The 72,089-nt window shown below is 40.8% G+C and overlaps 1 protein-coding gene across 2 annotated transcripts; it reads right to left on the bottom strand.

Annotated features, from left to right (window-relative positions):
* Positions 1-23,484: 23,484 nt before the first annotated feature.
* ANKRD10 (ankyrin repeat domain 10) lies at positions 23,485-62,157 on the bottom strand. Of its 2 annotated transcripts, none has more exons than XM_065647406.1 (6): positions 61,765-62,157; positions 55,251-55,403; positions 47,103-47,194; positions 32,108-32,343; positions 28,069-28,164; positions 23,485-25,192 (listed from the first exon to the last, which is right to left on the bottom strand). In XM_065647406.1, the coding sequence occupies exons 1-6, from the start codon at positions 61,963-61,965 to the stop codon at positions 24,705-24,707; spliced, it is 1,266 nt and encodes a 421-aa protein (XP_065503478.1). In that variant the 5' UTR covers positions 61,966-62,157; the 3' UTR covers positions 23,485-24,704. The 2 variants fall into 2 exon arrangements, with proteins under 2 accessions (XP_065503478.1, XP_065503485.1); XM_065647413.1 differs by having other exon boundaries at positions 23,485-25,174; positions 61,765-62,154.
* Between the last annotated feature and the right edge of the window lie 9,932 nt (positions 62,158-72,089).

Raw genomic sequence — 72,089 nt, 5'->3', positions numbered from 1 at the left:
CCTTTAATCAGGTGGCATCAGCTGTCCCAGCTGTGTCCCCTCCCTAACTCTTGTGCACCCGCAGCCTGCTCACTGGTGGGGTGGTGTGAGGAGCAGAAAAGGCCTTGACTCTGTGTGAGCACTGCTCAGCAGTAACTAAAATGTCTCTGCGTTATTAACACTGTTTTCAGCACAAATCCAAAACATAGGCTCATACTAGCAGACAAAACCAGTACAACCTGCCGCTCATCCTGTGTTTTAGCTGTTCCATTCTTCTCTTTAGGTGTTCTCCCTGCTTGGCACTACTTTACTTCAAACAACGTATTTTTAGTGAAGAATCCTGTTGTCACCTCTTTTATTCCTGTTTGCATGTGGACATTTAATGGCTGCCCTTGAAGTGCCAGAGCATGTTGCTCTACAAATACCGAGCATCTCTGTATTGTGGTGATGCTTAGCAATTCACTGCATCACTTTTTTTTGACTACGTGAGAATATTAATGTAGTGGTTTTTAAATGTGAGCTGCTTGAGTAGAGAGTCCTTGATCTCCCAGTTTTTCCTCATCTATTTACTCCTTCTCTCAAAAGCCAAGCAATTTGCAACCATCAGCCGACTTCCTAACAGTTTACAAATCGCACCTAGAGAAGGAGCCCGCTGGGACAGCACTTTCTGGTTTGTCTTCCCAGAGACAATGGGAACTTTTTTGCGAGCTGCATGAAAATTTGCCACTTACACACTCTACTATGCCCAACCTCTGACACTCTTCTGCTTGCGTAGTTCACGTATCTGCAGGATTTACACATGACTGTGTCACCGTTGATGCCTGATCTGACAGGCTGAGTGACAGGGGGGTTCTCTTGCAGAGCGCTGGTGTTTAAGCTTTGTGGGAGAAGCATGCTTCAGGAGGCAGTGGAAAAACTACTAAAGTCACCATCACAATGAGCCTTATTGTTTCATTTCAACTTTTTTGTCACTAGCCCAGTCTTGATCTGCCTTGGCAATTTTTGTAGATTTGTTGTTCTGAAATTGGTGCAGTAATAGGCTAGCAAAAGTCTGACTGGTGAGTTATTTTACTCTGTCCCTGGCCTTTAAAATTCAATGCTAACATAGTCTGAGGATAGTAGGAAAAAAAAAAGTAAAACTATTTTTATTTAAAGGGATTTTTGTCCCTCTTGCACAGCAATCATTCCTCTAAAGTGATAAAAATTGAAGGAACTACAGATCTCTCTCTTATACTAAGTATTGAGTTCAGTGACAAGTTCTGCAGCTCTTGGATTAGGTTGCAGAAGAAGCAGCAGGCAAAAAAACAAGAAAGGAGAGGATGAGCTGGTCTGTCTGTGTTGTGAAAGGCACAGGGCTAGCAGCAGTTTCCTTATGCTCTTGGTAGCTTCATCCAAGTGGATGGAAATCCCTCATGCTTCAAGTGCTCTCCCTGACACTGGGCATGCGAGATCAGTGATGGGCCACAGCCGTGTTTACTGGCTCACTGGTGCACGCCAGCCAGATCCAGGAGGAAAGAGTGTGTGATGTCTAGGGGATGAGGATGCTAGATTTTCTCTGGGCTGGAAATGTTTGGAGTCCCTGCCTAACAAAGAGCTGGTCTCCATGCCTTGTGCTGAGTGAAAAGCTGGAGGAGCAGGACCATTAGTCTCTGTGTCCCACACATGTCCTGCACAAAGAAGTAAGTGGTCCTTCCTTTATTTTGGCTTCCCAGGGGATATATGAGGGAGGTGGGCTTGCAGGAGAGTCCAGTTAGTGGGTAACATGCTTCTTCATGTTTAACACCAACTTGGGCCAGGCTGTCCTTAGACTGATGACACTGTGAAGCTGCAGCAGACATTTTTCAGGAGTCCTCTCCCAGGTCCCTGTCTCAGCCCTCTCACAGGCCTTTCTTAGGCCACTGCTGGAGGAAGGATGGGGAACACGTCTGTGCTCAGAGTGTGTGATGTGCCGCCTTGGAGCCAATGCGCTGGTGGTCCCTCAGGTGCCACCTTCGGGGTTTCACAGCAGAAGGGTGTCAGGGACACCACCGGTGACAGGTATTAGGGCTAAGAGCGGAGAGATCTCATAGCTCTAACTAGTCCTCACAGCCCAGGGGAATGGCCAAATTTTGGCCTTCCCCAGCCCTCCTGCTCGGCTCCGCTCATGAAGAGGAATTACCCGGTGGGATGGTGACACACAGGGTGATAACCACCGGGTTCCAGCCTGTGTCAGGGAGCAGCTACCTGCTGTCTGCTTCAGGCTTTCAGAGCTTTTCTCGGTGAGTTATCTGGATGACTTTCAATTAAAACCAGCAACTTCTTGTTGAGATGTTGTGTCCCCTCGTACATAATGTCCCCCATTTCTCAAATGTTACAGTAAAAGGCACAGAAGTGACACCTTTCCGGCAGGTTCACCTTCACTTCAGGTAGGTTCTGAAGCAATGCTGGGTTTGTCCCAGGCAGAGGCCACCCTCTCTCTTCCCTAACGAAGCCGTATGCTTCAGTCTCCTGCAGAGAGGCATGTGGTCAGACTCCCCGTGGTGCTTTCCAGGACAGAATGGGGCATCCCAGGGTCTCCACAAAGCTGTATGAAAGGTCCTTCTCCCTCTCAGTGGGTGAGACTCTTTTTCCTTGCAGACCCAGTCAGAAGACACCTCCACTTTCCTCACGAGGCACGAAAGTATGACAGCACAGCCTGTAGCTTACTAAGGTACAGGTTCCTTAAAAGAAGTTTTGTCCTGTCTAAGCTTTTTATGTGCAAAGCCCAAATGGAAATTACCTGCTCTTCTCTTACTTGGGTTGCACTAATGTGATGATACTTCTTATCTATCCCGGTGCAAGCAACCTTGTACTAAACATTTGTTTAGAGTCATCATTATTTGAGAAAGGCTGGTTCTGTGTAGTTCCCTAATAACTGGTGGAGGTTTATGTTGTGGGCATCTTCTGATGCAGACTGGCCGTCTTCTGAAGGTCAGTGCATGCCAGTGGACAGTGCTGCTTTTAGGTTTTTCCCTTAGGTTGCATTCGTTAACCGTGAGAGAGATTTTAAAGAGTACTGATGTTTCAATGAAGGAGGTTTTGCCCAAGTTGCAGTGCAATCAAACCCTCACGTCAGTAAAGAAGCGCAAGGCAAGACTGCTCTGAGTAGTGTGGCCACACAAAGCGCATTTTAGAGCATCAGCTGATCGGGAATGCTCCTATAGGAAACCAACTGTTTTGGTTGGAAGTGGGAAGCAGCACCTCTTTTTTCCAAGTGTGTAGAAACCCGTATTCTCCACAGAGGCTGAAGAGCCGGTTGTGATGGACCACTTGCTACTTTACTAATTACTCCAACAGCATTTCAAAAAAATAAATAAGAAAAAGCGCTACAGTGAACTAGGCCCCATCCCCATTCCCTGTACCACTCCCAGCTGCCAGCTTAATGGTCCAGTTTTTCCATCTGAAAGATGCACTTGAAACAGATGCTGCAGTGTCCTGAGCTGCAGGCTGCCCATGTGTACAGTCTGCTAGAGAATACATCAGGCAGGGAGACTCAAGCCCACCATCCCTAAAAAGCCCTGTAGGCTGCTCTTTATAGTACTTTCAGAGTGTCTCTCCTTCAGTCTGATGAGCGTTAGATAAATAGGAGCACTTTCTACCCCAGAAAACCGTCCCATATAAATATTCAAAGTTGTAACAGCTGATGTCCAAAGGCAAAGCAGCTGTTGTGGTTTTCACTTCCATTTTAGCTGTACAGGCAGCTCAGCAAAGAACTGTTCCTCTGAAGCCACGGTGGAAGCCGGCCAAGGGCAACTTAATTGAAAGGCCAGAGGAAAGCTGAGAGGCAGAGAAAAGTGCGGAGGTTACGGTGGTGAGGCTTCAGGGGATGAAGATATTAAAAATTATTAAAAATTCTGTATCCTGGAGAGGGAATGGGGAGAAAAAAAGGACAGAAGTTGACAAAATTCAGCATGGAGAATGGGCAACGAACAGTTACAATAATTAGAGTCTTGCTTTAGCATGGCTTTGCAAAATAGGGACTAAGGGAAAAGGGAGGGTGTAGAGCTGGAGCAACCCAGGGAGGACATGGCAGGTACCTCAGATGCTGGGAGGGAGGGAGGGAGGGAGGAGGTATGTCATCCATGGGCACTGTAGTACTCCAAATGCCGCGACAGAAGGCGTGTGAACCACCACTGGGGCTCAGTCAGTGGTCGTTTGGGGTACAAAATATTTAGGAACCACTCATCAAGAACTTGCTCCAGCTGGGGAATGATGCTGGAAGTGCCAGGAGATATCCTAGGGTGAAGCCGGCTGGGGCTGCCTCAGCTGGCGGTGGGGAATCCTGCGGGTTATGGTGCCGTATCTAAGCTGCACGAGTCGCCGTGCTGGGGCTTTGCCAGCAGCCGTCTGGGCAAGGTGGCGATAGGGACCCGGAACAGCTCAGGGAGATCAGAGAGGCTGAGAGGATAGAAAACAATATCTTTCAGTGTCCCCCATGCAGAGAGGGAACCACAACGACAGAGCACGGTGCAGAGAATAAATTGTTAGGCAATGTAAGCACATGAACGTCTAGCCTGAGCAAGCCACCAGAAAACTCAGAAGATGCAATTCTTGATCTAATCTTGAATGGTACACTAGGCCTGGAGCATATTTAATTTAAACATCCTTACAGGAATGGAAAGATGAAAAAAGAAAAAAAGTCCATTACAATGAAGTTTATGGGAATATAAGGGAAGATTGGCAAGGAGGATCGTAAACATGCTCAAGTGACTTGCAGCTGGGGTGTAGAAAAAGGTGTCTATCATGCATATCATACTAATTGTTGTTTGGTCTTGTGTGCTTGACAAGTAGAACCTCTGTGTTCAGATACCTCAGGCCTCTGGTAGACTCAGAGGCACCCTACTGAACACGCTTGAGACTCCTGCTCTGCTGTGGGAAAGACCAAAGCATGGTGGTAAATTACAGCTGTGTGAATCCCTGATGTTTAGGTGAAAGTTCAAAACCCTCTCTAGCAAGGACCGAGCTCTGCGGTGCCGGCGTTCCCGCCTGCGTGCCTCTGCCCCGGGCGCTGCTTCCGAGCCCCCCCAGTTCGCAAGGTAGCAGAAATAAATTTAATCTTTGCATTTCATCTGTGGCTTTGTGGTTGTTCCCACGTCCTGCCTGTGTTGGCTCACGTGATATGTAAGTTCAAGGAGACAAGTCAGGTAGAAGTGAGAAAGCTTTTCAAAAGGTACAGCCGAAAGGCCAGAGCGCTTGCTAGGGAGACTGAGATGCCTTATGGACTCTGTATCAGAGAATGAAACAGAAGATGTAACTCAGAAGACTCCAAAAGGACTCCAAAAAAGCAACACTTCCATGTTTTTAAACAGTAAAGAGGACTACTAGAAGTACATAAATAAATTCCTTCAGAAAAAGAAGACATCTCTCAATGAGGGGGACACAAAAAAGGATAAACTTGGCAGACTAAATGGAACCCACAGCATGACAGCTCCCCCCACCCCACAAATTGCTCAGAATTAGAGGGCAAAAAGCCTACAATTTGAGGGGGTTCACATGCACAAAAAACCAAAACCAAACAAAACCTAAACCAACAAACTTCCTTTGCAGATGACAAGACTGTGGACCCATCTCAGATTAATGTGCCAGAAGAAGAAAAACTAGACCAAACTGACTACTGGGGCTCTGGTGGGGAAAGTCGAGGACTTCAGAGATGGAGGTGCCAGATGCTTGCAGCGTGTCACCTTCTGATGAGGTGTGGCCTGACTGCCCAGGGATGGAGTTGGCTGATGTGACACCTCTTTTTAAAATGGCCAGTCTGGAGACCATGGAGTTATAGGCTTGGCTTTCTGGAAGATAGTCTGTTTGTCAGGCTAGCGAGAGACAGAAGTAGGAGACACATGGATGAACAAGACATACAGGAAAGTATCAATGTGGATTTAATAGGGGGAATACTCCTGTTTCATCAAGTGTATTTAATCTAGACAATTCTTTCAAAGCTTCTTGATAAGGCTCTTTATCCAAGATTTTTTAAGAAACAAGGATACAGGAGAGTTTTAAGAGCAGCTTTAAAAGTAGGGATAAATGAACAGCTGGAAGGGGAATACGGGTGAAGTCTGAGAGGAATTTATGTTGTGACCTACATTATTCAAAATACTTGTAAGCGGTGTAGAAAGAAGAGCATCCATCGTGAGGCGAGAGGTCGTGTTGGTCATACAAAATTATCCAGAGTTATTTGAAATGAAACCAGCTGATGAGAGTTGCAGAAGGATCTCACGGTACCAGCTGACTGCAAATAAAGCCAGAGATGAAAGTTGGTGTTGCTACATTCAGGGTAATTCACACAGAGAAAACAATCTTAACTACATATCTATGCGTAATGATGGGCTGTCCATTTCTTCTAACGACATAAGAAAGGTCTGGTAGTGCTCTGAACAGTTCTTTGAGAACATCAGTTCAATGTTAAGTAGCAAAGCTACTCTTGGTAATTACTAGGGAAAGAAGGGAGCACAAAACAGAGTGCATCATTACACTATAAATTTATAGATGCATCTTCTTTTCATATACTGTCATCTATCTCAGAAGATTATAGTAGAAATGAAAAAGAGGTCCAGAGAATAACTAGAATTTGCTGTATAGGTCCACTTCATAAAAAGTACAGAATGGAATATGATTCCTCTGCTTGGAAAACAGATGACTGAGGAGAAATATGATATAGCTCTATAAAATCGTGTGCTGCACAAGAAAATTTATTCACTGTTTCTCAGAGAACCTAGGGTCACCAGATGAAACAGTCAGAGAATGACAAAGAAAAAAGAGTGCTTTTTCACACACTATATATTGAATCTGTGAAGAATCTGTGAAACTCACTGGCAAAGGATGTTGCAGAAGACAAGATTATAAACAGGTTAAAAATAATGAAACAAACTAATGGAGAGAAGGCAGTCAAGGGCTGTGGAAAACCAGCGCGCACATACAGGCTCTGGCTGGGAAGCAGATGTGGGACAGCAGGCTGGGCAGGAGCCGGCAGCGAGCCCCGGCAGCAGAGATGACCAGCAGCATCTGGGGCTGCATCAGCAGGAGCACAGCCAGGAGCTCGGGGCAGGGCTTGTCCCCTCTGCCCAGCACTCCTTGTCAGACCACAACTGGGTACCGTGGCCAGTTTGGTGCCCCCAGTGCAGGGAAGACACCGAAAACCTGGAGTGGGTTCAGCCCCACGATGCTCAGGGCTGAGAGTGTCCCCGAGCAGAGGCCGGGGCAGCGGGGCTTGTCCAGCCTGGGGCAGAGACGGCTCTGGGGACACTCACAGCCACCCCAGTGCCCGGGGAGGGGATGCAGAGGGTCAGCCGGGCCCGTCACAGCCGTGCGTGGCCGGGGAACAAGGTACGGCAGCAGGAACTGAACCAGGGGGGTTCAGGCTGGTGCTGGAACCTCTCCCCATGGGGACAGGCCGGCCGGGGGCAGGCAGGGGGACAGGCTGCCCAGGGAGGTTGGGCAGGCTCCAGCCTTGGGGGGTTTCTGCACCCAGCTCAGCAGAGCCCTGAGCAGCCTGGTCTGACCCCACGGCTGTGCCTGCTGGGGTGCACGAGGGACCTCCTGAGGTCCCAACAGAAATCACCCAGTGATCCCATCCTATGATCCTAATTCCTTTAGCTAGAAATTATCAGAGGTCAGAAATCTGTATCAGGGGAAATACGATAAGACTGTCCCTGAGTTAGATTCAATGCATCTGTTATGTTTTTCTGTGTTCTTACAAAGAAATAAATGCATACAGTAAAAACAACAAAACCAGCAACAAACCAACCAAATAAAAACAACAACAAAAAACCCCACATAAATTTAAAGAGAAACAGGATTCTGCAGCACAATTCCATGAGGAGAAGCCCTGAAGCCTGAGAGCGACCTGAGCCTTGTGACAAAATGAAACTGTAGCTGCACTTGGCTTACGGGTACCCTACAGACCTATTGCAAGGAAGAGAACGTAGTTTAAGGCATCCACTTGGTCTTCTGCATCCTCAGCTGGCTCCTTTCACAAGCTGCTGTTACATGGCGAATCAATCACACCTGCCCCGTGGCTGCAGAGGTGTCAATGAAAGCCTTCAGTGCCCTCCATGTACTGAATGAACTTGGTGATGTGTGAGGCAGAAAAAAAACAAGCTCAGGCCCGCGCTCCCAGGCTGAGTTTGTAGCGTTTGCAGCCCAGAAGACTTAGCACAGACGTTTTCCAGAGTGAGTCAAGCTACTGGATCTGTAGCACAGCAAGCATGGATCTGGCAAGGCCATTTTTCACCTTTTTTCAGCCTTCCACACCTTCTGGTGCAGAGCAGTTGTTATTTGGAACTATATGTTCGAAGGGTATGAGAGACATTCCCAACTCAGAGAAGTCCCTATGGTGCTCAGCAACACCCCTATTTTTATTTTCTTCTATTATATGAAGGACAAACCACCTCCTCCATCAGGTACTAGCCAGATGCTGTTAAACAGCATCGTCTGCTCGTGTAATAGGGCTCTCTGGGATTGTTCTGTTTTCCCAAGACATTTTAGGATGAGGCATATTCAGTTTTACCCCAGGTAGATTTTAGGCACAACTGGGCTTTCACTTGCAGAGAAGAAAACCTCGGTGACATTGCACCTGAAATCTAGACCTAGCGCTGCCATCAGTTATCTTTTATCTTAGTCAATATCTTGTTCCACTTTGTGTAAGAGCTGAGGAACAAGCTTAAAGCATTATTTTTCTATCCCTACATGGCAATGCTTGACTCCCTAGGGCAAAGCACTGCACTTTCCAGTTAATTGGTATAGATGTTTCCAAAGTTTGGTCCTACAACTCAAGGAAGAAATTCATTTCAGAGCACAGGAGTCCCAAGCTTTCTCTTCCTCTCAAGTCAATTCCAAATGCTTTGCTCTACAAGTTTCTCTTATTTTCAATTACAGTTCTCCCATGGTAGTAAATAAATACATTTCAAGCACACACGTTTCTTTTCTTTTCAATTACGGTACACTCTCAAGTAATTTAATTTCTTTCAAGTCTTCAATTCACATCTAACTTTCTTTCCAACAAATGTATACATCAGGTAGAAATACATCCCAGGCTCTATCTTTATATTAGGTTTTAGAAGGTGGGTCTTGTCTCCATTACCTCTGAATTGACTAAAACCCCTTTACAGATTCACCAAGAGCTATGCAGATCAAATAGCACATGAGAGCTGTACAAGAGGGCTTTTGTCTGGGCCATCTCCTTTGGCTCCTGCAGCTGCATGACTGATGGGACCACTGAGCGTCAGAGCTCCAGCTCTATTTTGAGAGAAATTTATTCTTTTAAACGCGCAGCAGTAGCTGAAGTGATAGTGAAACCCCACGAAGGCTCCATCATTGCTTGTTGCAGGCTGATATTTGTCTCCCTCCTATCTTCACAGAGCATTAGAAGACATGGAGAAGAATAAGGCTTTACATGCACGTGAGGGACGGATGTTGGGGCTGAAGTAACTGGACGTGAAGGTCTGCCTCAGGGTTGAGGCTGGGACAATCTGTACAGCCTCTGGTTGCCCTAGGACCGACCCACTAGAGCACAGGTGTCAAACACACAGCCCGCGGGCCAAGTCCAGCCCTCCACCTTGTTCTTTTCCTCCTGGTACTTTGTTCCTACCTGGTGTCAGTGCCAAGGTCCTTGTCCCCAGGCTCCTGCCAGCGCTGGTCATACGTGCAGCGTGTGTGACATGCGTTGCGCTGCAGGAGCTGCGGCCGTAGCTACAGGAGAGCGGTGGGCCTCTGTAAGAGTAATAGGTGAGACTAATGGGGGGCACTAGTGACCGCCTTGGGGCATTGAAAGACAAGACAGACAAGAATTACACCGTGTGGGGGTGGTGGTGGTGGTGGTGGTGGTGGGGCGCTTAGAGGTGTACTCTCAACTGAGCAAACATTTCATTTAATTTTTTAATAAATTAGCCAGATACATGAACTTTAGCAATTACATGTTATTTTTTAAAAAGATATTTTGTAACCAGCAGCCAGGGTCCCACTCATTAATTCCAAAATGTCCAGTAAGAGAAAGACCGATGCAGAAGGAAGGCGATTTAATGATAGATGGGAAAGCGAATACATGTTTGTATTTCAAGGAGAAAAACCAGTATGTCTTCTGTGCTATGAGACAGTGTTAGTGATACAGGAGTACAATGCACATAACCAAGTGGCAAACACAAGGCCCACGGGCCGAATCGTAAAATTACATGTGGCCCTTCAAAGGCAACTGCGAGGCTGATGTGGCCCCCAGTGCAAATGAGTTTGACACCCCTGGACTGAAGGTGTATCATGGAAGACTGAAAGCAGTCTGCCAGTACATGCAGTCTATCCCTCCTGCAAATAAATGCAGGACCGAAGTGACCGTTTGGATACCTTCCACATGCGTGATACTAAATATTCAAAAAGTGAAACGTGGGGGAAAATGCACATGAATTCATTACAATAGGGGCTGACCGAAACTGCCCACATAACAATAAAGGCAGCGAGGCAATGCGTGGTCCTCACTTAGCACAGCAAAGAGCTGCATGGTTGGACTCTGGCAGATGAGTAAATTCAGCCAGTTGTGTTAGTAGCTTGCTGAACAGGCAAAAATATTTCTCTGATGCTTTACTACAGCCACCTGTCAGAGGATGGGTAGAGCAGTCAGTAATCCACGGAGATCCCCAAGGAGCTTTCTTCTGCCTTTGTTTGTTTAATCATAGCAGCGAGAAAAGGTGATTCAGCCTTTCACAAGAGACACGTAAGAGGTATGAAAATGAGAGAGAATTCCTCAGCCAGCTGTCCCGAGCTGGTACGATCTGATCGCTGCAGCTTGTACCTGGGGACCAAGGTGCTGTGGTGTTTTTGCCATTCTTGCCCATCCCCAAGCCCCTGGCAGATTGCCGAGGGTGCAGGCTCCCTCCTGGCAAGTTGACTTCAGCGCCCATGGTGGAGAGCCCTTACCCATTCCTGATGGTCCTGGGAAACAGATGTTCACGCTTGCCCTCATTTTGGACATTAAAATAGAAAGCACATTTCTGTCTTCAGTCTCCTCAGGTAACTGTGGTTCATTTCTCTCTGGATTTGGCTTTTATGTGCACCCCAACTGACACCCATTCTTTTCGAGTCTGTATTTGATGAGATTCTGCCTTTTTTTTTCTCTCCCCATTTTACTGTAGTTGCAGCTCATTCAGTAGCTCCCTAATGCGATAGCTCTGTTCCGGGATGTGGCACAGTACTCAATCAGTCTCTTTGCCGATACAATACTATTTCTTTCCTCACAAAGACTTTGTTTTCTTAACATCGAAATCGTGCAGAGAGGCCCTTATGTTCTCATAGTCCATGTGCTCTAAAGCATAGCAAATTATTATTTAGAAAAAGCACTCTGCAGACCCCTGTGTAAGCCGAAGCGTGCTCCTTGGCATGATGCCATTCCCATTTTACAGTACAATGTAGTCTCAGGCAGAAGGTTCTCAGGAGGGCACCAGAGCTGATGTGCACAGTGGAAATGTAGGTGCAACTAGAGACCAACTCAACCACTGCGTTCAACATGTAGTATTCTGCAAAACAAAAACCTCCCACAGTTTTAAATGGTACGCAAGACACGTCCTGAGCTCCCCTACCTGTGATCTGCAATGATTACAATCCTTTGGCGATCCCTAAGTACACCAAAACCTACCTCTAATGATTTGGAACCAGCAAGGAGTTGTGTGGGAGGGCACAGGGCTTTCTGCTCAAGCAAAGTGTTTGCTGGGGACTTATTAAACGCCTTACCCCCTTGGCTTTTGTCCTTTCACATTTTTCTTCCGTGTCAAATATCTATTCTCACAACCCTCTCCCAATTTACTCCCGTCACCATGTGAGGAGGCACTTTGATTTCAGTGTACCAGCACAGCCCCCTGAAAGCCTCAGGAGTCGAAATCATGGGAGTGACTGCAGCTCACTTCTGACCTGCTACAAAAACCCACATACTCTCCACAGGTAGCTCTTGCCTTCTGCTGAGCAGGGGAACTGTTCCTTGCCAGCAGCCCAAGGAAGGGCTGGGGAACATCTTCTGCTTGCCCCAGTCACCTGTGAAGAAACAGCTGTGCTGCATCTTCTCAGAAGAGCCAGGTGGCTCTGCTCACCTCTGGGCTCAGGCACTGTGAGGGGACAAAGGGACAAAGTAGCTGCTGAAAGGGTTCTTGCAAAGTCTTGGCTGGTTAACCTCTGTTTCAGTCCTCTTTGATCCAGTTAACCCTTTTTGGCTGGGGAAATGGAGGTGGAGTCTGCTTCTCGCTCCAGAGCCTTGCTGCAGAGTTCAGGCTCCCATAAAGAAGTGAGCGGCCAGCCCTCGCTGGGACTGGGACCTCCTTCCCATCAGCTGGCCTCCTGGGGGCCCTGCACCTCCTTTGCTGCACGATTTGGCATTCATTTCTTAATCATAGAATCATTTAAGTCGGAAGAGACCTTCAGGATCATTGAGTCCAACCATAACCTAACCTAACTCTGGCACTAAACCATGTCCCTAAGAACCTTGTCTAAACGCCTTTTAAACACCTCCAGGGATGGTGACTCAACCACTTCTCTGGGCAGCCTGTTCCAATGCCTGACAACCTTTTCAGTGAATAAATTTTTCCTAATATCCAATCTAAACCTCTCCTGGCACAACTTGAGGACATTTCCTCTCATCCCATCACTTGTTACCTGGGAGAAGAGACCAACCCCCTCCATGCTACAACCTCCTTTCAGGTGGCTGCAGAGAGCGATCAGGTCTCCCCTCAGCCTCCTTTTCTCCAGGCTGAACAGCCCCGGTTCCCTCAGCCGCTCCTCATCAGACTTGTGCTCCAGACCCCTCACCAGCTTCATTGCCCTTCTCTGAACTCTCTCCAGCACCTCAGTGTCTTTCTTATGATGAGAGGCCCAAAACTGAACACAGGATTCAAGGTGCAACCTCACCAGCACTGAGTACAGTGGCACAATCACTTCTCTAGTCCTGCTGGCCACACTGTTCCTGATACAAGCCAGGATGCTGTTGGCCTTTTGGCCACCTGGGCACACTGCTGGCTCATGTTCAGCTGGCTGTCAATCAACAGCCCCAGGTCCTTTTCCATCAGGCAGCTTTCCAGCCACTCTTCCCTGAGCCTGCAGTGCTGCCTGGGGTTGTTGTGACCCAAGTGCAGGACCCGGCACTTGGCCTTGTTGAACCTCATACAATTGGCCTCAGCCCAATGAGCCAGCCTGTCCAGGTTCCTCTGTAGAGCCTTCCTACCCTCCAGCAGATCAACACTCCCACCCAACTTGGTGTCATCTGCAAACTTACTGACAGTGCACTCAATCCCCTCATCCAGATCATTGATAAAGTGATTAAACAGGACTGGCCCCAATACTGAGCCCTGGGGAACACCACTCGTGACCGGCCACCGATTGGATTTGGCTCCGTTCACCATAACTCTTTGGGCCCGGCCCTCCAGCCAGTTCTTTATCCGTCACAGAGCACATCCATCCAGGCCACGAGCTGCCAGCTTCTCCAGGAGATGCTGTGGATACGGCGTCAAAGGCCTTACTGAAGTCTAAGTACACAACATCCACAGCCTTTCCCTCATCTACTAGGTGGATCACCTTGTCATAGAAGGAGATCAGGTTGGTCAAACAGGACCTGTCTGGTCCTGTTTGGTTTTCCTTGCTGTGTATTTTTGGTTTTGTTTGTTTGATTGTTTGGTTGGTTGGTTTGGTTTGGTTTTTTGGGGGTTTGGTTTTGTTTTTGTTTTGGTTTGGGTTTTTTGTTTGTTTTGTGTGTGTGTGTGTGTGTGTGTAGGGTTTGTTTGTTTGGTTTGGTTTTCCCCAATAGATTTGGAATAAACAGTTTTGGTTTCTTTCCCTCTCTTTGCCAGTGCCTCTTCCGCTTCAGTTTTAGGGTATCGCACATGCTCTGCACACCCTTGTGGAGCAGCAGAACAGAGAGTCTGGAGGAGAGTGAGAGCGGAACCGGACTCCTGGCCACAGACAAAAAACAGTGTGACAATGCATGGGGAACCTCACACGTTTGTGTTGACTGGGAAGTTGGAAGGGGGGTCTGAAAATGAGACCTGAGATATGGAAAAGAAAGGTGATTTCGAGCCTGGCATACTACAGAAGCAGGATGTGGGGGAAGGCCGTTCTTAAGTGTATTATAAATCAACCTTTTCTGGCAAATAGTCACAATGGGACACAATCTACGACACTCATATTAATTGATATTTTCAAATATATTTCTATAGAGAGCATGTAAAAGCAGAGCAGAAAAGACTACATCGCAGTGTTACTGCCACCAGATGTTTGTTGCAGCTGCTGCTGTAGGCCGTGGCATTTGGTCCCATCGTACCATGGAGTGCATAAGTCCTGGGTTATATTCTTAATTTATTAGGGCTGTTGCTGCTGTTGCCATTATTTCTATTATTCCTATTATTCCTAGAAATCCTATAAGTAGACTAGAATTTCACTGTGCTAGATGCCATCTAAACACACGACTTAAAAAAAATGTCAATTTTTGTCTCAAAGTATATGTAAACCACATCTAGGACGAGATGACTGGCAGATACAGGCAGGCAGTACAAGATATCGGGGAAGCAGCATTGATAGGTTTTATTGTCAACCCACGAGTGGCCCAAAAATAGGGAAATGTGGAAGGTTTTAGGTTTTAAAAGCGTCTTTTCAAGGAAGGAGCACAGTCATCTTAGTAGACATGAAAGGAGAGTTTCCAAAGCATGGGAGCTTGCACAGGAAAAGCATGAAGAGGTTTTCTTAAAAATTCAACAAGTGACGGAGCTGGCAGGATGGTCCTTGCAGAGTCAGCAGGTTCATACTGTACTGAGGGATGGGTAAAAAGGGCTGGAAATAACTGAAAGGCTTTAGAAGTTATAGGAAATTGCTTGTATTGGACATGTGGCGAAAGAGGCCAAGGAGGAGACAGGGAAAGGGATGATGCAATCAAACTGGCGGGGTAGGAAATGGTCTTTCAGCAGCAATTCGTACGGAGCTCAGCTAGGTTAGCTTTCATTTATCACTATCGGAGATACTGAAGTTAGTGAAAAAACAGCTCAACGAAGAGGTGAGAGAACCTTTTCAGTCATGTGGATCGGTAGGAGAGCAGAGGTGTTTCCACAGGAGCGTGAGCAAGATGGGACAGGCCATGGGGAGAGGAGAGCCGAAGCAGCCCTGCAGGTCCCTGGGGACAACCGAGAGGCCCACAGCACATGTAAACTTTCGCTTCACAAATTTCACTGGTCTGACCTGTGGGCCCACCCATGAGGAGAAGCCAGGCAGCTCTCACCCGCGTGGGAGCGTGGCCTCCGTGTTGTACAGCTGGTGGGGGCCAAAGAAGATACTGCAGTGCTGGAAGGCAATGCCTGGAGGAAGTTCAGGTAGCAGCAAGTATCCAGCTGTGTGGGACGCTGAGTACCTTCCTCTCACTGCTAGCAGGGGTACGTACACAAACGAAGAGGTGGAGATGCAGGAGGGCACCTAAGAGAAGCCCAACCTGCCTCGACACCCCCAAGCCAGCACAGGGCACCCCCAGCATAAGGGCCAGGCCAGGCAGTGAGGGACTGAACTTCCCATTGCCTTTTCCAGGGGAGGACGTTCCTGCTCTGACCTCCTCACAAGATTTGGACTCCCTGCATATACAGTAATTTGTGTATGTTTCAGGCTTTTTACTGGTGCATCAAACATAGTGGCAGATCACTTGGAGGTTTGGAGACCTTCTGATACCTGTCACTCCCCCATGGACCTCTGCTCCTAGCCAGCAGGAACCCTCATTTACAATTAATTCCTCAAGCCCACTTTGTGCTTAGATTAGGCAAATTTCATTGCCGCTTCGGCAAGAGGGAAACCCAACATCTGTATCAGGTAAAACGGGCACTGTGGGTCGTTTGCACCAGGGGCAGACTTCTGCCTTTTGAAAATAAATTGCTGTGAAATATGTAATTGTCCTGGTTTTGTCTAAGATAGAATTAATTTTCTTCCTAGCAGCTGATATAGGGATGTGTTTTGGATTTAGTATGAGAAGGATGTTGATAATACACTGATGGTTTGATTGTTGCCAAGCAATGTCTATACTGAGCCAAGGAGTTTTCAGCCAGAAGGCCAAAGGTGCACAAGAAGTTGGCAGGGGACACAGTTGGGACAGCGGACCCGAACTAGCAAAGGCATATTCCATACCATATGGCATCGAGCTCAGTATATATTTTGGGGGAAGAAGAAGGAAGAGGGGATGTTTGGAGTGATGGTGTTTGTCTTCCCAAGTAACTGTGACCTGTGATGGAGCCCGGCTTTCCTGGAGATGGCTGAACACCTGCCTGCCCGTGGGAAGTGGTGAATGAATTCTTTGTTTCGCTTTGCTTGTGGCACAGCTTTTGCTTTACTTAATAAACTGTCTTTATTTCAATCCACAAGTTTCCTCACTTTTACCCTTCCAATTTTCTCCCCCATCACACCAGGGAAAAGCGAGTGGCTGCATGGTGCTGAGTTGCCAGCTGGGGTTAAACCACGACAGCAGCTCTAATTCTGGAAAGGTTTTATCTTGCTGGCCATAGAAGACTTTGGTCCTTGCATTTGCCTTTTTTCTTTTTTTTTTTCCCTTGCTACTCCTTCTTCTGCTCCCAGAAGTAACATGCCTGAAGCTACAGTCTGAGACCATGTGCATAAATTGCTGTCAAGTATTGTCCTGGAATGCTGTTAAATTCAATATAATTCCTGGGAATATTTGTCTTCATTCAGAAAGAGTTTGGCTTTATGCAGATTTCAGCGGTTTTCCTGTCAGAACAAGGGTAATGATATGTCTGAATTTATCCAGTGCCTGGATAAATTGCTCAAATTCAATACGAATAAATTTTGAGTCATGCATCTGAATTTACACAGCTTAGGAGCACATCTATACTGAAATAATTCAGTGCTTTGCATAGTAAGGCCTCTACAGCAGACACGGGACAGCAGCTCACTTTATTCATAGTAATTTAAAAACTCACTAGTATAAAATAAAATTATTGGTGCCATTTGTGGCAAAGAAGTTACTACTTTATTCTCAGACTGAGTATTTTCATCACCTCATTTTGCTGCTTGGCCTCTGTTCCTCTTCTGGTCCCTGAAATCTCTGGATTTCTCATCACTGGATCTCATCTCATCTTTCCCTGGATTTTTTGATGCAACTTTCTGTACTGGAAAAGCTCCGGTAAATCCTTGAGAATCTCCATCTCAGAAAGCTGCCTACACTGAGGATACAACCTTTCTGCTCCTTCTGCCTTGCTGGACGGCTAGTTTGTCGGTCATTTTCTGAAGCTCTTTGGGGATGAGGCAGTCTGGTGCAAGAAGTCACCTCTGCGTATCTCAGTTTGTTCACTGTGCAAATTGAGTCTGAGGGATGATCTTACCCTCCTGTCTTCGGGTTCAGCAGGATTATTCCCTCAGCTGTTCTGCCTTTTGTTACCGGGGCCACGGCAGGCTTAACCTCAGGCAGAGTACCAAAGACCTAATAAACAGGGCTTATTATTTTGAGCTTGGTGCCACACTAACCTGGTTACAGAGCTTAGAGCTGGCACACGGCTGGCTGGGCGCTGTGCAGTGCTGATCTGAGCAGCGTCTCAACACCTTGAGAAACATGGGGCCGTTGCAGTCAACGTGCCCACCAAGGCTGGATCATCCCCAGCAAGCCAGGCACAGCTACAGGGACCGGGAGGAGCTGCTGGTCCCAGAGCACAGAGGGGTCTGCTGGGGGCAATGGTCAATCGCCACTGCCCCTTCCATTGCATCTGATACTGAACAGCGCAGGATGTGACCTCTAGTTTGAAATTAGTCTTCCAAAGCAAAACTCATCCTGCACAGTGGCTCACAGGAGCGTTTCTTAGCTCTGGTTTCAACATGTACCTGGAGAGAGTTGAGAAGGGCAATGAAGCTGGTGAGGGGTCTGGAGCACAAGTCTGATGAGGAGCGGCTGAGGGAACTGGGGCTGTTCAGCCTGGAGAAAAGGAGGCTGAGGGGAGACCTGATCGCTCTCTGCAGCCACCTGAAAGGGGGTTGTAGCATGGAGGGGGTTGGTCTCTTCTCACAACTAACAAGTGATGGGACGAGAGGAAATGTCCTCAAGTTGCGCCAAGGGAGGTTTAGATTGAATATTAGGAAAAAATTATTCCCGGAAAGGGTTGTGAAGCATTGGAACAGGCTGCCCAGGGAAGTGGTGGAGTCACCACCCCTGGAGGTGTTTAAGAGATGTGTATATGAGGTTCTTAGGGACATGGTTTAGTGTCAGTGTTAGGTTAATGTTTGGACTCAATAATCTTGATGGTCTCTTCCAAACAAAACGATTCTATGATTCTCTGGCGGTGTTCCAACTGCGGATCACAGCGACCAGTGCCCAAGTGTCCATCAGTTCCCCTTGGCCCTCCCTGTCCTTGGGAAGGTAGCGCTGCACAACACGGTCCAGCAAGTCCCCAGCTGAGAGACCAGGAATCCAGGAGTGCAGGTGGAAGCAGGGAGCACGTGTTGAGCATGATGTGAAAAGACCAACTCCTACTGAACACTGTAGTAGCCATTTTGTAGATGCGGGTATCCAAAATTACGTGCAGTAATTGAAGCAATGTAAGCAGCTCCAGTAGGGCATGCTGCACACCTAAATGTGCGTGGAGGTCGCCCGTCCTGCTCTGCAGCTGTGGCAATTGCAAGTAGATCTGCTTGACATATCATTTTGACAGATCCCCATTATTAGTTTCTCTCAGCTCCCGTCCCAAGGGCTGCTTTCCAGCAAGGGTAGCAAGATTCCTTTTGTTCCTAAACTTCTAAGTTCTGAAAAGATTTAGTAGATAAAGCCCAAATTACACCGAGTTATAAAACTGACACAAGCTCCTCTAGCTGGTTCCTGCTGCAGATTGCACTGCAGGTCTAGCACACCCTGCTGATGGGCAGGCATCACCCACGTTAGGAAGAGGCGGCTTTGCAGACCCCTTGAAAACACGAAGGTGAGTGCTGCCACTGTAGATGAGATCCTTATTGTTTTTTATATCGGCATGGATGACGGCAGAGTGGTTGAAGTGTTCCTGCCTCTTGTAAAACTGCTATTGACCAGAGGCCACAGGACAATTACCCTGCCTGATGGATGCGGCACTGCTCGTGTGCACCACAAAAGAACCACTGTGCATTCAAAAAAGCGATGATTAACTTGTGTTTCTAGCCTGGCAAGAAGAAATATAATGACTACTATGCAGCTTGATCGGTCGTTCAGCTCCAGATATTCGGCTTTCTTCCTGGTGGAACACTGCTCCATCGGTGACTGAGCCACGGACTCGGTTTCAATGTAAAACACGTGTCTCTCCTGCTTGAACTTCAGCTGTTTGAGGCTGATTCCTGCTGATCTGCGGATGGTTATCAAGTTCCGTGTGTGCAGCTGAGTCACACAGAAGCAAAAAGAAGTTACTCATCAGAACTTGTGCTTTTTGGAGGGAGAGTGGGTGCCTAACTTTTATTCTCGTACCACAAGTAACATTCATTATGCTTTTTGGGGGGCGCCATTTATAGAAAAAGTACAATTTTGAGCGTGGCAGAGCTCTTAATTTGGATACTCCAAGTGTATGGTACCATTAGGAACTGTTGTAGTGTATTTAAAAAAAAGAATATTGCAGCCAGATACACATTTAAAATAAACCATCTGCTTTAAACCAGAGTTCCTTTGATCTTTGCCTGTAAACAGTCACCACTTCGAGACAGGAAGCTCCGGGAGCAGGAGGAGAGGTGTGAAATATCTGGGAGTCATTAAGCTGTGTGGCAGAAATGTAGTTACCAAGTGCCAGGAATAGCAAGCCTGCTTACACAAGACTTTTTTTGTTTGTTTGTTTTTGTTTTTTGTTTTTTGTTTTTTTTTCTTGGTTCAAGTGAGTCTCAAAGATTTCTTGCCCTGTGGAACTGTGTCTCCCTGGCCAGTGGCAGCAGTGAGGTGGGGATGCTGCCAGGTGCCATCTTCCACCAGCACCTCTTCTGGTTGTTCAGCCTGGAGAAGGCTCCAGGGAGACCTTATTGTGGCCTTTCAGCACTTAAAAGGGGCCTGTAAGAAAGATGGGACAGACTTTTTAGCAGGGCCTGTTATGACAGGACAAGGGGTAATGGTTTTAAACTAAAAGAAGGAGATTCAGGCTGGACATGAGGAAGAAATTTTGTACACTGAGAGTGGTGAAACACTGGCCCAGGTTGCCCAGAGAGGTGGTGGATGCCCCATCCCTGGAGACATTCCAGGCCAGGCTGGACGGGGCTCTGAGCAACCTGATCTAGTTGCAGATGTCCCTGCTCATTGCAGGGGGGTTGGACTAGATGACCTTTGAAGGTCCCTTCCATCCAGCAGTATCAGCAAGGGAGGAAGGGTCCAGATGCCCCATCCCCATGTGCCCAGGAGGTCCAAGGTTGCACTGCATCAGCTCTGCTGGCATGAGGTGGCAGGGTGGGCAGTACCATGATGCTGAAAGTGTCCTAGAAAAGGGTTGGGGGTGGTTTTTTGGTGGGGTTGTGGTTGTACTTCCCCCCCCCCCCTCCCCTTTTTACCCCTAAGTATGTAGTTTTCTACTGACTGGAAGAAATTGGTTGGCCACAGAAAAAGTGGAGAAGTGTGCAAGGCCATAGGTCAGAAAGTGTGCACTGCTGATAAAACCTTGTGCCGTAGGTTGGCTCTGGTAGACGGGACGGCAAGGATTCCTTTTCAATTCTGGGTTTGTTTTGCACTCAGAATTTACTCTGATGTTTTGTGAGGCAGCTCTTCTTGGATGTGTTACATTTGTAATCAGAATGGCAGAAGCTCGTTAGTGATTTATAACTCGGCTATAAATGTTAAGCTGGGGTTCAGTCTCAGACTGCAGAAGGATGATAGCTTGTTAAAGAAGTTTAGTAGAACAGACTAACAGAGAGCCTTTTGCTAGCTGATGGAACGGGAGTCTGAACAAGGATCAGGGTTTGTTCAGAGTCAGGTGCCAGACCAACGTTCAGAAAAGTTTGCAGGGTCGGAAAGCATTTGCAACGCATCTTGAAGCTGAGCAGCATCTCGTCTTCATCTAATATATATCTCAAATGATAGCTTGCTTTTGCAGCTGTTAGAAGTTTAGACTAATATTTTATCCGGAATTGGGGGATCGATAAAAAAAAAAATTAACTAACCATACTAACCATGAATGAAGTTGTGTAACTCTTCCCTTTTCCCTCTTCCAGCATTGCTAAACTTCAACTGCTTCATCAGAAATATTCTCTATCGAAACACTGCCTGAATTTGTACTTATTCATATTTCTGCCAAAATTTGCAGATGGTTTTGAAAAACAAAATAGGAGAGAAGCTAGATTTGGGGGGAAATAGGGCAAAACCATCTACATAAGCCAGAAGATCAACTGAAATTTCACACAAAAACGTGTGAAAATTAAGTCTCAACCAAAGACACAACCAGGAGGATGATGAGAGTAACTGTTTAGTGTATTCCATATGAAATTCATGGTGGCGCTATTGAGTAAATCTAGGCAGATGTAAGCTGCAGTTTTGGAGAACCATTCCCAGAACCAAGACGACAGGAAGACAAAGCATCACCTAAAATAATGTTTGGTTGATAAAAGCCATGAAAATTCTAGATTTGGACAAAAGGCCTGACTACTAACAGTCCTACAATACTATTGCCCTTGCTAATCGAAACACTTGTGAGAATTTAACTCCAAAACCAGCAATCTTTTCAGGAATTGCAGAGCACAGCGTAATTAAAATGGCTCAGCACTGCTGGTGATCAGCAGGAGCGGAAACTTCGTTAATGCTGGGCTGAAGGGGATTAATGAGCCCTATGGAGCTTCTGAAACTATGTCATCTGGTCTAACACAGCGAAACCATGCAAGTCCTCAGTTATTTTCATCATAAGATATTTTAAAATGATGTCTCTGTGTCGTCAGTGGTTACACATGTAAAGACAACTGGTAGAACTCATTCCACGTTTTACAACGTAAGTTCTTCACCTAACTCAGCACCTCCACCAGAAGTGCAGTTGGATCTGTTTGGTTCATTACTTTTTATCATTTATTGCTTGCATGTATCTGAAATTAGAAGACAAACCGAAAACCAGGAAATTCCAATGAAACTTAAGAAAACTTTTTCCCATGAGGGTGGTACGGGTACCTTAAGTATGGGTGTGCATCCAGCAACCTCAACCATGCTGTGATTCTTTGGCTCCCTATTTAATGTTCTATTTAAGATTTATGGGATAAGTATACATGTTGTCTCAAAAAACACCTGTAAAAGGGCAGTCTCAGAATTCTTATAAAATTGATATTTGATGCTTTAAAAATTACGCATCTCAGCTCTTGGCTGAGGTACCCTCCGTCACACGCTTCTATCTTTTGCAACATTAGTTGTAAAGGAAGCAACCCCGCAAACCCACACAGCGTGCCTACATCATATGGCCTTCACTGGTCTTCTACATTTAATTAGAATTTAATATCTAGCTTCCATGGGACGTGACAACTGACACAGACCTTGGCATCGGTCCCTCTGTTAGCATGCGGCTGAATGCACGCATGTAGAAGTGCTTTTTAAAATAAAGCTGTAAGTTCTCCCTTTGAACTTGAAATGCGGTGTCTTCCAAGATATTTTTAGGTGAAAAGATGTAAAACTCAAGTGAATAAAAACCAAATGTACACTTAAAAAAACACCCTTGGCCTTATGATAATACAAATATAGCTGTGCTAAAATTATGTACTTAAAATTTTACCATCAGCACAGACACAGGCGAACTTAGTTGTTACCCAAGGAAAATCCTTTAGGAATCAGTTTCTAGCCAGTGCTTATTGAAAGTATGAGTTGCTTTGATTTATTTGAAGCAGCACAAGAACGCATAGGCAGAAAGCTTGGCAAATACTAAAAGATCCCCAAACCAAATGCTACAACAAATTTAAGTTAATATCTCATGTTAGAATAGCACACGTGCCTCTGGGCAGTACATCAGCAAATTAAATCGCCCAAGAACAGGGCCCAGGTGCGGCTGTTTGAGCACAAGTAACTGGTTAGATGTGGGCCAGGAACAGCTTGTTTTGGGTGAGATTTGGCTTTCCTTGACCATCTTGTTCATCTCCAGAAGGCACTGGGGAGTTTTGCTGGTCTGGTCAACCATTTGCAAAAGGGCCGGTCAATTTTCCTATCGGTGCTATTCAATTTGAACACACCACGGGTATCCTGTGTGTGGATAGCGAACAATGCAGAGCGTAACGTCTGTTTAAAACACTGACTTCTCTGTAATCTGTAGAATTTTGCCTAAAAATGTTCAAAGGAGACTATAACTTACATGAAAATCAGATGGCCAGTATTTTAACCCATTTTTGGAGTTCAAGGCCAATAGAACCTTCATACACAGAATATCCAGGATGTGTTTCTGTAATTCAATCAAGAGCAACTTATCGAGCTGTTCAAATCTGCTTCCATACACTGACAAAATCAAGAAACTCCACAGATGCACTAAGAAAGGATACTGAGAGATGTGATTTAAAAACTATTAGACTTGCTCAAATTGCCAATAAAATAATAACGTCTCTAACAAAATATTCAGATACAATGTAATAAGTTTATTATTTTTTTTAATCCAATTTGGAAAGGTCCCTTTTTAAACAAAACGAGAACAAAAAAATCAACACAATTCAGAGGGCTTATCTCATTTACCGTATTCTTCCCCACTCTTCGCTTATCGTAACACAAAGCAGCAACTTATATTATTAGTGCTCATATACTGCACTTATATGAATTTTTGACTTGTGTATTAAGCTTTAAATACAATGTATTTCCCGTGAGCATAGCCCAAAGGCTACACAACATTACATTTTCAAAGCATATGTTGGAAAAAAAAAAAAAAAGGACAATAAATGTATATCCAAGACAGTCAAACTCAAATATTTTGACTCGGCAAATTCTCTAACAAGTAACAGCAATTTTAAACTGCGTACAAAGCAGAACAGTGTCAACATGCCTCCGGTCCGTGAGCTATGGTAAAATATCAAGCGTACATAGAAAGGAGAGAAGCCAAAGAAATCCGTCACAAATTCAGAGCTAACCTGAGGCAACACCCCACTGCGACTGAACGAAGGCAGCCCAGTTTCCCACCCTACAATGCAAAGAGCCCAACGACAAGGAAAAAGCACTTCCACGCCACAGAAAGTGAAAACAGTCACTTCGTCCAATTTTGTCTCTGCGTTTTTTAGAACAGCTTGTTCAAAAACTGTAAAGATGAACATCTAATTATAGCAAACAAACGTTACAAACTACAGAGTCAGAGAAGCTCCAGAAGATTGCCACTTTCAACCTTGCATAGTGATAGCTGGCATTGATATTGCTACCATAGCTTCAGCAGAAGATATGGAAAAGAAACATCTTTACTTCTAAGTGATGCACATATGTAACGTTTTCTTCACAAAATTCAGTTAAACATTGTATTAATAAAAGGGAAAACAGCTCTAAAAAGGGAGAGATAGTGTTCACAAGCTTAGAAATAAAAAAATACAAAACCAGAACATTCCATAATAAAAAACAGAAATCAACATTCCATCATAACAGCACCTATTTTATCACTAAATAAGCCCCATACATGCAACAAACTACAACTATTGCATAAGGCTGTCAAATTAAAGGTTTACTTTTTCATATAAACAAAGTGTAAAAATAGCCATAAGTTGCAATCTTCAAATTTAATGCTATTGTGGGGATTCCGTCCCCCCGCCCCAGTTTCATTTGGTAGCAATTTCAGTACGCGCTTGACACAAAGGCCATTCACCTAGGAACCGTGATACAAATACATTGTGCCTAGGACAGTGTTGTCGTACCTCTGCTCCACCTTGACAGAGTTGGAATGCTCAACAACGCTACTAAGCTCGGGGATGCTCTCGGCGGTGTCCCCAAACCCATGGTAGTGTCCATAGTGCAAAGTATCTCCAGGGTCTTCCACCCACGAGGGCCGGTTAGACACGCAGCTGCTCGGGCTGCCGTTCAGGTGGAGAGACCCGCACATGTCGGTGGAATTATTCATGGCTTTTTCTGGTTCCTCGGTGCCGTTACTGGCGTGAATCCGGTGCCTGCTGGGAGAAGTTACGCCAGGGATTATCCCGTTAGGCGTTAACGTTAAGCACTCCTCGCGCCGGGCGTCCATCCTGCTGGTGAGCTGCTGCGTAGCCATGAAATCCAAATGCCCATTGACGGCACATCCGTTAGTCAGGGCATTCAATATGGAGCTACTGCTATTCATATCTGCATTAAGAAATACACCTGTCACCAACAATTAAGAATAAATCAAAATACAGCAAAATGTCTCCACTATACTCCACTTATTTAAAAAGTTCCCGTACACAGCTTTGAAGATAAATCTGCCCTTTCTTTATAACAATATATAGTTCAAAGTAAAGAGAGCTGACCAGTAAGCTTGTAGCATGGATTCTTATCTTGAAATTGCAACTATCTATCTACATTCAGTGTGTAAACATGCCTGTATTAATCTTTGCAAAGACAATGTGAATTTCGCAATTTTTTTTTCATTCAACTGTATTGAAGCAAGTGTAGTAGACAACATTCTGGGCAGTATTTTGTAAGGTGGAATAAAAGGCATCTTTCCACCTTTACTGTAATGCCCTCTTGGGATGAAAGATTATGTACATACAAGAACTGAATATCTGAGTATCTGTGAGAGGGTGAAGGTGTTTTGTTTTGTTTTGTTTTTCAGCTGTAATTTACCTGTGGCTCTTTTTTATTTTTAGTGGTAACTCTCACAGTACAGTATACATTGGAATAGGTCAAATAAAGAAATGTTACGTTGGGGTGCCAAGTTCCTTTATTCAGAAAGTACTTGAATTTATCCAGCAGCTTGGTAGATAACATACTGGACAGGTTTGTATTTAATGGAAAGCTTGTGGTAACATCTGTACAATCCACATGCAAAACGCCTTACAATAGCAACAGCAGAGTGCACAGAAGACTAAAAAAGATTAGTAGCAGGAAACGAAATTCTAAAAATGTGCATGCAAAAACCACCGACAACTGTTTAAAGCATTTTCTCCTCTGAATTTAGTAATTAGTACAATAGTTTTTATTTCCATAAACAGATTTCTTCAATATGTCTGAAACGTATGTTTTTGCAGTGGTACTCAAAGTACTAGCACAAAAAACGGGTGATATTTTCTGCCTTAAAAATGCCTACTGGTAAAGGACATCTAAAATTTACATCTATATTGGTAAAGATGAGCAAGGCAAATGTAGAAACTACAGACCTATCTAGTGACATTTAAAGATTCTACATTCTGTTATTATCGTTGGGTACATGCACATATGTTTATGTATACATGAATGCATAAACCCATGTGCAGAAGAAGATTGCGTTTACTGTGTATTTCCAATTCCAGCCAGTAAGTCTATCGGTAACTTCCCACATTCATAAAACGTTGGGTTCCTGTTTAAGTGACACGTAATGAGTACCACTGTTTGACAAGGAAGAATCTGAAGTTTTGGGTCTCTATTAGTCCTTCGCATGGGTATTCTTTGAAATATGGATGATGATGCTGATTCTTCACATACAGCAATACCTAATGCCAAGATACGTGTTTGATTTGTATCTCACTGGATGTACTAACGGGAGTTTCCCATTCAGTCTCTATATTAAAATAATCACATCAGCTGAACTCACTAACCACAAATTCTTACTGAAAGCTGAAAAAGAAAATAAACAAACCCATCAGGATGTCAGAGCTAATATTTCAGTGATGAAAACGCACAGAAAGAATTTCATACAGTGTTTATTAACTGAAAAGTGCAAAATTTTAACTGTTTAAAAAGAAATCCTTATTGGCTTTGCCAAATCAAATTTAATAAAAATGGCACTACTGTTAGCTAATATGCAGAAGCAGATAATGAATAGTTCTAGTGATAATTATAGAATCTTATTATTTGCTAAAAATTAGCACCTATAGTAATAGAGTATATTTATGAAAGACAATCATTTTTCCATAAATAAGAACACTTAGTAATTATCACTGGAATATATCATAGTCTACTTTTAAAGTACTGATGATATATATGTATATATATTTATTCCTAGTATATTAAAATATCTATTAATTATCATTCCCTTTGGTGAATCTGATCTGTGGCACAAAGCATAAACATATTTATCACAGAACAAATTAAAGTCAGAAATTGAGTGCTGAATATAATAATGCACTATCATAGTAACTCCATGCCTTCACCTACAAAGTGCACAGAAAAAGCTGACCCAAGACAATTTTATTCGAAACTCTCTACACATCCTGGGCTTACCAAAAGCACCTTGATTAAGCAGCCCTTAAAAAACTTAAGAGCATTAATATTCACTAATCCTAGTAACACTTTGACTGTTTCATGAATACCAGTACAAAACACAAAAACTGTTTTCCAAGGTTAGTTCCAAATACTAGTTTAAGACCTGTGATGTCCAGTCTTTTGTTTACATTAAAAAAACCCGTAGCAGGATCCTGCACTTATATCATTGTGTCCAAACAAATTCTGAGCACGTGGTATATGTCTAGACTATTCTTTATAGTATTTAACTATTTTTAATGTAGTTCAGTTGTAACATGTTATTTTCAAAGCTATATAAGCAGTACGTTATGTTGCCCCATCAAGTCTTTTTATTAGCAATTAAATCAATTTAACGGAAATGAAGTGAATAATTTAAATTCTTCCTGGATTTCCTTAGTCTGAAATTATAGCAACTAAAAGCAAGGCACGAGGTAATACAAGCTTCACGTTAGAAGTGAAACAGCCACTGTGGATTTTTATCTGAAATAATAATAAACTGCTAATAAACCTTCTCTTTCTCCATTACAATATATTGCATGAAACAGCTAATTTTAGATACTTACTAAACTCCCAATATAATGGGTGTTACAGCAATACAATAGTTTTCAAGACTCTAGACAACAGTGTGCAAAAATAAAGGACTAAGTTCTATACTTAAAAATAAAACGCATATTGATTCTTGCAACGACAAGGAGTCTGCATTGCAGAAACAGTGTATATTTCAATTTCTTTTGGTCCAACAGAAGTATTCTCCTGTTGTTTGGTGTCTTCAACCGTTTGAATGTTGTTGTAGTTAACAGGAAACTGTCCACTCCCACCTGATACAACAGCAAACTCTCTATCAACGTGCATATTGTCAGCATCGTCCTCAACTCCTCCGTTCATCATTGGTATTAAGCCATCAAAGCTGTAGGCTGATAAAAAAAGTCACATTTAGTCACTGGTGCACACCTGAAATCTCACCCAACAAACAGATGAAACAAAAGCTTTTTGCAAAGAAACATAGATTTTTCTCATCTGAAAGCTTTTGACGTGTTTGAGATTCCAAATGCAGAATAAGTAAATGCCAAGTACTTGCCCATTCACTTTAATCCCTCAAAATGGAGAGTTACCAGCATACCTATCAGACTTTGTACCTACATATCAAACAATTATTAGTCTGATCTACTAATAGACTGAATAAAGAGCAATTGAAGTTACTCATACAGCTAGTGTGCCTGGCCAAGAAAAACCATCTCGAGGGCCTACTGTCGGTCTGGACTGCTCCCTCTTTCACTACCAAGTCCCAGTTCCCTGTAACCCACCCCCTATTCACACCAGGCTGCTCCAAGGACCCCTTCAAAGGCTGAACAAGCAGATCTCCTGCCAAGAAAAGCCAACAAGCGGCCAGACTACCGTGGGAAATACTTTAATAAGCAAGATGGGCTTGACTTCACCGCCTTACACCTCCCACACAAGGCACTGCTCCAGTACTATCTCAGGAGACCCTGCACTGCTCTCACTCCGGCATCAACGCACCATCCTATATACACTGCACACACTCTTAATGTTATGTTGTAAAGGGCTACTTCAGTACACTGCAAGTCAGCTCTCATTACCTTGTGCACAACACAAATTTTCGTAAACTACTCATTTTTAAAGAACCTTAAGCAATAGCTTACAGGAGACCAGGGTCTGTGGATCAGTGGGCTTCAAATTACCCCAAACCAGGAAAGGCGTTTTTCCTAGATATCCAGAGGAACATGGAAATGCACTTTCATGTTGGCCAGTTCCAGGGTACACCTGGCAATGCCTTCCATCCCCACCTCTCAAAGAACACCTAAAAGCAGCATGATGCTGCTAGTCAGTCACCAGCTGTGTGCAGCAAGTTAGTAGAGTGTAGCATGTACACCACAGTGCATGTGCCAAGGGCCGTGAACCATAGAATACTTTGGGTTGGAAAGGACCTTCAAAGGTCATCTAGTCCAACCCCCCTGCAATGAGCAGGGACATCTGCAACCAGATCAGGTTGCTCAGAGCCCCGTCCAGCCTGGCCTGGAATGTCTCCAGGGATGGGGCATCCACCACCTCTCTGGGCAACCTGGGCCAGTGTTTCACCACCCTCAGTGTACAAAATCCCTTCCTCATGTCCAGTCTAAATCTCCCTTCCATTAGTTTAAAACCATTAACCCTTGTCCTAACACGCCCTGCTAAAAAGTCTGTCCCCATCTCTCTTACAGGCCCCTTTAAAGTGCTGAAAGGCCACAACACGGTCTCCCCGGAGCCTTCTCTTCTCCAGGCCAGAGGCACAGGACTGCCACAAACACACCCCTGTGACTAGTTCGCCTGGTGTGCACCACCAACCAGCCCAGGAAGCAGGGTGAAATTTCTGGAATTGACTTCAGAAGAATGGACATAAAATCCAGCTAATGCTTCTAAGTAAAAATATAAAAACTATTCGGTATACATTCTGAAAGTGACAACCTATTTAGCTTTAAGTTCAGCTTCAGCCTTTGGAACTCATTCTTGTATTACATTTAAAGAGAGTAATTAATTTGTATCACAGTATATCGCGTATCAGTGCTGCTTATTTTGAGGTGGAACCTTTTTTAATACTATACACCCAATACCAGATACATGTGTTTGCATACAAACCAAATTACCCATGAGTAACCCCCACCCACTACCCTGTTTAGCTATTCCAGGACAAAAGGCAAAGTGCAGCTTAAGTCTTTATCTTCTTTGAACTCTGCTGCTTACAGGTTCTTATCGGGGCATCTACTGTGCCTGCTCACTGCAAGCAGGTTTTTTCAAGCAGCGATTGTTCTAACCTGTGGTATGGCCATCAAAATCAGACTCTTCCCTGCAAATACGGGTTGCCTGCACTCTTGCTGAACATCTGGGATCTCCTGTGCAAGTAGTCTTTAAAACACAACAGGCCAGCGTGGTTTCGGTAAGGGTAAAATGACCACAAAATTGGGCTTGTTTTGTAAAAACGCTCGTTAAGCACAAATATGTACTGATGACTTCTCACTACTCAGGCTCTGTCGTTTACAAAACACCTCAAAAGCAGTGATTGATCCCCACCCCAACAGACTTTTTACATTGATATGACAGATATTATTGATGCCAGTGTCTTTGAAGGCAGATACCTCAGATGAGAAATTTCAGTTTCCACAGCTGGGATGCATCTCTTAATTACTGTCAAAACCTTCAGGCAAACACAGCAAAGCTTTTGCCTTTGTTTGCAAAGGTCTTAAAAAGTCATACTGGTTAAAACTTCAAAAATCAACTACTCTGCTTCTCTAACATCTCTGCGATTGCTTCGGAGATCTCATTCACTTAAATGCATTGTCTTTTTGTTTCCCCAATCTAACATGCACTAGACCAACTGTTTATGCTGAAAGGTAAATACCATTTCATCACGACATATAGAATAAAAATAGCTCGGCCAGTGCCACCCCCAGAGACTGTGGGGAACTGCTACCTATTGACTAGATTGGAGTCATATCTGAAACTGGTTATGAACATTCAGAAGGAATAGCTATTGTTGACTTCAAACAGCACCTCCTGGTAACAGAACACGAACACGTTGTAGCTGTTAAGGGCATCTGTGTACTGCGTAAGATTTCTCTTTCCATGTAGCTACTTAAGCACTTTATTTCCAAGAAGCAGTCTTGCATTTAGTTGCATAGGCACTCTTATCAGTCATGAAATTATAGTTTAGATCAATTACATGAAGTAACACATTCTGTTTATGATCGGCTGTGGAGTTCCCTGTTAAGGTCTCTGATCCTGGTATAGTTGAAATGGTGGCTGGATAGCAAGTACTAAAGCACATACGACAGTGTCAATATTGATCTAATTTACGTTGTCCACGTCGCATTTGGAAATGCTGTTTTAGTCTCAGTTCCCTTCTTGTTATCTGGAATTAAGCACTGTATGAGCCCACTTTTGGCTCACTGCAAGTCACATATGTTAGAACAATATAAACTTTAACTGAAAAAAGTGTCTTCAATGAAGACCTATAAAGTCCCTTTCCTGATGCTAGACACAGGATAAAGGAACACAGTTTGAGTGCAGAATCCTGCATTCTTTTTAATAAGAATTTAACAGGCTGACCAACAGAAAGGAAGCAAAGGATATTCTCTCTCATGTTATTAATGGTGTCTGTAAGATGTAAAAAAGATTTTGTCAGATAGTACAACCTCAACAGATATTTTTTGGTGGCTATCGCATCATTGCTGGTAGAGGAAGCAGCAGTATCCTCGATGCACAGGGTTGAATAGGAATCCTTAAGGTTCACTCTAGTAGTCTTACATCCTCCTGTAAGGCAGCAGTTGCACTTGGAACATGATCCTGTAAACTTAAGGTATGTTAACTTAAAATGCCACAGACACAATCCCTCTTGATTTGAGAAATCTTTTTGCATTTATTTTTTTTTTCATCCATCTCAACTAGCAAACAGGTTTTGAATTGTGAATGACTCCTGAAGTATAATTATTACCATCAGAACATCCAGGCATCTTCACGAATTAATGCAACATTATTTGGCTCTCCTGAAGGAGAAAAAGTTGAGGAAAGAGAAGCAGCTAATTTCAGCTCCTAGTCTTCCACATACTATTCTTGGCATCATGTAACTTCAGCACCCTCTGTAAACAGAATTTCTGAACACACCAAGATGACAACAGGGAGAATCGAGATCTTGTGGCATTGTGGAATAATTGTATTTATCTGCTCCTTGTATTAAATACGTAATTTAGATATGTCCATGAGTTTGTCAATAATACTCAACATCCACTCTGAAAGGCTTTAAAATGTTTATTTTCCTTTCTCAGCAACAGCATCATCCCATCCCTTTTACCTCTGGGGTCTCACCTTCTGTTCTAGCCTTCTTTACTCCAGCAGACTCCATGTCTTCGAAGGATCTCTTTCGACTTGTCCCACCACTGAATGGATTGGGACCTGCATTTCGATTAACCCCATTTAAGGTGCCATTGCTATAGAAACGATTCAGGTGACAGTTCTGGAGGTTCAAGAGAAACTGAGCACATTCTTGGAAGCCCTGGGTATGTGCAAGGTCTGCTGCTGTCAGGCCACTGGCATTTCTCAAGCTGTACAATACAAAGAAACTGAATTACACTCATTCATCAAGCCAGCTTGCTGCTGCTGCTGCCCTTACTGACTATCTATCTGTTGGTGATGAGAGAAAACATACACTTAGCATATTTCCATTAAGAAATTAGTTATCAATCTTAGTTTTATAACTAACTTAACTTCTCGCACATATAGCTGGCTTCTAAGCAAAATTTGGGAGACAATACACTTTCAAATAAAATCAATATACTATGTGCCTTAAAAAAAAAAATCCTATTTAAACTTCTCAAAATGCTTTACTCTAAGACAGTCCAAAGTATCTGATCTTTACATAAACTTCAGACTAATTTAAGCCTTGAATTTTACCATCTTCTGCAGTTTATTCTGCAATCTATTGCTTTAACTTGAGCAAAAGATCAAATACTCAAAACAAACTTAACATGACTTGGCAATTGTTCATGGCATTCTGGTTTCTAAGGTAACAACAACAACATCACTGTTCTTCCTAATAATAAAATATATACATATATAGAAAAATATAGATAAAGATGATATACTTAGTTATGCTTTGCTTATACTTTTTTCCTGGTTTGTTTCTCATTTCAAAGTGTGTGACATCATAAGTGCTGGGACTTGCTTTGTTATTTCAACCAAGACCTTTCCATGCACGAGAGAACAGCACTGGATTTTGAATATTCTAATGAATCAAGGAGATTATATACAAAATCAGGTAGGACATGTAGAGATACAGAGGTTTAATTTGAAAGAGTGCTGTATCACATGCATTTACACAAACACACAGTATGTCTGTGCTTAGAAATAGGGTAACTTTGTAAGTAAGTGCATAAAAGTGGAGACAAGAGGGCTAGAAATGACAAAACTAGATTGTGAAGCGAAAGATGGCAATAAATCTTTGCTAAGTTTTTTCCGCCCTTCCAGACAGATGTAACTAGTCAGAAAACTGAATTTTTGTTTCTTGGTTTCAGTAGTTTAGACAATCCCACTACTTAAAAATCCAGAAACAGACCAGCCAACAGAATAAGAATTTGGAAGATTAATAGATTTGATTCTCTTGAAACTCATACCAAGTGGAAAACAACTCACTCCAGCTCATGCAAAGAAAACAAAGAAAAAAAGCACAGCTTTGCTTCCTAGATCATTGCAACTTATTTGCTATAAAAATGAGACTAAAATATCTTTAGAAACTATTACAGAAAGACTAATTCAATAAATGGATGCAGCTGGACTACATAAAATTTGGAAGAATTTGGTCAAAATACTACAGAATCAGAAAAATCATTAGGCTAGATCAGGGTAATTTCATTCCATACTACAGTCAACATTTACTTGGACTACTAGTGAAAATCCAGACAACAGCAGCCATGAGTGGTCTAGAAAAGACTTTAGAAGACTGAAAAACAGCCAAAAGAAATGAAATCTCAAGGTGGAGCTATTAGCTTTGAATACCTGGAAGATAGCTGCAAAGAGAATAATCTGTTCTGTGTGTCCAGTGCAGGCAGCATATGAATGGAATTAACACGAACAAAGGATATTTGAATCATAGAATCGTTTGGGTTGGAGAAGACCTTCAACATCATCGACTCCAACCATTAACCAGACAATGTCAAGCCCACCACTAAAACATGCCTCTAAGAACCTAAATATTTTAAACACCTTCAGGGATGGTGACTCAACTACCTCCCTGGGCAGCCTGTTCCAATGCCTGACAACCCTTTCAGTGAAGCTTGTTGCTTGGGAGAAGAGACCAACAGGTCTTAAGAGTTAGATGTTAGGGGAAAGTTTTGGAGTAAAAAGGTTTCTGATCTCTAGAGGGTTCTCTACCTCCTCTTAAGAGCAGATTATGATTTCAGAAGTTCTGCAAAATATAGTCAATCCTTTCCCATGCTGACCTGAATAGCCTGTCGAGGTCCCTGCTAACCAACATTCAATACTCTTTTAGTAGTTCTCATTTACTTGTGTAGTAGCACGTGGACGTAACACAAGGCAACTACAATTTAAGAAACAGAAATTTGAACATACTCACTTTGGACAAAAAGAATTGCTCAGTTCTCTGAAATCTGTTTTAAATTTGAAAGCACCAAAAGGACAGTAAAAGAAATCTCAACAAGACCAAATCAAACTTACAGAAAGATAAAAATGACAATATGGTGTTGACTGATTACCTAATTTAATAAAACTTCAAAGAGTAAGTAATTCTATCACTTACCAAATACTACTGAACAATACCTTTTCTTTGAAAAATGGACTACAAGACAGACTATACTTAAGTCAGCATTTCTCAAAGGAATGGCAATATAATTTGCCAGAGGCATTTGTAGATGTACAAACTAAGAGGCAAGTGTGTAAGGCCACATGACCAAACTATGGGAAAGAAATGTTACGTTTCCCAGAAACAAAAATGAATTACCTTTATATTAGTGTTTGCCAGATTTTAAAATGTAATGACCTTTGGTATTTTTAGATCTGTCCCCATAGCACCTCTTCCTGAACAGCTTACTATTAACAGGTAGACAAAGACGTACTTGTTCTACAGGAGTATTTTGGAAGTACTGAAGAGTTTTTCAAGGGACTCAAGCACACTGGGTGTAACATGCTTGCTTCTGAAAGTTTAGAAACATCTCTCTTAAAAATCTAGTATGAATTTAGCCTACCAATTTCAACTGAACTTCCTGTGTTCAGAAGTTAATAATGACAAAAGAGAGGGAAGAAAGTTAAATAAAAGGACATTACAGGATCTAGATGACTCTAGAAACTGGCTGGCCAACTGCTACAGAAGAGAACACAACTGTTAAGTTCTCCCTGCTCCCTCCCACTGGAACACCAATTTTCTTTAGCCGATTCTTCTAGCCTTCTCTACAGGGAAAATCTGGTAGTGGGAACACAAAAGGCAGCAAGATCCAGCTGTGCTATACTAGCTTATTGTAATAAAATGCAAGTAATCCAAGAAAAACCAGATAACTCAATTTGCAACATGCACAAAGTAGGAAGAAAATGCTTTTAATAGGTATGACAGAGTTTTACCAGACTGGAATAGTTTTATGTATTTCCAAACATGTAGAAATACTGCCATCATTGTGGACAATTCTGAGTGCCTAACAGAAAAATGCAGTCTTATACAGTCCTTCTGGAAACCCTAAAGTGGTGTACTTGAATGAATTAAAAAGCCAGGGCACCTACTAGACCATTCTTTAAAAGCATCAATCCAGACTTGGAGTGGTACTACCCTGTCACAGCAGCAGTGACAAGGAACTGGGAACTCGTGCGTAGCTGCACCCGCAGTGCATGGTCGACCTCAAATGCTGCCAATGTCTGAACATGAAGCAGCAACCTCAGCTTAGCCCACGAGTCAAGAATATAAAAACCATCACTGTTAACAGACTTCCTTATAGGAATGAAAGCAGAAATGGTTCACTGGCCCAACTACACATAAGAGGAGTTCCGTCTCTTAAGAGTAATCCCTATGACAGTCCTTGGTTATGAGCTGCAATTATATGTAAAATGATTATCAAGGGAAAAGAAAAAGGAGCAGTAACTGAAGATTCATTTGGCTATTAAGTAGACTACATTATGGTATGGACTGCAAAAATCAACAAGCAAGGAACTCAGAGAGGTAATCACTAAAGTAAATTTTCAATTACTTCCATTGTCAGAGATGTACCCTGAAAGGTATTTATCTTCATTTCTCATAGCTGCCTACATAAAGGAAATTTCCTGCTGGTTTTGCGGGTGTTTTTTCCTTCTCTCTTTTTTTCTTTCCCTCAATAAAGATGCAGAACTTAAAAGACAAGCTTATTTTCTTTTTCAGGGTTTTTCCTCTAAGCTAGGCTACCTAACTGAAACAGGACTAGGCAAAGAACAAGACTGGTATTTTTCAAAGATGGCCTTATGAAGGTAGAAGCTACCAGCAAGGAAGGTATGGAAAGATCTAAGAAAGCTGTATTAAAGAAAATCAAGCTAAGCCTTGAAAAGTTACATGCATTTTATGATCAGTCAGCCTTTTATTAAATAGTATTCATTGACTTGGTGCAGTATTTTCTAAAGGCTGGCCTAGTTACTGTCAAAATAGACAGCTGTGCTCCAAAAATGTAATTCTCTCTCTCTCCAGTGGGGGGGGGGGGGGGGCCCAATAAATAAGGGTCAAAAACTGAAGACATCTCTGAAGGTCATCAGTCCAGCTACAGAACAGGAAGAAAAATCAAAGAAAGGACACTGAAAACTAAAGCTCCAAAAATATAATTCCCTTTTTGGCACCTACTACTCCAGACAGGAACACATAGGAAGGCTTGAACTGATGAACAGGAGAAAAATTCCTTACTCAACCTTGCCCAGGATTAAACGCAGTTTCGGTAAGTGGTCAGAAAGTCAATTCACTTGCTGCTTAGAAAACACATACCTTGCAACATTTAAAGCAATTCAAGTATTTGAAACATGAATGACTCCTGTTAAGATCCTTTCACTTAGCACGATTTTGTTACTGTATATTTTATTCATTATTTCAATGTAATTCTTATTACTAGAAACAAATTGGAATAATGAAGCATGATATTATTTAGCCTCAGCCTTCTTGTAGGCTAAAATCCAGGAAGGATACTGACGTATTGTTTTTCTTGAAGAACAGAAGCATGAGATGCTAACTCCAAAGCAAAAGACGACAGACAAGTGTAATCGGAAAGATATATTTTCGTATTTTAAAGTTATTCTAAATAGAAAAAAAAAAATCCATAAGAAAAGTTGAGGAAAGTCCGGATATCAATAAGCAATCTTGAAGTTCCTTGACTGATGATATTTAACAGTTGAATTGTTCTGTAGTGACAAGTCTTTTATAAACAAACTCAAAATGTGCACTATTATATTAAGAGTTAAATCTGACTTTTTACGTACATTTATTCACACGACTTCTACAGTGCTTAAAGCAGCGTTCTTACACCACACTTTTCTTCTTCCATCAAGTGATGTCCACCGGCAGTCTTCAAAACTGACTAATCTTGTCATGAAGAGGACTTTTTAAAAATCTGGTTTTCTCCTTTGGTTGACATCACCAGAACTCCCACTTTAAAAGCCCAGTTTATCTGAGAGTCCTGGTACCGAATTAAAGCAGCTATAAATAGGACACTGATGAAGTAGATGTTTACATTTCCTTCTGAAAGGCTTTAAAAATGCTGTCTCTGACTTTAATTAAATTCTTGTTCAAAACCAGAGATAAATATGCTATAAGACCAAACCGGATTGGTGTACAGAAACATGAAGTTAACTTTCAGTTTAGCTTTAGTTTAGGAGGTTGTTTTTATTATTTCAAGCTAACCACAATTTGCTGTCACAAGAAGTTCACTAAAGGAAGGAAAATCTGAGGCAAGCTCTCAAAAAATATGCAAGACATTACCACTATGATTAAGTTACAGAAAGAAAAAAAAAAAAAAAACACACACACCACCATAAAAACCCACAAATAAAACAAAACATAGAATTGTTTAAATATAGCTACCTTTGTGTAAGATAGATTTACTTCAAGGTAACTTACAAAATTTACTCTTAGAAGGATCTGTAGAAAGAAAAGATAATGACTTGTGCTTCTTACAGTGAATTATAAATTAAACTGAATTAAGTTGGAAAGAACTTGATTTTAAGTTGTTTCAATTGTTCATATTTTTTATACTCATTGGAGGAAAAAGCAAGTACATTTCTATGTGTCTTTAACATAGAAATACATTTGAAATACACTGTTTTCCACTTATAATGTCACATACCTTGAAAAACAAAACAAATGTTTGCTACAAAAAGTCAACAGTAAATCTTTTTGAAAAAAACATTCATATATGCAAAAAATTCCCTAAATGTTTAATTTTAAATAGTGATTACATTGCCTAGAGCTTACTGTGCTTTTGTTAATGCCATGCGACAATCTAAGAAAATAAACCACAGTTTTCGTATATCAATGTAATATCTGTTAAAAAATACTGATCTCAACTTATCTATTGTTAGTTTACAAATAAAAATGTAGATACATGTAAATTAGGGTAAGCAAAGCATGCAAATCTATAGATTCTATATCTGAATTCCTAGATTAGCATTAAAACCAATCACCGCAACAAATACCTCAACAGTATGCCTTGTGTGCAGAAAGGAAGCGATACTGAACATTCAATGCCACAACTGTAAGGTTTTCGGAGAAGCACCTGTGGCAGTTTCAGCAGTTTCTATATGGAATGCTCCCCCTTTCTAGGATTACTTGAAAAAATCAAGTCAATTCGAATTACGTAGCTGTAAAACATTGACATGTGTAGTTTTCACAGTTTCAGAATCTTCTGTTTGATTTAAAAGGGCAATGGTGCATAAACAGGAAACTTATATCATAAGGGATCACATATTTGCAGGCAACATTAAGATTAAAAGTTACATTAACATACATAAAGTGCTGTAGCACATTATTCAATATGTAAGCCATTATCATGTGACCACCTTAACAACAAGAAATTAAGCCTTTTATGCTTTTAAAGCATTATTACTTTCATCCTGAAACGAATCTGTCAGTTCTTCACTGAAATTTATATAGAATGGATTAAAATTACCGGTCAACTCATGGCTTCAATTACTTTAAATTTGGTAGGCTGTACCTCAAAAGAATTAGTAACTATTCCTATACAAAAATTAGCAGATACAAGGATTAAAACAAAACAAAAGAAGAAAGAGAAAAAAAGATCAGAACACTAAAATGCTCACAGTGAGAAAAAAACGTTGCCTATACAAACATCAGTATACTAGTCTAAAATTTCTAAAGCAAAATGATTTTTAAACACTAGACTTTAAGTGTTTTAACCCTTTGGTGTCCAAATACAAAAGCTGTGAAATAGTTTCAAACTTTTTTTTCAGATACCAAGAAAGAAATGTTCTTAACTAAATAGACGTGTGTCACTGCTGGGGACAGCTATAAAAATTCATACTAGAATTACATACTGGGCATCTACAAAAGCACAAAGTTGGTGCCACGTTTTTATTTCACAACAAAACATATGGCAGCTGAAATGATTGTAGACTTTTAAAAACAATGGTAGAGTTTCTCAGAACATTCTCCAAAATCGTAACAAGATGAATATCCTGGAAAGAAGGAAGCTCTTCTCTGTGAAGCCACTTTTTTCCACATCAAAATCAAGGTTCACTACAAATGATGCAGCTCTAATCAGCTCCTACACACTTCAACTCAGGACTGAACAAATGCTAGCAGAAGAATTCATTAACCATGGTAGGCAACATTAGAATTACTAAAAGCATCACGATGAGGTGGTGATTTGTTGTTGTATCTGCATTTCAATTTATGTGCTTTAAGAAGACCTCAAACAGTAGACTGATTTTTTAATATCTCTTGTAAAAACAATTCACATTTCCAAGTAAACTTTTGCCTGAACAACATAGGCCTGACTTTGCCTGGTATCAGCAATCAACAATATTTTAAAATTCATATCCCATTATGTAAGAAGTGATTGTTAAACAAAATTCATAAAAGGAAGGTATGAAAGACACTGGTAACTCTTAAAGCAACAGTCTGATTACAATACAGCATAATGCAAAAGACCTTCCCAATTAAAATGAAAATAAATATTTCCCAGATCACGAGCAAAAATGAACTCCAAATAAGCATCTTTTTGAACTTAAAGTGGCTGTAATACTAAGACAATGTAAGAGTTACCTAGCCAGCCAGCTTCATGAAAATGAGAACCATCATTGCTGCTGCTATCAAGTTTCTAGAAACAGACCAGGAATTGTAGATAAAATTGCTTCCAATGAGGAAAGCTTTATGGAAGGCTATTAAGGAAAGTTTCAGTGCAAACTCTCTTGAAAAGATAAACAGCCTTACAATGCAGATTCTGTCAAGATGCCTCTAGCAACAAACAAAATTACATTATTTCTCCTCAACATGCCAACTGAAAACCAATTATAGACCAGAACAGGAAAAACTAAGATGGGAAGCTTCTCTCAAATGTGCCAAACATGGAAGAAACTTCAAGAGATTTAGAACAAAAAGCATGGACACAGAGCTTAGAAATAAAACTAAAGAGGTAAATGAATTTTAAAATATTTTTGTGTGAAAAAGAGGGGGGAAAAAAATCAAGGACTAAAGGTATTAGATGGAATCACTATTTTCCTGTAATAGGCATGGAGAGGGAGACTGTCAAACTACAGAAAATTATTTTTTGTGACAAAAATAACTTGATGCTCTTCCTCAAGCAGACAGAGGATCTTTTGGATTAAGAAACTGCTGAAGTGCACAAAACCAATTTAAATGAGCTTCGCAAGAGAGTTTTTTCAACTTAGATTTTCCTCCATTTAAAAGAAAAAAATATCTACCGTTTATGAGCAATATCAAGCAAAATACCAAGAAAACAAGCTGAAACAGAAGAGCAACATCTTCCCTAAGATACACCTGCCAAAAGATCCTCCAGGGTTTGTTAAGTGTCTGTGCAAAGAGATACATCTTGTCACCTGTAGCACTTGACAGACATTAGAAAACTTCTCTGACCAACCTGAACAAGTTCTAGGCCATTCCACAACTGCCCGGCAGCTTTTGTCCAGGTTCAAAGGTACTAGCTGAACTACCATCAGCTTTACTTAAAAGACACAAACTAGAAGAGCAAATGAAATCCAAATCAACACAGCAGAAGTTAAAGCAAATACGTTGCAATTAGCAATTCTTTCATCGCATATCCAGTCAAAAAGTATCAGCAGATCAAGCACAGCACCCATACAGATCATCACCACCACCAATGTCTGGACTAACCATCAGAACTAATCAGACTATTGTATTTGGGAATATACTACACCCTTGTTTTTTCTACTGCATCTAACTTGTGCTCTGGCCAAGTTCCACTTCGTAACACTTGGGTTCTCCACCTGACTTAACCACATCTAGGTTTTCATTGCCAGTAATAGCTTCTTACAGAAAAAAAACAACCTGATAGGAAGCACAGTGAACATTAGCACAGTATCATAGCCTGTTTTCCCCAAAGTAAGACAGGATCTTATATTAATTTTTGCTCCAAAACTTTTTACTTTTTTACATGTATAGCTGCCTGGGCACTATTTAAATTGACTTTTTTTATTCATTGTAACTAGGGCTTATTTTTGGAGTAGGGCTTATATTTCGAGTATCCTTAAAAATCCTGAAAAATCATACTAGGGTTTATTTTCAGGGAAAGAGGGTACATGAAGGCAGATCACTCCCAACAAAAAAATTCTAACATTCCTGTCAGAAATCTGGGCTATCTTCATTTAAAAATCTTGGTAATATTTCCGTGTTCTTTATCCAGCTCTTTTGGACTGACAAAAAGCTGAGAAACCAGTGCTATAAATCACAAGGGCTTGTCACTAATGAATAAGGTCCCCTATGAAGCTGACCCATATCCTGTGAACTTCCTTTATGTCCCAGAAAGGTCACAAAATATCATTGCTTTAATAAAAGATTTAACTTTATTCATAAAAAGTACAACCTCCCACATGCTCTCTCTTTCTGAACTGATGTCAGTAACTACTGTTGTTATTCCATCCCCACTAAGAATAATCTACCTTCAAACCAAACTGGAGTTCAGTGGTAGGAGTTTGCCTCAGCTTCCTCCAACTATTCAGAACAGCTGGAACAGAAAACTACCCTTTTCCATCCTGGTTTACTATAAGACTGAGCCTCTCTCTTCCACCTTTTGATTTATCAATTATCCGCATTTGTGTTCTGCTTCAGTATTTTCAAATCTTTCCTTGAGACTAAATCCAAATTACTGCCTCACTTCATGGTCACAGCCTCCTACAAACCATGTTAAGTTATTCTACAAGGATGGCAATCAAGTGTGAAACCAAACACAGAAGAAATTAGCAAGCTTTACTTGTAATTATTTTGCAGGAGAATTACAGTTTCACCACTGAAATGTACAAAACACTTTGACTTTGCCTCTCCATAAGAATTTACATAAGGCAGGAAAGGAAGAATCAACTCCAGCACCCGTGGCCTCCAGACTGCAGAATGGTCACTATGAGACTACAGTGACAGCCCTTAAAATGCTTGTTATATAATGATAAAATGTTTGTTGCATACAATGAAAGAAGAACAGCCACATCTTTTCCTCAACTATACTGCAATTAATTATGCAACAACAGTAATTAATCCAGCACTTTAACTGCTATCAGGAGAGCAGACAATCAGGTTTGCAAAAAGAATCATGTATGAAGTGGTCTGAGTTTGAAAAGTACCAAACAGAGTATTAATGTACTAATTAACAGATAAGCTGCACACTATTGAACAAGCACCTAAATCCTATTCCTAAACAAATAATCAGTAAGAACCTAACCTCATCTTGAGAATAATGCTTTAATGACCGTAAGAAAATAGGATGTTGGTTTTTTCTGCTGGATCAATGGAGTACTACAGCCTCTAAAGTGAAAAGATGACATAGTAATGGCACTTCACAAGTACATTAACACCAGAAATGGACTGCACTCAATATTAGAAGTTTGGTAGTTAAAGTTCGCTAGGTAAGAAAAAGCAGCAATGTTAGTCTACAAGAATCTGCTAAGATTTTAAGAAGGCAGGAAGAAATGCAGAAACTAATGGAGATCTCTGAACTCTGAGACCATCAAAAGAACAGGTCATATCAGTTTCCCCTCCAGACTAAAAAGGAACGGAGGGCTTAGGACACAAAGCAATGGCTGATTTCTGTGTTATCGTCGTTAAAACTACATATCGCTCTTCTGCCTCGTCACTAAAGGTGACTGAATTTCACAAAGTCAAGAAGTCTGAAAAATACAAATGAGAAGAACAAAAGCTGAGATATCATAGGAGTGGTCAGAATTAAAACATGAAACAGACTTCAAACAGAAATGTATTACCATGCATTTCACAAAGGGCTAATCCAGCAGTACTAGAAAACTTCACATTGAACAGATTTACGTTATAGAAGATGGAGAACAGTTGTAAAGAAGATATTAATGATGCAAAGAAGAATTAAAATTAAGCCACTGCCAAAGAATGACAATGAAGTTTTTATGGAAAAACTATATACCAGAGATAGGACATTTCTGGCATTATAGGAAGAACGAATTTACGCATACAAATGTATGCAAGACAGCTTTAATGAGAAAGCGGCTGAAGCGTCTGCCTAAACCAGATCAACATCATGATATGAATCTGTCATCTGGCAGAAACAGATGCATTGGTATATTTATCCCAGCATGTCAGTTATTCTCCCCAAACCTGGAGATCAGAGCGCAAGAAACTAGAAAGGAAAGTATCTCTTCGGGGTCTTGCAGCATCCCACTGCAGCATACAAACCAGTTTTTCAAAAAGCCTTAGGATTTCTGGCAGGGAAATAAAAAGCTTTCCTGGGCTACTATTCAAGCATGTTGATAACGAAACTATGAAGCAAACAAGGACTTGTGTTCAACTGGATGGATGTGTTACCAAGCCGCATCCGTCCCACATGTTCCGCTTTATCTCAGGATAATAGCGTTTGAAAATTCTCTCCTAGCTTTAAATAGAGTCACTAAAGAACACACAACTGTTCAAGTGACAGTTGCAGGAAGAAATTTTTTTATTCAGAAATAAGTGGACATAATATACAGGTGAATTGCAAAAAAACAGGTATAAAGCTGGAAGAAGTTCAAATCACTATAATTAACAGCTGCATCTGCTCATTATCATTTTTTTAGTTCAAGTGTCTTGTGTTTGTAGCTGAATTTTATATTTATGTATATGCTGTGATGCAGTCTATGTAACTATATTAATACCCAGCATTTCACAAAATAGTGTAAAAGAGCAAAACAAAACATGGCACCAAGAAGGCTTTTCCTCCATAAAGAGCTGCGGACACTTGTTTGTCATCATGATAAATAATACACAATTAACCACACAGAAATTGCATAATTATGCTTTTTAGTGAAAATCCAGCAGTTATTATGGATACTTTAAAAAGGTACTATCCACATTAAAAAGTCAGTTACACAGCAAACCTTTTCACCCATATGAGGACATTGTGACCACCTGCTTCCCCCTCTTCAAGGGTCCATGAATACCATAGTTAGTGGAGCAACCATTTTTATGGCTGTAGGACATACTGTGCACAGAATATGCTTCAGCTAAAATGAGAAGGTAAATACCACAAAAAAATCAAAATATTTTCACTAGGGTACAGTAATTATTTTTTAATATTATTAAAAATTTACACAGGAATAGAGACCCAAATTCTCTCTCATCAATTAGGAAAACAATGCAACAACTTCATGAAATTTAGAGACTGCAACATGCTGTATTTCTCTGTAAAAAACAATACACTAACAAGCCTGAAATAAAGTAAACTACAACAATTCAAGTGAGGCAATTTTATTCCAACTAAAATTCTTACTTTTATCCTACTGGACTACTGTCAATATGCTTTGGCTTCCAATATAACCAAAGGAGTGAATCAAGTAGAAATACTGTAAACACTGATATCAAAAAGATTACACTAGGCCAAGTTACTTCATTTTAACAATAATTTTTCCATAATCACTCATTACTAAAAAAAACATTTCTTGCAATATTACACTACTGATTACTAGTGTTTGTGTAATAATGAAATCTTAACATCCCTGTTCTACTTTCTGTTAAAAACTAGGGATGGTGCAATACTTGATGCATATTATGAAGATCAGGTATAAGCAGTATATTTCACTATTTGCAGTCACAAGGGATATTCTCTGCGTCTTTGCGTAACTAGATTTTGATACCATAACTGTATGAAGAAAAAAATTCGATTAGAAGATCTAATCTCCATAAAATGGCCCTATTCACCATCAGTACAGATCAGCACTTTAGTTCTAGTTAGTGCTTAGTTCTGTATTTAATAAAATTCTTACCTTGGTCATATATAGTCAATTATAATTTCAGTTAATATATACAAATTAGAATTCAAGTATATGGATAAAATCTCTCTCCTTTTCTTCTAACTGAAGCCATAAAATAAAGGAGTCAATTTTTGGAGCATCTAGATTTTCAAGATGTTACAAAAATCAGGAAATCAACATTAGAGATATAGGGCCAGTTTTCAAACCCAGATATCTCAAAATTAATCAATGTTAAAAGCACATACACGGATTTGGCCTAATTTAACATAATGAGCCTGGAGACTAGATTCTATGAGAGAAAAAACGTTCACCTTCATCAGTTAATAGCTCGCTCTCTCAGGTGATAGGACCAAGTCCTTATACTCTAAATGATTAAAGATGGGTTGCTCCACCAGCCTATTGCATTTGCATCCCTGATTTTACCACTTCCTGGATAGGATTTGATATTTCATTACCTATAGAACTTGTGAGAAGTCTATCCTACTGAAACAGAGGTGGAATTCTAAGTTAGAAAGCCGACAATTCAAATTATTTCCTGTTGACTGAAACTGCTACAAACCTACGCTACTTCTGCTGTAAATAGCTTTGGTCAAAGGCAGATACCACTCTCCCTGTTTTACAGAAATGTTTTGCCTATGTCTTGCAAAGACAATGTTTAAAAAGCATAATTTTAGTTCTGCAAGTAAAGTTGCAACCACATCTCGAACCTCAGCTACTCCACTATTTATTTTTAAAGTCCTATGGATGTAAACACGTCCTGTTCTTTACATCTGACTCTTAATTCATTTCACATTGTTTATGCAGATCTACAACTTCTATTTTGATTGGATACTTTGTAAAAATCAAAAGATTACATACTAATTGATGATGATAATTAAGGTTTGCTCAATTCCACAGTAAATTTAAATCCAAGTTTATCTTAAGATATCTGAAAGTGAGTGCAAAATGGGAATTTATAAATTTAAGACTGATTTAATGAACCTGTCAGTAACTGACTGAGACAGCTGCATAAATTATTTCAGTATCATTTTTCTATGAAGTAATCTCTTCATATAAAGCAATCTGTTCTATTACTAGTAACTTAAAAGGTACTATATTTCCTGAATATGATACCATTGAAAAGGGTTAAATGTAGATTTATCAGGGCAGCATTACAAAAACAGTAAGATGGAAACCAAAGGGTAAAACAAGAAATTAACTACATGACTCTTATTTCATTTACAACTTTAAAGTTTCATATTGCAGATTAAAATACAGTAACTAGTTACCATTTAAGATAATAAGGCTAGTTCTAATTGAAACAAATTGCTAAAGTATTTACATTATTATAAGCCATAGAGCTTATACTCAACATTTCTAGGTGAAAACTGCATCCATTTTGTCCATGCTGTAAGTTGCAAAAGTTTGTGAGATTTTCTGAATGTTTTTGCAGTACATAAACCTTTAAAGAAAAAAGTTAACAGGGCAAATACACAATATACTAACAAACAGTAATAAACTAACTGTGAAGAGTGTGTGAGATGCTCTTTTGCACATAGTGTTGCTTTTGCATTGTTGTCTACATTTATTCACCAGTGCCAGGTATAAATTTGTTGTAAAAAAATAAATGCTAGATAAAGTGTACAATTTGGGGTCATCTGGCAGAAGTGTGATAAATATTTTAATACATCAGATACAAATGCAATACTAATGTAGTGCACTGGTATTAAGTAAAATAAACTTTATTACTAGACATGCCAAACATCTTGGGCTTCATTACAACTGAACATGTCTAGCTGTCTTTTAATCAGGTGTCTGCTGTTTTGACTTTTCTTTCTCACATTAGTATCTATGTTTACTGGTCTAAGTTAGTTAGTCAAACACACAACAATCAACAACAAAAAAATACCTCACTTACTCTATTTGTGCACCATGAGCCACAAGGGCACTTATGGAATCCATACTACCAGACCGTGCTGCTTTATGAATAGGAGTTTCACCAACATAATCCTGTAAAGACAAACTACATTTTGTCAAGCATAATCTTCATAAAAATCAACATCTTATTCTTATATTAGTCACTTTAATTAAGAAAGCAGATATATAAAAGCAGCATTTATTAGCTAGCAAACGCATCAGGTACTTTATTATTATTTTAAAGTCTGCAGTAGGCTGTCATGTACATTAGGTATTTAGCAAGAAATAATGCTAAGGGCATCTAACTCAGGAGGTAAGCCTTATGCAATACCTAGGCAATCAAGTCATATTCAGCAAAACTTGTTAAGAAAACCCCACAACTCATACCACTGTAATGAGTTACTCTAACACCTTTATTTCCCAGCACTTTTATTTCCCGCTATGTTGGCCTGAGCAAGCCATGAATTCAGAAGCAGTTGGCCGAGTCTGTGGGACTACACCGCTTTCAGATCTTGCTGACACATGTTGCTAGACTGCACCAGAAATACCCACCAGGTGAGCAGTATGTGCATGTAACTCTATTGTAACAGCAGTACGCCCAGAGTTCACAGGACAGGCCAGATCTCTCCTGAGACATACGCAATGACTCAGGTCCTATACACTTTTCTGACTAACTCTATCCATTTACATTCCATTATTGTTAACCAGCACATCCAATCATTTAATCTTTCCGTATTATGTGCAAACATACTGGGAGTAGCGTATTATTCAGGCAACTCCTCTCTACAAGCTATCTTCACAGATAACAGGGAGAATCTACAGCAGTTTTACAGATGCAACTGGCAAGCAGCATGTAAATGCCATGCATCGTCACCTACAAGCTGCAGATGAAATTCAGTACTTGCAATTAACCGTCAGTACTAAGAACCACAGAGGAGAATCTGTAATGAAATACGGCTTTGAAGTAGCAAGTAAATGTTCGGTTACTTGTTTATTATAATTGTCATAGTCCTCAACATTTTCAATGCATGGCAAGTTTGGGGTTTTTTTCCCCTTTCTTCCCCATCCTCTTTTTCTCTCCAAATTTTTGACAGACTTCACTTGCATGCTCCACTGCTATTAAACCTGCTCTACCTGTATGTGCCTCATTTTTGCTTCCTCATGACTTTTATTAAAATATCAACACTGGCAACTGAAGTAACACAGCACCTTTACTGAGTTGCCAGTCTTCACACGTAATGGTGTTTGCACCTAACAGTACTGGTTACACTAACTCTATTTGAAATGCAAATATGTTCAAAATACGATCATACTACCATCTTGATAGATAGGAGGTAACGAGTGTTTTAAGTTGCCTGCCAAGCTTCTGAGAAATTAAATCACATCTTTTAGACCATGTAAATATAACTTGAAGATGAATTTTGGATTATGTGTTATATACTCTCAATTTTCTGCTTGCCAATTTTATTTCATGGTAAAATATTTTTATAACAAGTTACAAATTCACTGAGAGTAAGCCAGTTTACCAGTGCTTAAGACATATATTCAGCCAGTGAACCACCTAATACCTCCAGCAAGGAACAATAACGGTATCAGACAGACCTTCTCATAAACTAAGGAAAACTGCTGAGGCTGACACAAAGTTTGGAGACAGAAAAGAGTAGAAACTCCTTGGAGTCCTTAGTGATTAGAAAATGGCTATACAGCCCTTCTTCCAAAATGGCTGTCTGTAGCTGATGAATAGAAGACTCTTCCAATGAAGTTTATATAATTTCTCATAACTATTCTTGAAGTTACAAGAGGTTTTTAACAGACCACGTAATTTTTTTAACCATCAAAATGTAAATTCATTTGGCACTACTTTATCCAGAAGATTCTCTGCATAGTGTCATACATATTCCCATGATGGAAGCTGTCTTCAATTCATCATTTTGTTACTGTTTCCTTTCCCCAAGCCTTTTGTTAATGAGGTAAACGTGTAGAAAAGAAATAATATGCCTCCTTCATTCAGCATTAGTATTTACAGACCCAACCTAATTTAAAACATAATCATTCAATATAAAGTTCCGTTTAGGGAAAGTTAGTTCAACTAGCCATGCATATGATAAAGATGACAAAAATCTTTACTAGCCCCATAAACCTAGCATGTTGTCCATAATAAATCTAGATAATTATGAAGTCCTGCTGGGGGGAAATGCTAGAAGGATGAAAAAAGACCTTTGCAAAAGGACTCCTCGCTACTGCATTATAAGAACAAGCCAAGCTTAGAGCAGCTAACAATCCTGCCACCAACCACCAGGAAAACGTTAGTATCTCAGAAGAGAATTTAAGTCCTGAGAAGGGTTTATTTAAACCACTTGCCCGAAGAAGGTGTCTCTTCTCTAAAACTAAGGAATTGAGAAAGTACTTAAGAGAACGACAGAATATACAAATTTAGATTTTTATAGCATTTGTTTTAATTACAGGACCTAAGCTTCAGTCATCACTAATGTTATCTTCTGTTGAAGTTCTCCTATGGGACCAAATCTATTTGCACTGAAATAGTTTCTGAAATAGTCTCCTAGCTCTACAAAGAATAAAGTCTCTCTGGGCTATAAACTAGATTGAAAAAAAATCTCCCAACGAAAAATGGATTTAAAGTGCATTTTTCAACACATCCAAAAATCACGCATACAGAGAAAAATGAAATACTCTACGAACCTCAGAACAATTCTATTTCGATTCAAGAATTTGATTGGACAGCACCAAAGAGAAAGAGTGATAACACAGAGGTTTTTCCAAGAAGTTTCTGAAAACTGCCTGGAGTCCTATGCTAGCACATTTTCATGCATAAGACACCTCCTCCCTATCTCTTTTTGGTCACAGTGAGCACACTAAGTTATTTTGAGTGGGCTCTACAAATTCCTAAATATCTTTGGTAATATCTCATAGCCCTTCTAATTGTCCACAGTTCCCATGTGCTTCGGTTTGACATAATCCCTTCTGCAGTAACATTCCAGGAAGGGAAATGCCAATAACTTGCACTGGCCTTTCATATCCAGAGCAGAACTTTTCAGGGTCCCGTTTACCCTTCTGATGTAACACTGCACCAAGAACCCAAACTTCTCTCACAATCCAGAAATCACATTGCAAATAAATGAGCAGCAAGAACAATTAAGTTTTATAAATTCAGCATTCAAAATAACACAAGTTTGTTGCTTCTGTGGAGACCAAGTATTTTGTGTACAGTGCTCCTGAAGAGATGACAAAAAGAGCCACAGGGCATCATAGGCACATTTATTTTTTGCAATTCGCTGCCACTGTCAAACGTCTTCCTTCCCTTGGAGGAGCACAACTAACCTTTTGCAAAGACAAGGGCAGTCTTCTCTAGCTTGAGGCCATGACTAGATTACCTTTGACTTCTATTTCATTTTAATGAGCAAGTATCTAGCTTCCTTCCTTACCCTCTTTTTATTTATGTGGCTGAAGAGACTTTTGCTTTTTTGGCTTAAATTTTCTCAGTAAATCTATCTCAGCTAGATTGACCAGTTTGCATTTACTCACTATACCGCTTAACCTCAAAAGACATTTCCTCTACTGATTAAATATTTTACTCAAACTCCCTGCTAATTCCCAGGCCTCTTTTAGATCTGTTATTTTTTTGGTTGTCTAAACAAATTAACAAATTTTTTACTCTATTTTCCCCTCTTTCATTTGGCGATCCAAATTTCTGTTGGCTTTAGGATCTTCCAGTTGAACTTAGAACAAATTTCCCATTTTGTTCTCCAAGTCCCTGGAAAGGATTCAGATAATTTCAGTCACTGTTACCTTTACAACCCTGTCTTTTTTTTTTTTTTTTTAAAAAAAAAAAAAAAAGTACTTACCTGTAAATGTTTCTTCTTAAAACAAAAAAACCCCCATGCACATTTACACTGAAGGCTTTTAACTACATGTACTGGTTTTGGCTGAGATAGGTTTTTTTCATACTAGCTGGTATAGTGCTATGTTTTGGATTTGTGACCAAAACAGTGTTGATAATACATCAATATCCCATACCATATCACATCATGCTCAGCAAGAAAAGCTGGAGCAGGGAGGGAGTGGAGTTTACCAGGGCTGTCATTGCCTGGGGACTGGCTGGGCATCGGTCAGCTAGTAGTGAGCAACTGAAGGATTTTTTTTGTTGTTGTGGTATGGTGGTTTTAAATTTTACTTTTTAATTAGCACTTGATTTTCTTGGTTTTGTTTTTGTTTCCTTTACCTATTAAGCTGTCTTTATCTCAACCCACAAGTTTTCCCACTTTTCCGATTCTCTCTCTCGGTCCACTGCCGGGAAACAAGCAAGCAGCTGTGTGGTGTTTGGATGCCTACTAGGGTTAAACCACAACACTACGCACTCGAAAAATATTTCTAGTATAGCTATCTGACTAAGACACAAAAGTACTATTTTACCTGACAAGAAACATAAACTAACTCCATTCCTTAACTCAGGTGACTGAATTTCAAGTTCCATCAGCTGATCACATTTCCAAACGCTGTTCAGACTTCTTAAACCCAGCATCCTACCCTTTCTCAAAGCAAGAAGTAGAAGCTGGAGAATGTTGAGTATTTTGCCTCATTCTTTGGTAAAGATACTTTGAATTCACGATGGTTTCGCCTTCTGAATTTTGAGTACAGATGAGAACAAATGGAATATTTTTACCTGGATTTAGTCCAAATTGTTGTTTAAAATACAAAACTGGAACATACCAAAGGAATTAGTGTTTTCTTCTTCCCCAAAGGTATCAGTGTGTTCAGTTCTTGCTAGCATAAGTCATCTAACCCTCCTAAATTTATCTGCCATCACTGCCACATGATGGTAACTGGCTGGATGAAAAGTTAGAATCACCTGTAAGGACGCAGTATTTCTTACTCCTTCTCTTAAAAGACAGTCCACATTAAAACTTTTTTTGGCCAATAAATGCAGACAACATACAATAGAATGTTTAATAGGCTGAGGCTAGAGGGAAAATATATTTAAATGAAGTAATAGACTTTTTGATCAAAAAGTACTTTGCACTGTTACAGTGAACTATAGCAGGCGGTAGATGAGTGCAGGTCAAGTCATATTTTTTAAAAAAAAAACCAAACACACAAAACAAAACACACAGGACTTTCTGGAGTCCACCATTACTTGACTCTTCAGCTTCCTCCTGTGAATTTTTATGGTGATCCTGATGGACAAGAATTGCCCACTGATCAGAGAGACAGTTGTTTTTAGCCAGTACATATAGTTATATAAGGGGGCTGTCCATCACAATATATACACACAGAACTTATCTGGAGACAGCAAGGTACAGCTGGGACAAGCAGTTTGCAGCATTTGTCCTTCATTGCTGCTGCCTGAGAAACGTCCCGGGCAACTGTCACCAGCACAGAGATTTGCATTTTCAAGTTTTCCTAACCCTCAGGGAAGGCAGCATGGGCTACAATACAATACCTCAGGGCAGATATGACACAGCATGCATGCAAATTCTACTGAGTACCGGAGGTTTACGTTAAGACTGAGAGACTTGAGTGGATTCCTTTTCAGAAGCTATCCTTTTCTTTTTCCAGAGGTGATGGGTTAGTCTGTAGCCAATGACCAGGAGTCAGTTTGGAAGGAAAGTTTTACTAGTTTAAATATCAAGTATTCCCAGATCTTTCTCAGCATGTGTTTTGTATCCAGTGTCCATGGAACACTTGTCCTCACACAAGCATTAGCCAGTGACTATATCTGTTTGAAGCACAGCATCAGTCAGCGAGCTGGAAGGAATAAACAAAATACACATCAGGAAATAGTGCTCCAAAAGCTCAAAAGTGTGGGTGGAAGCCCTAGATGATCACCTGAAAGTGCCTGGAAGTTAAATAAGGAAACATGACCATTCACTAAGCAGTTCAAATCAGACGAGAATACTAGAATTTGACTGCAATTCAATAAACAGCTGGAAGGAACTGGGGAGAGCAAAGCATGCACTATGCTTTACACAGCCATGTATGAAACATCTCAAGTATCTGTGGGATGAGTTTGCTGCTGCAGGTATCACCAAGGCACACTGTCTAGCTTTCAGTGCTCATGCATGGGAAACCAGTGTGACTCACCAGTTGCATCTTAACAAAGAACTGATTTTTTTGTTTCTATTACCATTTTAATTAACCAGAGCTATCTTCTTATTTCATCATCAAACCAAATCTAAAGTACCTCTTCTTGTATGTTAAACTAATATTTTGTGGGGTCAAAAAAAAGTTATTACAATCAAGTGTAACTTGAGTCTACCGTTAACAACAGGGTTCCACAGTGTCAGCTCTTAGTACTATCTATATTAGTGTCCTTTGCCTGTCAATACTTTAATCTACAGGATACTATCACCACTATCTCATTTGAAAACTTGAGAACCACAGTACTCTTCCTCCTGTGGAGGACCACAGATCTATTATTTGGATTTGCACTAGTGAAAAAACATCAATTTTTAAATACTCCTGAGTCACTGGCTAGTCTTGGCGACTTCTTTAAGCTGGAACAAGTTTGCTGTCTACTTTTAACTGCATATTATACTGCCTTCTGCTTTCATTTAGAGTCATCTGCATGTTGCCCTCAGCCCACGGAGAGATCTCTCTGCATTCTTATCTTCTTTTGGAGGCTAGCTGCTACTGTCTTCTTTGCTATAACCTCACTCACTAGATGCAATTTTTCTTTCCCCCAATCACATTCCGGGACAGCAAGCTTGTTCTTCATTTCAGCCTCACTGTTCACTTCTTCTCTTTATCCTCATAGTTGGAAACTTTCATTCTTCTCATTCATTCATTTTCATTCATTCTTCTCTTCTCATTTAGCAGATACAGCAGATTGTAAATCTTTATTCTGTGCATGCCATGTTTCCTCTCTAATCACCGTTTCTTTACATTCTTACCTGGTCTCCAGATGCATTTATAGTTCTTGTATTTTCTCGTCTGAAGATTCTACTACTATGCAGTAATAACTTATTGCATAAGTTAGTTTTCTCAGGTATCAAGGAGAAGATGCGATCTATAGCCTCTGCATCCAGTCACCTTCATTGTTTATACAATTCTCCTGGTGTCTCACAGCTGTTCTCAATGCACCAGCCTTCTTTTCTGAAAACTCAACACAAACTTCCCCATTTCTTATTTTTGCATGGATTAAAAAAAAAAAAACACAACCAAACTCTAAAAATGCAAATGTTCAAGTTCTTCAGCAGACTTAGCTTAACTCTACCACATATAAAACAGTCTGACTGTTAAATATCTTAAGAAAAATATGATGCAAGATTTAACAGGCCAGACATTTTACAGATGCTGTGCTATACTACAGCTTTTAATAAATGCATATTCTGTAGTACTAATTACTCTCATAGATTATTATAAATAATAATTTTGAGTACTGTTATAAAGGCAAACATAACAGGTCCATTCAGTAATGCAAACACTCCTCCAAATGCATAATAGTTTTAAGCACTTGATTCTGTTACTGTACTGTACTAGTACAACAGTCCATTCTCTGCTAACAAATTATTATACACGCTCACAGTAAAAGTAATGGAAAATTATTTTAAAAAACCCATGCCTTCATTCTTTGTTAGTAAAATACATTTCTAATCTATTTGCATGAAGTTACTGAAAAAGCTTTAGAATTAATCTAAAAAGAAGCGTATGAAACCAGATGCACCTTAAAATAAACCATGGCAGACCTTACAAGTTAGATGTACAACTAAATCATGAAGTACCACAAAGGTCTCATGGTTCTGTAGGTAATGGTGAATCATTCAATTCTTAGAATATGTAATAAGCAAGGTGTTCCTCACTAGTTTTCTCTTTCCCCTAAAGAGGCATTACAATATCACAGTATTTGCTAATGCTGCCAACACCAGAGCAGCATACCATTTTCTTCAAGAAGCAGCAAGATGTCAATTCCTAAAACAAGTGTTCTCCAAACCTTTAGTGGCTTAAAGAACATTAATTAGTCCTATCTCTTCTATAATGAAAATGGTCTATAACTGACAATTAAATCATTTGACTTCAGTTGATGTTAAAAATGTATCTGTTTGTGAATGTAAGGATCATACATGTAGTAAAAAGGGACCAAGACACTCCTTCCAAAACTATACGCAGAGATGAAATATGTGTGAATCCATACCTGTTTGTTTATGTTGGCCCCCACTTGAATCAACCAATTCAGGCACTGTGGATGTCCTCCAAAAGCAGCAATGTGGGCTGGTGTTTGAGCAAAACGTGTTGTACTGGCATTTACAGAAGCTCCAGCTCTTACTAACTGCATTAGGCACTCCAGCTTTAAAGACATGAGGGAATAAAACCAAAGATGTTACACAGATGTGTTATGACAATTAGCATGTGCTAAATAAATAAATGCATAAAACCTAAAAAATTAAACTTACCAGTGAAACTACATGGATGGAAAACAAGAGAGAATATTAGGATTTTCCCCCTTCTCCTTATATACTCCCTGCTCCTTTGGCCATAGGCCACACCTAAAAAGTACTTAGTTCTCATCCCCAAAACCGAATTCCAACATTTATTTTCAGGATGGCAGAAAAGAGGGCAGAAATATCTCAGAGCTGACTATGAGAGCTATTTGGTTCACTTTCCTTAGGGAGGAGAAAAAAAAAAAAAAAAATAGTTCTGATCCAGCAAAGCTACAAACGTGATACTAAACAGACATTACTAGATAATGTTTGCCAAAACAAGAGTGTTGTTAGGAGATACATGGATGTATTCTCAAGAGAGTTTAGAGCAGGGATGTCAAACTCATTTTCACCAGGGGCCACATCAGCCTCCTAAAATTACATTCAGCCCTTTGAAGGCAACCACGAGGCTGATGTGGGCCCCTGGCGAAAATGAGTTTGACACTCCTGGTTTAGAGGAAGGTACATCAGGAAAACACAAGAAATATATTAAATTTATTTAATGTTTTCTTAGAGTGACAGAAGCAGATTACTAATGAAAATGAACACTGTGAATACTATGCTAAATCTATAAAAGGAATAAATTATTTTCACCGTTTTCTTTTTATTACAGCTGAAGAGCTGTTAAAAGCAAAATAGGTTACATGTTCGTGGCAATAGCAAAGAAAACCTCTTTGTTTCGATAAACTGCATTATTTTGTCACACTATATTCTGACTTTTATTTTCCCATCATACTAAACAGAAGTGTCAGATATCCAGCTACTATTTTTAGATGTTCAAAACATGACATTTGTAGAAGCTAGGCAAACCACAGCTAGGATGACCTCAACTTTCAAAAACAGTCCAAAAAATGCTCCTTTCCTGTCACACAGTAACATTGTCTTTTTGTTGATAGGAAAAGGAATGCACTATGCTAAAATAAACAGTTTAGTCTAGGCTTCCATTTATTGTGGTTGGAAAACAAACACCACTGCACACACATGCAACAGCAAAACAAAAAACCACCACACTGACTCAGGGCATTGGTTCATATAAAACAAATTTCTAGAGGTCAGTCTCTCCCAGTTAAAGAAATGTTTGTTAGCCATAACCACAGCTACGGAATAATCTTTTCATAAAGGACTAATTTAAAAAAAGCATCAGAAAGTCAGCTGTCAGCTTGATTACAGACAGATGCATAAACATCACAATTCCAACATTCTTCTCTACTGCTGTCAGTCTTTTTTTTCTTAACCTGTAAATTCCTCATTTTGATGAATTACACACATGACATAGAAGTACCAACCTCTGTAGTGAAGTATTTTGTATTAGTTTTGCAAATATATTGTCAACTTAAATTGTCTCCTCCCCCCATATAATTCAAACAAACACTTATGAACTAAATCCTTTAGGATATTAAAAAATACTTTTTTAGACTGCAATGGACCTGATACTAGACACAGATGTACCCTTAACTCACTGATTGCATGATGTAAACATGCAAGGGTGAGGGTAAGTTACAGTATTAATGAATCTAGCTCCATAAACATCAACATTATCAAAGACAGTACATTTTCAAAAGTGAACAAGTACTTTTACTGCAACCAAAAAAACCCATTAAAAATGGTGTAAGAAAAATCTATAATTCTAACACTAGACTACCCAAATATATTTTGTATTTCCTGATCTTAGACCTTCCTTGTTGTTCACATGCTAGCACACCTAATATGGCTGTTAAGCCTCAATAATTATTAATAATTGTAACACTAGAATTATTAGTAAGTGACATGATGCAAAAAGCTCCAGCTACAACAAGAGGTTTCTATACTGTAACAAAGTTCAGCCAGTTTTTAAGACAACAGACTTGTAATAGAATTAATTAGAAAACACTTTCGGACAAGCATTACAACTCTAGAGTAGAATAATATTTCCTGCACAGAAACCAGAGTGAAAGAATTTCCACAATTAGGCATTATAGCCCATCAATTGAAAGGAGAAAAATACTGGACTGGTTCACCAGCATCATCTTGCACTGTTTAAATCCACTTTATAAGATGGCTACACGTCATAAGTATCCATACTACTTTAAATGTGGTGGGTTTTTTTCTTTTCTCTTGTGTACCTTTTTTTTTTTTTCATTGTCCCTTACAGGGTTTTAAACAATGAAGATAACATTTCGTCCCATCAAAGATGAAGTGTGGGTCTTCTGCATCATGGCTATCAGAGAAACCTGTTTCTTCCAATATTATAGTAGAATGAGGCAAATTACTTCCATGGATAGGAAAAGTCAACATAATGAAAAACTTCACTTGATTACTTATGCTTGAGATCAGGATACACAAGTCCACTTTTGTAAATAACCTTTTAGAAGATATTTTCCACTGTATTGTTATACCTAAAGTAGAGGTTAAACTGATTGAATGAAGACGACAGACAGGGCTCTGCACAGGCCACAACACTGGCAAAATACCAAGGAAGAGACAGATGTTTTATCTGTACTACTTCTGTTCCAAAAGAAACAGAATGTACTTAAGACTCTTTTGTTTCCTATAGTGTAAACAGTCAAATGGCAAAAATAAAAGTAGGAGAAGAGTACAAGCAAATAGATGGGGTCAGAGAAAATGAAAATACACATGCAAGTGGTTAAAAAATAAAAATGAAATTAAGGTTAGTGTAAGAAAGTGAATTAACAGCAACTACGTTTTTATGCAAGCCCTTTATTTTCTACCTCTCTGCTAGCTTTTTAGATCATTAACAATTTTACATTGTGACCCATCTTCTCAGAAATCTACAGGATGCTGGTATAATTTAGGGCACTATATCATTAACTCTAATTCGAATACAGCAACTGTAATGACAATTAATTTACATCTCAGGATATGAGCACTTCTCTGCAACCAGGGAATATTCCAAAAACGCAAACTCAACACGGCGAGTAAATTTGGACTTGCTACTATCTCTAAAAGGAGGTCCATACTGTCTTTAAAACTCCAGATACTACAACTCCAGACGTTACAGTCAGAAACGCTGCTTGTAGTATCTACCATTTTCAGTTGACTTTGCTTGTATTTTATTACTTCCAAGCTGTACAAGTATGTTTCAAAGCAAGCTATTCAAAAATGCTGTGTTTTCACTTTTAGTCTTAAGATACTCCATTTTTATTGGTACTAGTATTAGATCAGTACTCCCCCCAAAAAGCTATCTTTCCTCTTTCATATATTCATTTCTAACAGAATTGATTGTTGATGCTACTGCCTTACTGCAGTACAAGTGCGTGTAAGAATGTGTAAGAATATCACGGCTGTCCTGCGATACGAGGGCTTTCTTCTATGTTCAAATTGTGCAAAAGGTAAAAGGAAAAAAATACCTCTATACTGCTGAAGTTCATCAGCCCTAGACTAATGCTCTGTGTCCACGCACACACACGTACAAACTGTTTCAGATCTCACTTCTTATGACAAGTTATTCCACAATGACTTCTTCTGGAAAGGAACTACATCAGTTTTGTCATTTCAGCCTCCTACAGAGCCGCAGTTAGGACCAAAACATGTCTAGCAGACCATGCTGCTAAACAGCCCTATATCAGCACAGCCGTGAAGTTCTGTCACCATTTAATTTCCTTCAGAAAACCAAATGAGTGAAAATCCCACAAAATCTAAAACACACCCCCACCCAAACCAAAAAACAAACAAACAAAAAACCCCAACCAAACAAACAAAAAGACCACAAACTCACAAGCGAAGAGAAAAAAAAACGTCCTATTCAGTAACTACTAATGAACATTACAAAAATTACTGGTTTAAAACTCTGATACTTCAAGAAATAGAAGAACCCTCCATTTGAAGTATGGATGAATCTGAACTTGGAAAAAACATAAATAAGAACATAAGACACGCATATAAATGCCCCCTAAAAGCAGTTATTGTTTCACTGCTGGCAACCATCTATTAAGTGGTAAAAGGTACAAGTATAACTATGCCACACAAAGCCAGTCAAGTTTGGGATCCAATTCCATTACTGTAATCTTTTCAAGTGTGTTGTAGTGTCTCTGGCTTTGAGAAAGGAACATTACCTAACAAGACTATAAAACATGGAGATAATTTCCATAAATTTAAATTGCCTGTCACAAGGTTTTAGGAAAGCACATATATGCAAAGGTATATAAACCCCATTTATAGTCTATGTCATCTTTGCAAGTCTCATTTCATTTACCAGATGTTCCCCCCTTATATGCAACAACACCATGTATCAAATTTTGCTTATAGCCAAGAAAGAACATGGCAAATACAAACGTAGTACTTTGCAGACTGACTTGTTCCATTTGTTAGCTGTTTCTGCAAGAGTCTCTTCAACAGAAACTAAAAACGTACACAAAAACTCACATCACCTAGCACGATTAGTAGAAAGCTGAAGATGCTTAAAGGAAAAAACAAAACATACACACTTGAAAGACAAAAGCAAGACTGCCACAAGCACATACCGAAGACAAATTTTTATGAGATGAAAAACAAAAATAGACAAGTGTAATGCCAAATTAATATCCTCATATTTTCTACGAGTATACTTCATGACAAAATTTAAGGCACTCCACTTTTTTTATGGAGTGTAGAAGATCACTAGCTTCTTTCTGAACATATATAAGGCTGCCTCAGGTTTTGGTGGTTGTCTTTTTTTTTTTAAGACTAAAGGACTAATTTGGTATGTTTCTAAAATGTTTCTCAAACAAGCACTGCAGATGAGATCACTGAACACATAGAAACCATCTCTTAATGTACTTTCATAAACCATGACAACTGCCTAAGTACATTCATCTTCCTTCTCCGGCACACAATCAATAAACAAATAGAAATATATTGGAAATGGGAGGGAAAACAGGAACAAAAGCCACTCAAAATCTAAAACCAGACATATCAATGAGGGAAAAAACCAAAACAAAACCAAAACCCAGCCCTCTAGGCTGGCATATTGCATAGGCTGGAACACTCACCACATTAGAAACAAGAAAGGCTCACCAGAAAAAAAAAAAAAAAAAAAAAAAAAAATCAAGAAATTTAGATACTACTCATGTTAAGACTTGAAGTGAGAGATAAGCCAGAGAAGAAAGGTGCTTTAGATATATTTGGGTGATTTTTTTCCATTTGCCTATTTCCTAAATAGCAGTTAATTCCCATTTTCAAGTTTGTCAGTCCAACAAAGGAGATTACAAACACATTTATGTCGAAAATGGTACTAGGATTCTCCTATAACATGGCTTCAAACACCGCCTGTCAGCTTAGAAAGATCATTCTATTTTTTAATCATCAAGGTTCAGAAGAAACCAAATGCAGAGGTTTTGGGAACACAGGCAAATTCTACTTTACACCTAAATACAAAGCTCTACCCATAGAATCGAAAAGCACCTATAGCGTTGCTACTTCGTATGTTTTGATCTTTTCTGCGTTGCAACGACGCCAACGCAAACGCAGTTAATTCCACGCCCGTATCCGTGCATGCATAAACCACAATTTATTTTTCATACTGAAGGCGACGGAGGACCGCACTGCAAGCACAAGCATCTTCTTCTCGAACTCCTAGCAAATCGGTAGTCATAACACAGGCACCACAACAAAACAGTCTCCAGGTGTGGGGCCCGCGGACGATAAGGGCCCATGACCAGACTCCGCAGACAAAGCGCGGCGGGAGGGCGGGTCAGCCGGGAAGCGGTGGCCGCCCCGGCGGTCCCTCCTGCCCCGGGCCGGGCCGCCTGGGAGGTCCCGAGTGGGTCGGCGTGGGAGGAGCCCCCTGCCCCTCCTCCTCCCCATTGGCTCCCGCCGCCCGGTGCCGGCGGCCCGGGCGCCTTTTGAAAGCCCGGCTGCCAGACGCAGGGCGGTCTCTTGTCACACGGCTCGCCGGGAGAGCCACAAAAAAACGGGCCGCGGCCGGCGGGGGGGGTGGATGATTCGGGGACGGCAGGTGCCACCAGCCCCGTGATCTGCCCCACCCCCGCCTCGCTGACCGCGGGGGCAGGAACGAAGCCAAGCGCCGCGGCTCTCCCCTCCCTCCCGCCCGATCCCCTGAAGAGAAATGAGCGGCGGGAAGCGGGGCGGGGGGAAGAAGCGGCGCGGCGGGCGCCTCCCGGCAGAGCGCACGCAAGGGGCAAAGATGGCGCCGCGTTGCGCGCCAGCGGGACTCGCGCCCTCCTTCCCCTTCCCCCTCCCGCTCCCGCCGCCCTCGCTCCGCCGGCCGCGCCGGGCCGGGCCGGGCCCCACCTTGCCGAAGTGCGCGGCCCAATGGATGGGCGTCCAGCCGTAGAAGGAGTCCTCGGCGGCCAAGTCGGAGCGGGGCGAGCTCTGGAGCAGGGCGCACAAGGCGGGCAGGTCCCCATCGCGGCAGGCGCGGTGCAGGGGGAAGCGCAGGGTCAGCAGCTCTTCGCTGGAGAAACCCGCCTCGGGGCCGGCTCCCAGCGACATGGCGAGCGGGAGGGCAAGGGGAGGAGGGGGGGGAAGAGGCGAGAGGGGTGGCGGCAGCGGAGGCGAGGGGAGGGGGAGTAGGAAGGAGGGGGATGGGGGGAGAGAGAAAGAGAGAGAGAGAGAAGCGGCGGGCGGGCAGGGGCGCGCTGTGCTGGCGGGGAGCGGCGGCGACTGCGGCTGCCGTTAGCTGCCCCAGCACAAAGGAAGCGGGGCGGGGCCGCGCGCCGCTCCGCCCCGCCCCTCATGGGCGGGGCCGGGCTCCCCGCGGGGCGCCGGGGAGGGGCGGGGCGGGAAGCGCGCGGCCGCCCCCTCATCGCCGCCCCAGGGGACCGTTGTTTTGCCGTTGCCCGAGGCGGGAAAGCGCCGACGACGACTTGAGGAGGCTGGTTTGGCAGCGGCCTCCGGGGCGGGGCGGGAGCGGCCTACTCGAGCCCGGCGGAGAGGGACGGCGCCTCTGGGCTCGCCGGGGAAAGGCTGCCGGGGAAAGGCTGCCGGCGCCGCGGGGCGAGGGGAATGGCCCCGTGTTTCCGCTTCTCTTTCCCCCTGCAGGTGGAATCTGCCGGCGGGAGGGCTCCACCGCGGAGCACGGAGCGTCGCCAGTGTTCCCGAGCCTCTGCTGAGGGGAGCGGCCTGCCTTGAGGATGCGCTGCTGCTTTCAACATACATTGAAAGGCTGAGGGAGCTGGGTCTCTTTAGCTTGGAGAAGAGGAGACTGAGGGGTGACCTCATTAATCACAGAATCACAGAATGTTAGGGATTGGAAGGGACCTCAAAAGATCATCTAGTCCAACCCCCCTGCCAGAGCAGGAACACCTAGGTGAGGTTACACAGGAAGGCGTCCAGGCGGGTTTTGAATGTCTCCAGAGAAGGAGAATCCACAACCCCCCTGGGCAGCCTGTTCCAGTGTTCTGTCACCCTCACCGTGAAGTGGAACCTCTTGTGTTCCAGCTTGAACCCATTACCCCTTGTCTTACTGTTGGTTGTCACCGAGAAGAGCCTGGCTCCATCCTCGTGACACCCACCCTTTATATATTTATAAACATTGATGAGGTCACCCCTCAGTCTCCTCTTCTCCAAGCTAAAGAGCCCCAGTTCCCTCAGCCTTTCCTCATAAGGGAGATGCTCCACTCCCTTCATCATCTTTGTGGCCCTGCGCTGGACTCTCTCCAGCAGTTCCCTGTCCTTCTTGAACTGAGGGGCCCAGAACTGGACACAATATTCCAGATGAGGTCTCACCAGGGCAGAGTAATGTTTATAAATATGTAAAGGGTGAGTGTCACGAGGATGAAGCCAGGCTCTTCTCGGTGACAACCAATGATAGGACAAGGGGTAATGGGTACAAACTGGAACACAAGAGGTTCCACTTAAATATGGGAAGAAACTTCTTCTCAGTGAGGGTAATAGAGCACTGGAAGAGGCTGCCCAGGGAGGTTGTGGAGTCTCCTTCTCTGGAGACATTCAAAACCCGCCTGGACACCTTCCTGTGTAACCTCATCTGGGTGTTCCTGCTCCAGTGGGGGGATTGGACTAGATGATCTTTTGAGGTTCCTTCCAATCCCTAGCATTCTGTGATTCTGTGATGCTGATTTGATGTTAACACTATCCCATCAGGTTATTAACTCTCCAGAGCAGCTGTGCGATTAGCAGCAGTAGTGATGGAGGCAGGACGTTTGTGTAAAAACACACAGGGAAGCAGATATGAGGGAAACAAAGCATCAAGCCTTCTTCCAGACATCAGGTAATCTCGTTCACCTGAGCAGGCCCTCCTCAGCTCAGAATGGACTGTTCATGTGTATAACGTTTCCGTGCTTGGGGCCCTGACCTAATACTTGAATACTCAGTTGTGGTGTTTCCATGCACAATTTAAGTGCTTTCAAACTAAAATCAGTACCCCTTGTCACTGTGGGTTTGTGCTGTGTAACAGATAGCAAACCAAAGGATAACGTTAGTGTCTGATGATAATGACAATCCCGCATTTTAATTGCAACTAGAAACCAGTCCTTGAGTAATGACTCCAGAGAAACTTTAGGAAACTTCTGTTGGTTGTGCCTGATTGTTTTCTGTCCAAAGTATTCGTCAACTACTTTTCTGACAGTGGTAAAATTAAATTGATGGTAATTTGTTTGTATAAATCTAAGTACATTCATCTGCCTCCAAAAATCAAAGGATATTTTTTTTCAGTATACACTATTAAGCAATGCAAGCCAGGAATTGTGTTCTGAGGTAAAGAAGGTAGAAAGTAATTTCTGTTGAAAGTACCAAGAGACCTAGGCATTTTAAAAGCTTTAACGTCAGGTTAAATGGCCCATTAAGGTATTGTGAAATATCTTACTTAATACAGGAGTTATGATTTCTGAGAAAGTTTGTTGTTTTTTCTGGAAGCAAAACATACTAATTAAGAAAAATAATCAAAATATGTGTAATTTGCTTTGGATTAGTTTCTGTGCATGAGGAATGTGTATTTTGTACTGTGGCAGGTAGAACCTAGTATCTGAAATTATTTGGTTTAAATTGATTATTTAATTACTTTTCTGATTGAACTAGTGATTAAATGTATAGAGACGATAGGGTGGTTTTGTGTGTGTGTGGTTTGGTTTGGGTTTTTTTGTGTTTTTGTTTGGTTTTGTTGTTTTTGTTTGTTTGTTTTTAAATAGCATTTTTATTCCATATACTCTTTGAGGAGGAACTCTGAACTGTTGGGCTGACATATCAATGTTAGTTTTCAGCTTTTGCTGAAACTGTCCCTGATGATGATTTTACATACTACTCACAACAAATATGTATTGTGGTTCCATAGGTGTTCCTCACATTTATTTGGCTTCTGTGGATTTTGGCATAGCTAAAATTGTGTATGTACAATACCCAGTCCTCAGAGATAAGATTCCAACAGAAAGAAAAACGCCTACTTGCGAGCAGAAAGAACTGCACCCTGGAATATAGGCCATTATAAACAACTCTCTTGACATATGCTTCCCATAGCAAATAGAATTGTTGTACGTATGTAAAACCTTGGAAAAGGAAAAGAAATACTGCAAATGGGGTAATTTTTTAGTCTTTAAGGAGGAAAGGTGCCTATACTGAGTGGGTGCTTTGTTGGATTGTACTGCTCTCATGTAAAGAAGGTGCTTTCCAGAGAGCTGTTCCAAACAGCAAACAGGAGATTTGGCTAAAGATTTTGCTTAAAACATCACAATGATGGCTTCAGGTAGAAACAGTGGATTTAGACTGTAAAAAATTCTAGCAAAACAAAACACCTTGCTTTTGTTCTTAAAGTTTTGTTTTGATCTGAACAGTCAAGTAATAACATACAACTTTCTGTACTTAGGACAAGCAGCAAAAGTCTGGTATCAAGAACTACCATATTTAAATTCATAAAAATAATTAACTTTATATGTGGTTATATTTTTATAGCAGTATCAAGACAGAAAATATAAATATAGATTGCTTTCAGAAAATTTTGCTTTGACCTGAGCTGTCTTCTTCGTTGTGACCTTATTTAAACTGTAGAGGCTTATTTCATTTTTTTTTTTAACTGCAAAATGGGAATAATAAAAGCATGTCCTGAGTGGTGGTAAGAAGCTAAACTAATCAAAGTGCTTTGAGGTTAAAATATAACACTGATATGAATACACAGATGAGGTTTTTCAACACTAAGAGTTACTGCAACTAATAGTTGTGTCCTCTAGATATTACTCTATCTTCACCAAAATAAAATAATACTTAAGTTTCTACAAGGCTGCCAAAATGTAGATCTCTGATTATTGTCCGAAGGAGGATGAATTACAAAGAAGCCCTTTTATAGGTGGTGGCACTGAAGCAGGGGAAAGCTAAATGCTTTGGCCAGGGGAGGGAGTGCTTCCAGCTACAGCAGCTTTCAGTGCAGTACCTGATCCTTTGCCTTACAAAAACGTTCATCTTATGTTGGATCTGGCCTTTGTTTTTACGCGCTCTTGGAGTTTATTATCCTATATGCACTTCTGTTTCCAGGTTATGTGGATTTTTTTCCCCACATATAGCTAGAGAGATGCTGACACTTTACGTCAGTATGCCTGGTTTTGGGATTAAGGGATGAAGGTCCCATATGATAGAACAGTCTAAAGAAAAAAACGAAATACAAACCTAACAGAAACAAAAAACCCCAACCCCCAAAACCACAAATCATGTTATAAAAATTATCATTACCAGAATGCCTGCTGTTAAAGATTACAGTTTCTTAGATTGAAAACAGGCAAACTTTCTTATGGTGTTATGTATAAGCATTGACACAATCGCTCACAGGTTGTTCATAACTATCATAAAAAGCAATACATATTAAAAACATGTGGGTTATAGCGAAGATGAACAAGAATTACATATTCTGAACTTGAGAAGATTCATATTCAAGATTTGCATGTGGTTTTTCTCTTACTGGGATATAGAAACTGCCATACCAAGTAAAGGCAGCGGCTTATCTCATTTCCTTATTGACACTGTCTTTGTTTGCCTTCTGGTGCTCCCTGTGAGATGGACAAGTGTTGTTATTCCTTTTGGAAAGGGGGAAGCAGAATGCAGAGAAGGGAAGAGACTTTAACAATGCCGTGCAGGAATTCTGCACGTGGAACTGGACCCTGGGATCTTAAGTTCCGTGACTAGATTCCTCGTTATGAGGTCAACTTTTTTTTTATTTCCTTACTAGTGATCTACAACAAAAGTTCCAAAATAGGCAACCACAAGTGCTCTTCATTTGACACTGATTCCTTAATCAGTCTGTAGTTGGCATATGACTTGGGGAGTCACATCTATCTCTCTCTATTTTTTAAATTGTGAATCATTACCCAGATGAATATAAAAACCCACATATTTTTATATTTTGCTTTTCCATTGACTGACTTAGTATATTTTAGCAATGGGCTTTATAGGTGAATGATTTTTAATAGAAATTAAATTTTAATTTAAAATGTTTTTCTTTAACTGCTATCATATGTTGTGAAACTGGGGACATGGGAACTGTGGTTTTAACTTTTTTACATCTCATTACATTCATTAACATTTCATTACATCATCATTCATTCTTTTGTATTTCTCTATCATTATCGTAGTTAGCTTCTACACAGAACATTACAAATCTTAAAGATAATTTTGACAATATTTCTGTCCAGAAGATGAGATATGTATAATATAAACCTGTTAAGAGGTTCAAACTTCTGTCCAGGTGATAGATTTGGTTTCTCTGACAAACATAGCTGCTACTGTGGTCTGTTTGCTAATACCATAAATGAGGAAATTGAGAGTCATGGGTTAAACTGTAATTTACAACCTTTGATGATAAAAGGGAAGCAGTAATACAGAACATTGCAGGTTCTTTGCACTTTCTGGTTTGTATGAAGACAGATTTTAGTGTTTAATATGTTTTATAAACTGAAATTCTTTAATGGAATGCAATTAATAGTGTGCTTACAGTATTATTTATACAAAAATATATTATTGATTTTTTAATGACTCAGAAGACTTCACCCACTAAATCTAGTAGCCCACATTTTTGTATATTTGAAAATAATAGTTGTAGCTTATTTGCATTAATTTTGTCCTCAGTTCTATTTCTGGTCTTTTAAGTGAAGTGAGAGGCTTTATTTCTCTTTCAGTCAGATCAAGGAGGTAGATTTCATGTTTTGTCGAGGCATTTAACAGAACTAAATTTCCCCAAAGAAAGAAACAGAAAAACACATAGAAGAATTTATAGGCAGAGCAGTGTGGAAGAAGAGATTTGTTTTATTTTAGCTAAGTTTGCTTTTATGTTGTTGTTTGGCTAAAGGCTGAGAAAGCAAATGGTCTGTAAATTAGGACTTCTGGAATATTCAAGAGTCTAACAAGCATAAATTTAGAAAGTAAATACATTATTTTAAAACCATGTTTTGTGAAAAGAATTTGCTGGCTTACATAACTGTAACATACTTGGCTTCTCTGTGCCATTCTGATACAAATAAATTACATTTGCCCATTTCACTTTTCAGACAGGTTGAATGTGGAGCATTTTATAACTTGTACTGAACAAAGCTGGGTTTTTTTTAATACTGGAGAATTTCCTCAAATACGTAATTCATTCAAATCCTTCCATTCTTGCTGTGGCAAGCTTGCGTTGGTTAACACTTGTGGCTTTATTTGGTTGCCCGTACACATGTCTCATGCTATTTGAGATGCCCAGGAGTATTCTTCTTCCCTGTTGGCAGCTGCTGCTGCAGAAAGGTGTCATTTTGCACAGGTCCTCTGCCGTGCTGGCAGGTATCGTGGGAGTCCGAAGGCTTCCGAGGCTGCATTGGGTATCTATGTTCTGAATGAATCCTCCGCAAATGTCATTTGCATGGTTGTGCCCAGTCACATCAGGAGTTCCTTACATTTTGTCTGGTCCTAAATCCTATAAAACACCCTGTCTTTGGAGGAGGTTGTCACAGAGTTGCTGGCTGCCTCCTACATTATGCCTGAATCAAGTTCTGGGTCTGGGGGACATTATGCTAGCTAATTGTGTTCTGTTTTGTTTTCCTATCTCAAATATTTAAGGGCGATTTTGCAAAAGGACAAACTTATTCAAACCTTTTTTTTTTTTCCTGAAACGCTCAGTGAACTGTGATAAAAATATAATATTTCTTTAGATGCCAAGAATTCATTTTAGCAATGGTGGGAACTTTCCATCGTTTTCCTAGTGTAAATAGAGTCTGACTCATCATTTTCAGGGACTAGTTCAAAGATCAGGTTTCCTTCCTATTTTTGGTTAAATTAAACCAGAACTGAGTGGTATACCACTTGAAGTATGTTGCTCTTATCTGGATTTTTTGCTGTCTTCACTTTTCTTCCATGAAGACCAAGTGTTCTGCTGTGATCGCTCCTAAAACAGAATAGGAAATAAACATTATTCTTTCAAACAGAAGTTATTGGGAGAAACAGCCGAAACGTTTTGTAAAAAATAATTTAATAAACTTTGAAGTATTAGTGCTCAAGTACTAAAACTAAGTTTGCATACTATGTGAGGCCTCTGAAGGCACAAAGACCAGAAAATTAATAGCAGCAGTAGCTGCTAACATGGGAAAAAAAAAAAAACAAACCCAACCCAAACCCAACAAATAACCATGAGTGGAAAACCAGTAAACTGAAGTCCTTTATCCTCCTTTCCAGTCCTCAGTTCTCGGAGTTTTGTCTGGCAAGGAAAGCAGGGAATCTGTCTGACTTTTAAATAATTACTGACGTATTACTCTATTGCAGGCTAGTAGCAAAGAGCAGCTGTGCCTTGTAGCCAGAGCCAACTTCTCCCTTTCCCATCCCCCATTTCTGACTGCCTTCCCTGGAGAAAGCTATCTCACTATTAAATAAACTAGGGCTGGGTTGCAAGACAAACCAACATTTCATTAGAAAAATATTTACTCATGCATAAAGAAGCCCTTTTCAAAAACTTCACTACCTAGGAAACTACGCGATTTTGAGGGTAATAAATAAAACCAGATTTGTTACACTTAGAGTTGTAAAGCTGCCATCTTTCATGAGCCTGGGAAAAGTGACCTTATTCACCATAAGGCTTTGCCAATTCTGCTTCCACGCAACTATTCTCTTCCTGATATATATGAGTCATCTGTGCCATGCTTAACTGAGAGGTCTAATGCCCCAAAAGTAAGGGAGCTAATTATAGTTGTTGGCTTTTTGACAAACTACCCTTCTTTTTCCCACATTCATTACCAGTTTTAACTGAAAATTAACATTTCTTTGGAGGTGAAATACCAGCACTGTGGTAAAAAGTTCTGTAAGAAATCAATACCAAACCATTTCCATTTTCCATTTACAGTGAGCCAGAATCACAGCAATAAAAACGTCCTTCAATGTCCTCATCTTCAAACTGTGTTCTGATTGTAAAAAAAAGAAAAAGAAAAAAAATGTAGGCGTTCTTGGCAAAGTCACGAAACTGCCAAAACTCCATGATATCTCCACTTAGCTTTACATTTAAGATGAATGTAAATCTGACTTCCCGACTCCTTGCATTTTCAGTAAATAGCTGTTATCCGAAAAAGTGCACGAATGTGCGGAGGAGTCTTACTGAAGTTCCTGTTTTAATAACACACACGGTGACTCCTTGAATTCCTCTTGGCATTTCATTAGGGACATGGTCTTCCTCCACTGCCATGCAGGGGTAAGCAGGTGCCCTGTTGTAGCCCACCGTTCAGTGATGAGGGAAGTGACATGTTTCACATCATTTGTGTTGTGCTCTGACGTATTTTGAGATGTAAGGAATGCAAAAAATACCATGAAAACGTCAGCGCTGTTGCACCCCGAGGAAGGCTACTGTGGGGCACTGCGCATCGGGACTCTGGGAATTCGTGGCTGCTGGTATGGAATCTATTTCATTGAGCATAACAAACCTTTCACACCAGACCTAAGAACCATATTACCGATAATTACTCCGCATGCTATTTTGTTTTGCACTGGGGTGGAAGCTTGGAAGTGGTACATTTATGTAATATTTATTCAAATGTTAAATGAAACCGCAGCCAAACCTGTAGCTCGATTGCATCTACATGGATGTGGAGTTAATGAATCATGTAATAATTTTACACTTCAATAATCTGGAAATCTTTCCATGGAAAAATATTTAATAAAGGGAAAAATGCCATGTCTTCTTACAAAGAGAACAAACAAAAATCTTGAGAAAGGTGAAGAGTGGGAAATGTCTGTCTGAGCCTGGCAAGTGCTCTTGAAACCTGCACCCTGTTCAGTGAGATGAGATACTTGTATTTGAGGAGTTTAGTCCTTACTCATTTGAGAAAGAGCATGCTCGTCCCCAAGGCGTGATTTAATAAAGTAATTGTAGCACCATATTTTTGTCAGAGGATAGCCCCTGGTGTTCCAGTTGTTTGTGAAAGGGAGTGAAAAGCAGCCTACGTTATCAGAATAGGTTTCAATTTTAGCGAGCCTCATATGAAAGGAGCCATCTTGTGGTTGTCTCTTTTGCAAATAAAATGTTGCTGTAATATGGCTTTGAAAAGCTAAGGTAAAAGATGTGTCTATACCTCTGTGATAATTTTTCTTCTGCTTGTTTAGAAATGTTACCAAAACTTGACCTTATACATGTTTTCACTCAGAGAAATTTTTTATTCTATCAGATTACTGATTCTACCAAATCTTCAGAGTTAAAATACCACATCTATCTATTCATACAGGATTAAACTGGGTATGTTCAGTCTGTGTCCCCTACTACTCAATCTACCCCAATATTTGCTAGTCCTCTGAGCTCTTGCTCAGAGCTCTAATCTGCACTCTAAATTTTGCCTTAAACTGTGACAGCATGTCTTCTGAAATGTGACTCTTAGTGGAACTGCTTTCTAAATGAAGGCTAAATAATTTCTTTTAGTATAATCTTCATTAAAATATGATCCCTTGGAACTCTGTGCATTCCAGGCACAAAACTGAAGCATTCTCATCCTTTGCTCCTGGACTTCAAACTTGACCTGGAGAGATAACTTTTAGATGATACCTCAGTCTGATTTCTTCACTTCTTTGCTGATATGCAATCACACTTGCCAGTTTTAGGGTTTGATTAGTCCACACAATCCTGAGTTGATGTCAGCAAATTTGTCTTACATAGATTAACTCACTGATGCTTGTATCAATTTAATCAAGTATATTGAAAAACAAACAAACCAAAACCAACCAACCTTAGTTAAACCAAAAGTGATGTATAAACACAGGCCTCAGTCCTAATTTTTAGTGCTATTTCCTTAATAATAATGAATAAGGTTATGTATGATTCAACTTGGATAGCCATCTAACTACTGGAGCTGTTATAGTAACTAAATGTAACATCAAGGCCAAGGATCACCATAATTTGCTGAAAGTATAGAAAAGTGTCACAAATTTGATTTGATTGCTGTCTAGATTATTGATTGAAGGCAAAAGTATATGAAATCTATAGTTTCTGGTAAATTCAGTCACATATTACAACTAACAGATAAGTGAAATCCTACTTTAGAATGTACCATTTGAGGTTTATTCTATTTCTTGGAGCTGAAGAAAAGACTGTTCTAGGAAAACGCAAATCTGGAATTGGAGTTTGAAGTGAAAGTAATATGTATTTGTGCTGGAATGGGAGGTAGACTTTGAGAAAAGGA

This window comes from Caloenas nicobarica, chromosome 1, assembly GCF_036013445.1.
Source record: "Caloenas nicobarica isolate bCalNic1 chromosome 1, bCalNic1.hap1, whole genome shotgun sequence".
NCBI lineage: Eukaryota > Metazoa > Chordata > Aves > Columbiformes > Columbidae > Caloenas > Caloenas nicobarica.
This window is presented reverse-complemented; position numbering and strand designations above follow the sequence as displayed.

Excerpts from the sequence above, each read along its gene's own strand:
- ANKRD10 (XM_065647406.1), bottom strand. The coding sequence starts at position 61,965 with ATGTCGCTGGGAGCCGGCCCCGAGGCGGGTTTCTCCAGCGAAGAGCTG. Across the intron at positions 28,165-32,107 it reads AAAGAAGGCTAGAACAGAAG|CCTACAGCTTTGATGGCTTA; the intron begins GTGAGACCCCAG and ends TTTTTTTATCAG. Across the intron at positions 25,193-28,068 it reads AGAGTTTGCTGTTGTATCAG|GTGTATTTCTTAATGCAGAT; the intron begins GTGGGAGTGGAC and ends TGTTGGTGACAG.